The following is a 71,872-nucleotide window of genomic DNA, read 5'->3' on the forward strand; positions in this document are numbered from 1 at the left end:
TTTTGAGCCCCGCGGCTTCCCCGATTGGCCCAAGAGCCGTCACGGTTCGGGCCTTACCCCCTTTTCACCTGATTGGCCGTCCCTTAACTAAGAAGCCCGATTGGGCGGGCGGAGGGGAGGCGGAGCTTCAGCGGCTCCGTTGTTCTCCGAACTCCATCGAGCGCGAGGGTGGGGAGGCGGGCGGAGTGGGCGAGAGAGAGACGGGAGGGCCCCGCCTTTGCCTCGCTCCCATTGGCCGGCGTCCGTGCTTAAGCATTGGCTGAAGGGAGGAGAGGCTCCTGCGGCCCTATTGGCTGCCGGGGCTCGCGCACCGTTCGCTGCTCGCTCCCGTTCTCTGTCTCTTCGCTGGTGGGCGGGGCTCCCTTTCCCGGTGTTTGGCGGCGGCGGCGGCGGCGGCCTGAGGTAAAGGGGGCGGGGGGGGGGCGGCGGTTGTGGAGACAGCGGCTGGGTCGTCGTCGGGGTAGGACGGGGCTCCCGGGCGCTGCCGCTTAATGGGGTTGATGGAGGGACAGGGGAGGCAGGGCTGAGGCGAGCGAATGGGCCGTTTCGCGAAAGGAGGGGGTGGGCTTCGAGGGGGCGGCGGAGCGGAGCTGGTTTGTGAGGGAGCGAAGGGCCTGCGCGGATGGTGAGGGCCTCTTTCCCGCAAAGCAGGGCGACCTGTGGAAGGACCGCGAGAGTGCCTCTGAGCATGTCCAGAATTCATTTCCCTATGGCAATGAACGAGTAATGCGGGGAGCACCCCCAGCCCCGTCCCACAAACACACTCACGTATTGGGGATTCGGCTTCCAGGCCGGAAGGGGGTTGTTCCCAGACAGACTGGAGCCGTGGCACTAGGGCTGCCAAAAGTCCGGATTTTCCCGGGAGTTCAAAGGCGGAATTGACGGCCGGGTTTCCTTAAAAAAAAAAAAAATCCACTGCAATTTCCTTTTTTAAAATAAATAAATCAATTTTGGGGGGTTCCTTCAAAAAGGCTCTACAATTTCTGTTGTTTCCTTAAAAAGCAGAACCAACAATGTTGGGGTCTTCCTAAAAGCTCAACAACTTTCAGGATGTCCTAGTTTTTACTTTTGGAAATAGTACCCTGTTTGGTACCACCCCGAAACAACGAGGCACTGGATTGATGGAGGCGGCGGGCAGCTGAGTGTGAAAAATAGGGAGGCGAATGAGAGGAAGCGGTTCCCAAAGGGTGTGAGCAGCTTGCAGTAGTCGCTGGTTTTGCTCTTTGCTGCTGCAAGGTTTGCATCTGACCAGCAACCATTTGGGTTATTGTTGGTTTTGGGGTTTTGTTTAAAGAACAGTCTCCTGAACAGAAGAGCAGCAGTAACCTTTCTCTTGAAGGAGCAGTGCTGAGGGAACAAAAGCTCAAGAACTTTATAGCTTGAGTGTAGGTGGGAATGGGCCCAGTGCTTGGGGAGGGGAAGGGGAGACAGGAAACTTAGGAAAACCTTACTTTTTGTTCAACTTCACTCAGCCTAAGTGTGCAGAGAGCCTTGTTTGATTACAGTTTGTAGTGATTAATCATTTGCTGCTTTTGTTTGCCTACCATGTATGCAATTTATATTAAAGTTATGCTGCAAGACTTCAGATTCAGTTGTATCCGAATATATGTTTATATTTTTCCAGAAAGCTGCATTGCAAGCCTACAGTTCTGATAAGTAGTTAAGCATTATGCAGGGAATTTGCTGTGTTGTAGGGCTGCCATACATCTGAATTTTCCCTGACATTACCAGGATTTCAAAGGTGGTATTGACATTGGGGAATTTCTGAAAGACGGCACTTTGTCCTGGATCATAGGCAAGTCAATTGAAAAATCACATTTTTGGGGCAGTTTTGTGAATTTTTTTTTATAAAGCTCACATCCAGGGTGTCCTGGTTTTTACTTTTGAAAATATGGCAACCCTACTGTGCTGGGTCCTGAGTTTGAATAGCAGCCTAGTTGGAATCAGGTGGCTTCTGAGGAGTCGGTCTCAATTTTTGGTTACCTACCTTGTCTGACCAAACTGCGGGAGGCAGTGGAAGACAGGAGTGCCTGGCATGCTCTGGTCCATGGGGTCACGAAGAGTGGGACACGACTAAACACCTTGTAGGGCAATTGTTAGGCTTGTAGCTTGGTTCTAATTGTGTTGTGTTGGGCTAGGCTTGTAGCGTGGTTCTAGTTGTATTCGTGTTCCATTGATTTCAGTGAAATTTACTTCTCAGGGGGCTTAGAAACAACACAGGTATAATGCTGCACAATTAAAGAGCTGTGTAAATGATGGTGTAGATAAGCCAGTCTTTCAGATAAGCCCACAGAAGTTAACTAGCCTGTTGTCAGGCACTAATATAGGTAGGATGAAGAGCTCTGTCCCTACTCCATCAGCCCACTGCATCTCTGTGCTAGATTAGGGTTTTTATGTAGTGTAGTTGGCATGCAAGCCTACAATTCTCACATGCAATCTGACACTCCATTCTAGGGATCTTCTGACATTGAGACCTGGATGCATTCCAGAGTTTGTTACCCCAAGAATTAACACAGACCACCGAAATAAATAAAAAATAAACTCTATTTACTTATTGATAAGTAAGGAGCAGGGAAAAGAAGAAGTGACCATATATTGGTTTAACACTTCCAGAAGGAGTCTTTTATTTACTATTAATGTTATAAATGATAAGAGAGGAATGGCAGAGATTTACATTGAAAAGAGACAATGAGTTTAGCAGATGCTCTTGCAGCTCAGCTTGTTTGGAACATGTGAGCATGGCATTCTGTAATGAGTTCTCCCTTGAGGCCTCTCCAGGCCAGAACTGAAACTTCTTTCTGAGGTACAAGCTGTCATAGCAAAAGCTGAATGTTTTCAGGGGTGCTTCATATGAAGGGGAGGAACTTCTGTCCTCTAACAACCCACCTGATTTCTATATTGGGCACAGAAGAGGGACAGAGCACTCCATCTCTCTTGCAGCCCACACACTCACCTGCATGCAGTTCCTTGTTGCCTGTGACTATTAGGCTTGTACTTTAAATACAAGGCTGAGATGAATCTCAAATTCTAAAGTGTAACTTAAAGTAGAAACCAATGAATACTACTCAAATTGTTCAGTGTGGTTTTAATACAGAGACTTGTACTTCTCTACCTTGCTTAGAAAGACATGGGGTAAACATATTTGTTCGCTAGGGCATTTCCTATTTGTGTAATAAACCTAGTATATTGCGAACTGTATGTGTTTGTGAGAATACCTGTAAGTTACAAATTATGCCCCTTGCAAAGATTCATGTATGTGATCAACAAGATTAAAATAGCTTGGTAAGGGACTATTGTACTCAAAAGCCAATTAGCCAGCTGCTGCTGCATAATATAGATGTTGTTCAAATCTGGAGTGGAAGATGATCTCCCTTTGCTTGAAATCACAAAATGAAAAAAGATTCTTACAGGCAATAGACCTCTGCTGTAGAGCAGCGTTTCTCAGCCTGTTGGTTGTGAAGCATGTGCAAGTGGGTCACGGGCTTTATAAGCAAACCCAAATTCTTGCATTTAATTTACAATTAAGTCTTAAATGAATTGTTGCCCGTCTGCAGTAGCAGAGCACCCTCCTTTGCCCATGCACCAACTCCTGGAGCCCAAAATGCAAACATTTTTGCCAGACATCAGAACTGACTGTCAGCAGGCACTCCCACCCAGCTGGAGAGACGACATAACTCCTGGGTGTGGCCACAGCTCCATCCCCTGCAACCCTTTCCTTGTCAGAGGGCTCTGAGAAGGAGATGCAGGGAGGGCCTTTGAAAGGCTGGTGTGGGAAAGGAGGAGAGATGTCAGGGGTTGTTGTGTGTGTGTGTGTGTGTGTGATGGTGTAGTCTCTCAGCCCACCTATGCTGGAGGAGTTATGTTTTTGGCCATCAGACAAACTTTTGCAGAATGAACTGCCAGTTTTCTTGATGTACTGGTCATTGGAATAAAAAACCCTGATGTACACCATTATTACTATTATTATTTTACATTTCACAAGTGTAGGCAAAAAAGCTTGAAAATAAATACCTGTTTAGGATAGCAGTCTATGGTCCCCATACACTTCCCTGTGAGTAATTCCAGTTGAACAAAAGGGAACTTACTTCTGAGTAGATATTAGTATAGGATTGCACTGCAAAACTGCCATCCTAAAGACACAGCACAGTCCTAACCATGTCATCTCAGAATTAAGCCCTGTTCAATACAGTGGCACTTTTAGATAAGTGCAGTCAGGTTCCCATCCTTACTGAGAAATGCATCTCACCGAAAGCAGTGTGAGATACCTGCTAACTGAACATAATATGTAGGATTATGCTGCAGGTCTGCAATCCTTTGCACAGTTACCTGGAAGTAAGTTCCATTTAATCTACTTTAACATAAAATCAAGCTAAAGGTGGTGCTTAAATATTCCAATACAATTGATTTGTGGATTGCACCATTTAAGTGTGTCCCCAGGATTAAATGATTAGGGTTACTATACCACTGGGCATAGCTGTTGAGCAGATTAAACGCTTTTAATCTGATTTTACTGGTTTTATTAGAAAAGAGCTTGCTACTTGTAAATTGTTCTCATTGATTGATTATATTCAATGCATATACAAAACTGAATAAGTCTATAAGTATTATAAATATTTTAGCAAATTCTGCATTAATGGGTGTGCAAGTAAATTTTTGCTTGGATGCCTCATATAATGGTTATAAAATAGGCAAAACTAATGATTGCAGAAGACCCAAGTTTCAAAATTCTTGTAACAATAAATCAATGGATCACCATATCAAGTAAATCTGGATTTGTGGGTTTCCATACCAAAAAGGTTGGGAACCACTGCTCTCTACTGAAGAGTGTGTATTGTGATGTTAGGAGTCTTGCTAGTAGATTTAGTGTAAAATGTAGGCAGAACTATTGACTTGGTCAGCCAACTGCATAAATGAACTTGCCACATAATGCTTTAGAATGATTTCAGATTTGTTTGTAATTACTCTTCAGTAGAAACCTAAAACTATTGTCCTACAAGTCTTACCTTACTCTATTTTATCAGCACTTGACTTTCCTTCTTGCAAAGACAGTGCCGCTGAATGCTTCAGACGAATCGGCATTGATGATAGTGTAGCAAACTTTTCAGATGATCAGATAGGTAGTATAAGGTAAATGTAAGCACAGATCAGAGGACAGGGCAATAGTTCTGCTCAGGTATTTTTTTACGGATGGGAAGGGAGAAAATCACATTTTTTAAAAAGTCCTTCTTTTCTAACATTATTAAAATATTCACTGAATGGACTTTATTTTTCTGGAGTGTGAAGAAAAGACCCACACTTCTCCACTTCTTTTTTTCATTCTGTGTAGCTTTTTATACTTGTTTTTACACTCATTTGAAGAGTTAGTTGAAAGCGGCTCACACATGATGTCCATGCAGACTTGCACTATCTGCACATCCTTGGAGCTGGACCTCCTTATTTCAGCAATATAATTGTCATTTATCTTCCATACTTCCACTAAGCTATTTCATCTGATAGAGAAGGCCAGTATTTTCTTTCATTAATGTTAGGTCAGAGTTGTGAATTGCCACTCACCCAGTTGCATGTGGCAAGAAATAATTACTTCCAGATGACCAAATGTCAATCCTTTTCTTTTGGGGCCAAATACAATTTAAAATAGGCTTACAAAACTGTCTAGCTAGTAAGCAAATGCCATTATAGTTTTGTTTTTGTAGACACTTCTTTCAGTTATAATCAGCACACTATATGGCTGACAACCTTTGGTATCTGGCCACATTCAGAAGTGCTTTTAGATATTCTTTGTGCTGCTTCTGAATTTTGTGCTCCCTGATCTCTTCTGTATCATTCTGGAATCAGAAACACGTTCCTTCAAATGCCATTTTGGTGTGTTTGGCTCAAAGGTAAAATATTTCTCATCTGTTTCTTTGTCTTAGCTTAGCTGCTGTAGATTTAGATTTGTTCTTTTCCAGGTTCTGTTTCTATAAGATTTAAATACATTATTTTCTGACATTTTAAGTGTGCTTATTTCACAACTGTCTCTTGCATAAATATAATAAATGTACCCAATATTGCTCTTACATTTCACACTTCGATAATGTGCACTCCTACATTTTTAATCTGAGATTTATGATTTAATCTGGGGCTTTTTTTTGAGTTTGAGGGAAGATTGATGGGATCCACAAATGTGCTTGCTAGCGGTGACCATATCTTTTTATCAAGTGAGGACAGCGTGGACAAAGTCTGGGGCTTAATCCTTGGAGTTGTGCTGAGCTGAGGCACTCGGAAAGCAGTATTCTTTATTTACCATTGGCTTAAATTTGCTAACTTCTTTCTGAAAGTTGTTAACTCTAAACTTGAGGTCTCTTTCAAGGGAAAGCAGGATAAAACTGTTTTCAATAAATAAAATAAACATATTTCCTGTTCCACCACAAGGCAGAGCAATTATATTTCACAGGATTAGTTAAACATCTGGCTGCCATCTTCTTGTATGAATATACACACATTTGGTGAATCAATTTGTGCTCCACTGCTTCAAATAAAAACAAAAGAGCCCTGCTGGATCAGGCTAAAGGCCCATCTAGTCCAGCAACCTGTTTCCACAGTGGTTAACCAGATGCCTATGGAAAGCCCACACGTAGGTCGTGAGTGCACTCTACTCACTTGTGATCCCTGGCAGCTTAGAGGCATGACACAGCTGATAGTGGATGTAGAATATAGCCATTGTGGCTAGTAGACATTGAAGAAGAAGAAGAAGAAGAAGAAGAAGAAGAAGAAGAAGAAGAAGAAGAAGAAGAAGAGTTTGGATTTGATATCCCGCCTTTCACTCCCTTTAAGGAGTCTCAAAGCAGCTAACATTCTCCTTTCCCTTCCTCCCCCACAACAAACACTCTGTGAGGTGAGAGGGGCTGAGAGACTTCAGAGAAGTGTGACTAGCCCAAGGTCACCCAGCACCTGCATGTGGAGGAGCAGAGACACGAACCCGGTTCCCCAGATTACAAGACTATCGCTCTCAACCACTACACCACACTGGTTCTCATTGGTAGCCTTATCCTTTATGATCTGGCTAATGGTCTTTTAAAGCCATCTAGTTTGGTGGAGGGTCATTACATTTTGTGTGAGTGAATTCCATAGTTTAGCCGTGAGCTGTGTGAAGGACTTCACTTTGCAAAATCATTTATAAAGCTTTTCCTCAAAGACTCACTTGTCTGTTTTTGTGGATGTGTTTTCATTAAAATCCAACATAGCCATAAATTGTGAAACCATGCTTACCCACAGACATGGTAGATGTAAACTGCACGCTGTTGTAAACTGACGTGAGGACCAGTTTGATAGAAATGCTTCGTCTTGCTCTAAGACCTGTTGATTTCAGTTAGGAGTTAAGTGCATTCTTACATTTTCCTCATGAAATCAGTTGGACTAAAAAGCACTTTGCTATGGTCGGACCAGGCTCCAAAATTAGGAAGTGTTTTGCATGTGAAGTTCTGTGTAGTTTGGGCTGGATGTAGTCTTCCTGTTTGACAGAAATAGCTGTATAGTTGTTACAGTCAAATACAGTAATCTGCAAAGAGCCCCTAAAACGGGCATTTGGGAGCTGCTTCACAGGATATTAGCTACAGCCCTGTCTCTCCAAGTGCGATAATGCACTGTATGTAAGGGTCTGCTGATAACCAGGAAGTCTCTGCAATGTGTACCTGTTTAAAATAAGTGTAGCAGTACTGTATGTCCAAAAGTGAGTGTGGCCACACCATACACTTGCACTCGTACACACACACACAGGCTGAGCTGAACTGTATAGATCAGCTGAGGAGGGTGGTTATTGTTCCCCTGCCTTCTCATTAAGTGATCAGTCTGGTGATGAGGGAGGGGCAGCTTGCATCCCCATGAGGCACTGGGCTGAGCAGAGAGGTTTAAACTTCTTCCCTACCACAGTACTGTGCATAGTACTTTTCTTTTTGATGCCACTGCCAAAATTGGTGGGGTCAGAACATTTTTTCACTGGGCTAGATCAGGTCTCGAGGCCCAGTTTAACCACTCCTGATTTATATCATAATCTTTAGGCTTTGTTCACATTTATCCCTTGCCTCCCCTTTTCTCCTATGCTTCCTAGTCTTTCCCACTGTTGATATTTGGATTGTAAGGTGGTTTGCAGTGGGGTTCTGCCTCTCTCTTTTTTGCCTTTGAAGCTTTATGAAGCATCAAAACTATAGCTAGCACTGTATTAAATAATAAAATCCATTATATGGAAGAAAATCTATAGGAATTGAAGGCTGAGCTCACAACCACTTAGAATATAGCTTTGGCCTCTGCTCAGATACAACTCGTAGTTCAAACTGGTTTGTTGGAATTGTTCACGCTGTGCGGAAGATTTAGATTTGCATGTTGCCACTTGGCCTATTTCCAAAATGTTGGCTTGAAATGTGGCATCTGAACGTAGAAAACCGAGAGCATGGTTGGCTTCTGGCAGGATTAACAGTTGTCTGACTGCTAAGAGAGTGGCTGTGTGAAGCATCCCTTGCTTGCTACTTTGTTCCAGGGCATGTGCATTCTTACAGCAATTAACATGTCAAGTTAGGAAAAACTACTATGCTTATATGTTCCCTTTAAATCGCAGCTTGCTCTATGTTAAAAGTGTAACTAAAAATTTAATCACTTGTGGCTTCAATCCGCAGGTTCAATTTCTGCATGTAGAGGATACTCGTGACTTGTGAGGCAAGCCACCATTTAGATTTCAACTGTTGGATCATGGTGTGAGCTGCAGTAATTGGGTGCATGTTGCTCTTGCACCTGTATAATTGGCTTCTTTGGATTGAAGCTTAATACGTTCATGTGGTACACAGGACAGAGTTGTTGGTTAATGGGGAAATGTATCACAACTGGAAGAATTGCCAGTCTAATTTCTTAGTGTCTTAAATAGGGCAACTAAATTTGTCTCAGTTGTCTTCTGCTCTTCTTTAAGAATGAGTATAAATAGTGAGAAAGTGGTGGGTAGTGATGAGAACCAGGGTTAGCAATTCTGTAATATATATATTTGTGTGCAAAAAGCTTGGTCATGATACATTAGTGAAAGTTCATATTTAAGCCTGCCTAGTACAGTCCTGCATTGGAGGGTATCAATAAAAGCACCTTTTGACTACTACTTCATGTTTATCAGTCTTAAATACGATTTTTGTGCACATGTGTGTGCATGTGCGTGCCCCCCTGCCCCCATTTGAAAAACTCAAGTTCTTCTAGAATACACACAGATGTTCTTGGATTCCAGCTCTGATCTTCCATGACCATTGGCCATGCTGACTGGGGCTGATAGAATTTGAAGTCCAACAACACTTAGAGCCTCACTTTCCCATTCCTACCGAACTGTACCAGTTTTTGTATTATCAGTGTAGGCACTATTGCTTTCCAGTTCATATGATGCTATGCATGACAAAGTTAATTGCTGGTTCTGGTAGTTACATTACTTTAAGATGACAACTGCAAAAGGGCATTTTTAAAGGACATCTAGAAGGATTATTATTATTTTGCAATATGAAGTGTTTACAATTAGGAGAAAAATGAGCAGCTGCTACTTCAATTACATACTACTACTCTGTTGCACTGTGTTGCTAAACCTTTAGGGAGTGCACAATTCCAGGACTTCTCTCCCATTCTTTTAAGTCTAACCCTTAGAAAATAACATTTTTAAAAAATACTGAAACTTGAAGTGCTGCTTCTGCTAATGAATTTTGAACAATAGTTTCAAAGTTTGTTTTACCAGAATGCAATAACTGCAGTGCTGGAACTGCAAGCTGTTTCAAATGCAGGGCAAAGTCTACCTGAAACTTTACAGAGTATCTCGATGGCTTTTTGTTGACCCCTTGTTCTGCAGTTCACTTTAAGCAACATGAATTGAATTCAGGTTTAAAAAAAAACAACTATTGAAGAACGCATTTACAGACCACAATATGTCTGCCAGACTAATAAATCAAACTCTTGTATGTTTGCTTTTTCAGAATCTGAAAAACAGCAATATGAACTGCTGTGCTTGTGCTTCTTGACAGAAGGTGATGCTAAGAGGAAAAATCTACAGTGATCAACAGGTTGTCCAAGAAGGTTTTTGACAACTCGTCTGTTGCCTTGGAAGCTGGAGGGTTGCTGTCCCCAAGCAGATATTTGCCATTTCCTGCCTTGATGCAAAGCAGCACTTGAATTAAACCTGCCACTCTCTGTTCCTTGAGGAAACAGTTTCTTATTGCTGTGTAATTGAACACTAAATACAGGGAACCTATTATGTCTAAGAGGCAAAACCAAAAAGGTAAGATTTACGATACTAGACGGGCATATATAGTAAGGAGTGTTGTGTTACAGGCAAATGTCAAGTATGAATTTTTGTTCCTGCCATTTTAGTCCACAGTAGAAGATAATTGCTCTAGATCGGCTATTCTCAAGTTGCCTCCCTAGTAAGAAAACACTCCATGTCTTCCAAAATGTGAAATGAATCCTAATGATGTGTTCCTTCACATCCCTTCCCTTCTTGACCCAAAGGAAGACAGCCCAGCAGCCTTTTGGCTTCCTGGTGTTGGAAATCAAGCAAACAAAGAGCATGAGAAAACAGGGTCGCTTCATGGTTCTCTGTACTTAACAGTGAGCAAGGTGTAATGAGGCAAATGGTCTCCTATGGCAATGGGTTGATATTCTGCCCCTTGACCCATTTGAGAGACACACACATTTCTGATCTGTCGAGGAAAAGCTGGTGTCTTTTCTAGGATCTGCCTCTACCTTCCCAGGGAGTCTCTGTGCCTCTGAGAACCACTGGTACAAGGATCATACGTCTTTTTCAAATCTGGTGTTGTTTGTGGCAGCTTATGTGTGCTGGTCCCGTGGGTTACCCGAGAGGTGAGGTCCCAGTCCGGTCCGTGGTCGAAGGTGCACCATGGAGGCAGTATGCAGTAGCTGAAGCTGGGTGCAGGGCAGGGAGTCAGGAACAGGTATGCAAGCAGAGAGCCAGGGCGGGTCAGGAGCTCTGGCAGAAAAGCAGGACAGGGTTCAGGCAGGAACTAGCAACCAACAATGTTGCTTCCACAATGTGCGACTGCGGCTGGCCGGCTTTTATCTGCCCCGAGGCATAGGGTGGCACCGATCCTCTGGTGACTTGCCTCTCCTGGCCTGGAGGCGAGCACTCCTCCTGCAGGAACTTAATTCCCTCCGCCTCTCTGCCCTGAGCCTCTGCAGCTCAGGAGAGGCTGGAGGGTTACCGGACCCAGAGGCAACCTCAGCTTCCTCTGACGGGGCTGAGAGTGGAGCACCTGCAGGCAATGGGTCCTCCACCCCCTCAGGAGCCAGAGCAGGCTCAGCTGGTGCCTGCACCTGAGGATGCAGCACAGATGAGGACCCTTCAGGCTCATGCCCCAGCCCTGGCTCAGCTGGTTCTGGAGGTGGGGAATTCTGTGCATGTTGGGATTCTTCAGGTTCAGCATCCGAGTCCGAAGCCCAGGCCATCACATTATGTCACAGAGGATTAACAATTTGTGTGAAGGAGAATTTCACATTGTTTAATTTGCAAAGTCTTGAGTCCTTGAATACAAGGGACTTGTTAAATGGGTCTCTTAGGGCAGAACTAGATGTGGCTCCTCCTAAAAATGGTAGCTGCCTCCCAACTAGCGCCCCACTCCTCACGGTAACATCCAGCAAAACTTAACTGTATTCTGATGTCACAATGTTGAACACCCCTAGCAGCAGCAAATAATATAAAGTAGCAAAACACATCATTACATGAAATTGGGAGACAGGTAAGTTTTACTACATGTTATAAAGGAGAGAGTTAATATACACCTCGGGTTTCTGTCAACAGCTGTAGATTTGCCAGTTCTTTCTGGCTTGGAGTTGTACTTTTCCTGTATGCGTCAGGTTTTATTTATTAAAAGCTTTGTATGCCACAGTTTGATCTAAACGATCTGAGATAGCTAACAGTCCAATAGCAATAAAACTAATAATACAAAGTAACAGAGCAAATATTTTAAAATGGACAGAACACAACAGGAAACAACTAATTAAATTCAGCAGCAGGAAACAATGGAAACAGAAAACAAAAGTGCTAAACTTTAAATTCTAAGGTTTTCTTAAGAAAAGCACTGTCTTTGGCATGAATATCAGCAGAAAAGGATGGAAAGCTCTTCTGCTGGAGAGTAGAGCAGATACGGTGCCACTGTCAAGAAGGCTTTGTCTTTGGTGGCTCTCCATCATAACCATTCACAATTTCAGATGGCCCTGCAGCAGGTATTCTGAGAAAGACACCAGCCATTATTAAGATGCCAGTAGGCTCCCCTGAAACAACATGACTTGGAACTTGTGCCTTTATTTGTAACTTAGCCCTTTGGAGCTGACCTCTTCCATGACAGTTTCTTCATGGAAGACTACACTGATGTACATGTCTTGTAGTCTTTTTGAACACAATCTGTGAGCAACATGGCACACCTTTGACATGGCTAGTTCTGAATTTCAACTTTAATTCTGCTAGTGTTGATCCACAACCCGTTTTCGAGTTCCTGATCTTTATTGGTTGACTTCATTTTTTATGATTTCTTGGATTATTAAGAAAAAGTTGCTGACAAAAGAACTCTCTTGCATTTGCAGCAATCCTAGTGTGCAGCAAGGGACACGGGTGGCGCTGTGGGCCTAGGACCTGCCGATCAGAAGGTCGGCGGTTTGAATCCCCGCCACGGGGACTGTTGCTCGGTCCCTGCTCCTGCCAACCTAGCAGTTTGAAAGCACATAAAAGTGCAAGTAGATAAATAGGTACCGCCGCAACCCCAGAGTCGGCCACGACTGGACCTAATGGTCAGGGGTCCCTTTACCTTTACCTTTACCTAGTGTGCAGCACAGTGAGGCTTGCCTGTTGCTGTAACCCCACCACAAACACAAGACCCAAACTGGAGAAATGCTTACAACCTTACAAACTGGAGAAATGCTTACAACAATGGAATACTGGTAAAAGTCTGTTTCAGCACCAGGTATTTTCCAAGTTCATATAAAGCCAGTTTCTAGTTGCTGGAGTATTTGTTAGATTCCAGCTTGAGTTGTTGCTGAGCATGAATCCCCAACTTTAGTGTAATTCAAATTGCTTGCAGATTTATATTTTACTGCTCAGTATCTCACTGTGTATAACACACCTAACCAATTCCAGTTTAAACATCTCCTAATAGGTTCTTATGGCAATCTCAGACTGTCAGAACACTTTCCCTTTCACTTCACCAACCCAAGAAATGAGTAAGCACAGCTTCAGACTTCTCAGTTTACATCACTCCCCTAACAAGACAATACCAGCTTTTAAATAACTATTATTTCAATTGAAAACATGCTGCATTCAGCTGACTATTCTCATTATAAATCAAAATTCACATTTAAGCAACTAGGTATTAATGTATGCAATGCAAAAATTCAAAACACTCCAAGTTGAGAAAGTAGAATGTAGTGAGGTCTTTCTTTTCTCTTTTATAAAAAAGATGTGTGTACTTCAGGTGTATGAATGTGTTCCTAAAATGTTAATGGAGCCTCAAGCATTTTGTTCTAACCTTGCTCTTGTGTTCTTCAAGCTCTACTTGTTTGCCCTACATACACATTATCTGACATTGTAGCCTCTTGAAATAAAAATCTTTCCATCTCTGGGATTAGTTTGTTTGTTTTTAACCATATGGATTGTGCACAAGAACACTTTCCACACTTAATACTGCCCACTTGTAATAGAGGGCATCAACTATATTGGAATGAGCTATTTTGTCTTTTATATTAAATAATTGGTGGTGTAACAGGTAAATCCTGGAATATCTCTTGCCAGTGTTTCAACACACTGCATTCTATGGAAAAAGGCATTCTATTCTATTCCATTGACCAAAAATATTATTATTATTTTGTGAACCAACTTTTTATCTTAAAGCAAGTCACTTCTATGATACATCTTTGCTCTGTATTTTGCTCTTCTGATAACAGCCTGATGATAACCTCTTTACATACTACGCTGATGTTACAAATCTGAACAAGTACAATTTTAGTCTTAAAAACCTTGCATATGGTAAATCGCTTCTGAAATGAACTGAATGATTCTATAATGTAAAATAGTATTCTGATCAATAGGTTTGCTGTAGTTAATAAATTTGTCTATTCCACTTAAAAGTTATATGGTATTTCTTGTAACCCTGTGTGATTTTGTGAACTTCGTGTGAGGATCAACTATATCCATAGGAAAAAAGTCATCCACTGCATAATCTAGAAGCAATAATGTAAATATCAATATATATGCCATAATATAACAAATATATAGGGATTTCTTTCTTGGAAATGACTTAGTTTGAACCAAGTGCTCCATATACAAGTTAGAAATATTAAAAGCAACTGGACTCCCCATAATAACTTCTTGGTAATAAAGTTTCTCCCAGGTCTTTGGCCAGTTAAGCAATCTGTGGCCTTTACAACCGGGGGGGGGGGGTGTTATTGTTTTGTTTGCTACTATGTTATGTATTTTTGTGTTTTTATGTTGTGAACTGCCCTGTGATCCTCAGAAGAAGGGAAGTATGGAAATTTCAAAATAACTACATGAATGAATGAGTCTTGCTGCTGTGCCATAATTCCAGTATATCTGAGAACCCCTCACCAAAGTAGCTGAATATGGTCTCTGTATGCCAAACTTCTAGAACAGAGATTACATAATTGACTGGACATTCCTTATTCCAGCTGCTAAATTGTTATGAGAAGTACTACTCACGCTGTGGAAAAAAAGAGTTCTGACACACACACCCCCCCCCCCCCAAAAATCCTAGAGCAGACACTTTGTTCCAGACTACGTTATGTTCCACGGTATAAATGCTTAATTACAGTTGCGTTAATAGTCTGTGCTGTAATGTCTGGAAACAAGAGGCATGGAAGGAAGGGTTATACTTTTATCATAGTCTTGGGTTACTAGCTTACTGGAATTATTTGTATTTTTTGAATTGCATCTGTTTACCCACACAAAAGGCTTGTGGGAAAGTAAGACCAATGCTGTTAAGCTACATAATCAATTAACAGTGACATATATGTATTGGAGAGTAAGGAAGGTGGGTGGGACAAGACACTGTATTCTAGCTATATTGTTGTTTTTAAATTCTGGTAGCTTTCACCCTTGTCTAGTGGAATATTGAAGTCTCTGCAAAGGCAAGAATGGGAAACCCCCGATGACACACTTTCTGGCACCAGAGCTGGAAAATTGTTCTTGTTAAAAAAGGCATTGGTGTTATACAGCCATAAACTCTGCTCAGGACAGCCCAACTTTCAAAGTAAAGCGTGCCACCTTTAAGTTATACAAGAGTTTGAGCAGCTTGGTGCCTGGGATTTTTTTTCCAGGCTTGTCAGCAGCACTGTGAAGACCAGTCTTCTTCAGATACACCTGACATACGGGCATTGCCTTACACAGGAGAATCTGGGCTCATTCTTTCTCCCCTTCTTGCCACTTAAAAGTACTGATGAGAATGTTTCATTCTGCTTCCTCCTTTTCTTACAATAAAGGGGGAAAGATGTAGTCTGAAGCAATGGTATTATGTGTAGGGCTATGCAGTGCATTTTTTGTTTAAAAGTTTAGGAGTGCTACTCTCATTTTGACTCAAGAAAATCATTTTATCGTTCAAATTGGGGAAAATAAATACAGTAAATGGACAAAAGTACAAAGATTCACAAAATGTTTAGGGGTATGTGTACCCCTGCGTACCCCTAGGGAAAAAAGCACTGGGGCTATGACTGCCTGAATCAATCCAGCTTAGCTAGTGTGGATCAGCGAAGATTCAGGCTTGCTTCAAACATTGCACACTTCCAAACAGCGGCCACTGTCATGTAGTGCATATAATTTTGCCCACCTTTATTTTATTACTGCAATTTCTCATGCCTTTATTTCACCATCTGTATATGAACTGGGAAGCTGCAGTAAGGAAAACACATGTGACAATAAATCCTGTATAATCTTTGCCCAGGCATAAAACAGCTGAGAACTGTATCTCTGTGTAGTGTTGAGTAGTTGAAACATCTGGTTTCTTTTTCCTTTCTCATTGCACAAGAACTAAATATTTTTAAATGAAGTCATAAAAGCAGAGTGATTTAACTGCCAGTTTTCGGTGGAAAAGAAGCCTAGTTTAATATTGTTGAAATAATAATGCATCTTCACTGAAGAGATACAAAGAAAATCCATTTTTCTGGACCTAGTTTGGTGAAAACCTGACATTACAGAACTCCTCAAGCTACAGCTCTTAAAATTTAGCTAAGTTGTATTTGGAGTAAACCCTTTGAAATCAATAGATTTACTAAAATCAGTCCACTTCATTTTAGTGGGTCTATGCTGAGTTTGACTTAGTAGTTCAGAGCAGTCTTCCCCAGCTGTTCTCTCATTCCCGCCACCCTCACAGGCATGCTTGGTAGGCACACGGGAAAGGGCCTTTTCAGTGGCTGCTCCCAGACTTTGGAAATCCCTTCCTATAAAAACTATACTGGCTCCCTCCTTGTTGCCCTTCTGCCAGCAAGGGTAGGCTTCCTTGTTCCAACAGGCTTATGGGAGTTCACTGCTTTTTATGAAAGCTCTGATGCTGTGCTATTTTTATTGTAATTATTGGTATGGTTTTAATAGATTTTATGTATGTATGTAGTTTTAGTCCTGTTGATGTTCAATTGTTTTTTCTATGTTTTTAGCAGTTCTTATTTTTACCTGCAAGTCTCATTGAGTCCCATCAGGCAGGCACACACACACACACACACACACACACCCCTACCCCTGGTGCCCTCCACATGCTTTGGACTTAAATTCCCATCAGCTCTAGCCAGGAAGCCTATGCTGGCTGGATCTGCAGGGAGTTAGAGTACAAATAATCTGGAGGGAACTAAGTTGGAGAAGGCTGGTTTAGTGTTTTGTCTAGATATGGGCAATACATTGGGTCTGTCTCTCTCAAAAAAATTCAAGTATATTTAGTTGCATCTTCTGCCTCTAATGTCTGAAACGTGGGTGTTCATCTACCTCTTCAGTAAAATGAATAAGATACTGTAATATTTTGTGGTAAAACCGAAAATACCTGGTTCAGAGGAGTTGGGAACAAATCCAATTAAAATTATGTTAAATAAGAACAATAAGTATTCGGGTTACTTTGCTGTTCCACCCCTAAATTGATCCCACTGCTTTCAGGCTGAGATCAGTTGTAAGTGAGGTTGCTTGGCTTACAAAATTCTATCAGCTGACTTTTCAAATAGGAATTCTCTGGATTTTGTGCTAGTCCCACTAGCGCAAAGGGAATTCTACCCTCTCATGCCCTCAGGTGCCCCCGAGGACTCCCCCCCATCAGCTCAGGGGGATTGGGAGAACCCCCAGAACAGCACACAGAAGGAGGAGAGGGGAGATTGTTCCATCTGGCAAACTGAAATGCTTGCACTGACAAAATGATTATCTTAGCATGATGTTGAATTCTGTGTCTTTTGGGGGGAACGTAATTGGAATATGATAAGCCACTATTGAAAGAGGGGCTCAAAACCTGTCATAGCATTAGATTACAGTATATTGAATAGCGTTCTGGGCTTGGATTGGAAAAACCTTGGCTCAGATCCCATCTCAGCCCTAACGCCTGCTTGATAGCATAGTTCGCAAGTCACTGTCTCTTAGCCCTAAGTATCTTAGCCTATCTGCAGAGGGTATAAGAATAGAAATAACTAATGTAAGCTGTGCTGACTTCATTGGTGAAAGAGCAAGATATAAATCCACAAGGCTTTGTCACCAGTAGAGGGCCTGGCAGCTGCGCAGACAAGCTACTGATTCCTCTGTCCAATTTGAGTCCTTTGTTGGTTAACTTGTTCAAAACAGAGTTCACATTGTGAACTGTTGATTGGCCAAAGCAAAAGAGAGACTTCTGTACTTTTAACTAAAGATTATTATAAATCTGAATCTTGAAAAATAGGATGTGCTTAATAGATTAAAAGCCAGAAATCAAACAGCCTGTGAGAAATAGTTCTCATACTTTCTGTTGCATTTCCAACTGTTGGAGCAGTAGACACTGAGTCAAATTGAACAGGTGTGGGTAGAAAAGCATCTGGAGCTTACATTTAAAAAGTATTAATTTAGTTTCCATCTGTACAGATGATCTGCAAGAGTACAGATGATCTCTGTGGGGACTGAACCCCAAAAAGTAGTTGATCTGTTTAACATCTTAATCTGGAAAGTGGCTTTACAGGAGGTACTTTTATCAAGGGAGGGCATTCCACAGGGAGAGCGCCACTACCGAGAAGACCCTCATTTCTCACAGGGAGGGAACCAACAGAAGACCCTCGGAGGAGGACCTCAGTGTCTGGGCTGATTGAAATTTCCTCTTCAGTTCTTTATAAATCCTTTGATTGTATTATTCACTATTTACTTTAAAGTAGTTATTAAAGAACCACTCTAAGCATGTTTACTATCTTGTCAAAATGTGTCTTACCTGATTGCATCCCATCCCACCAGCAGTAGCTAACATGTGTTAAACTTCTTTCTGGTACTTCTGGCTTAGTTACCCTTGATTTTGAATTCCCAGTTTGAAAGAATGAGCAAGTTACAAAAGTAAACAAGTGCAAGGATCACAATAATGGGCACATTCGGTTGTAACTACACCACTTAAAATAGTGATAAAATGATGGTCTCAATCTACTGATCCTCTGTACATAAAACACTTGGGCTTGCAGTTGGATTTTCTGTTACCTCTCAGCAACAACTCCCATTGTGTGCATCAGGAGTCCCACTTGCACACAAATTTCAAAGGCTGGCTTGTTCTCCCCGGGAAGCTGCTGTTGAAAGATCAGAGTTTTTTGGGGAAAACCCAACCACCAACAGCGGTGCTGCACTTGCTCTTCCCTGGATCCAACAACTGTGCAGATGTATCTACAGCTTGAATATTCTGTTTCAATCATTTATCTCCTGGTTTCCTAAATTGAGCTCATAATTTTATCATTACTTAAAGTCGTGTAGCTACAACTGAATCAGTGTGATATTTGCAGTTGCAAACTCACTTGGGATGTTAAACAGAATTTAGAAGACATTTTGGCTTTTGGGCCCTTACTTATTAATTCTCCATTTCTTTTCCTGTTGTACCCCTGCTCCCCTATCTTCCTATGTACACCAGACTGTATGTGTATCTTTAATTTTGTTTATACAGCTGCTAGAAAGGAATGTTACTGGGGTTTTTAAAATCAAAGTAATTGTCAAAATTGAAAGCTCCTATATTTCCCATTCAGTATTTAGAGCAAACCCTGACTTTTTAATTATTTGCAATAGGAACCAACCTTTTCAAAATGCAGCTCGGGAACCATGTTATTCCACCATCACCATTGATGAAATGTTCAGACATTGTGAAAATGTTGTGGTTTTTTCTAAGTACCCAGGGAAAGTTTCGGCTCATAATTCTTGCACCCTAACTTAATACTTCTCTTCTAGCAGAATATATCTGTGCGTTTGAATTATGGTTTCTTTTAGCTTAGATGCATGACTTTTCTGTGGCTTATTACAGAATGATTCTAACTAATGCCAGTGCGGAAGACATTAGTCATAAATTTAATGTCTTCCCATTATAACTAGTTATAAATTCCATGGAAAAGCACTGGTAGGCATTTGAGCAATTCTCCTTGATGGTAACAGCACAAGTAAATATTTTTAAGATTCGTTCTGCTAATTCACCATTGTCAGAAGTATTAGCAATAGAGGCTGTAAATTTCAGAAACTGAAATGCCAATATCCCTGCATGACCCAGCTGTTTCTTTTGAGCTGATAGTAGAGAAGCAGATGATGTCCTAACCTTTGGACAGCTCAAAGTGAATTTGCAAGCTACTTCGTGCATCTCAAAGTGAATGAGTACACTATGGTTGAGTGTATCATGCGTGACCATGTATTACCGGGGGGAGGGGGGAATTCTTCTTGAGAGGCATTTACTCACACTTACATTGTAGTGAGCAACAGCTGGTCTCGGCTTCTTATGACATCTATGAAAAAATAGTTGCTCCCATGTATAATGGTATACGTTGTGGGTGCTTGTGATGTTTCCACTTATTTCTTAGCATATGAAATGGTTCTTGAGAGTTGGAGTTGATTAAAAAGACATACTATTTCTTATATGTTACAGGTAACTGCATTTGTGGACTTATGGTACAAAATTGATAGATATCAAAATATTAGCTACATTAGGGGATTTAGAAAAATGTATTTTAATATAACTATTAATTGCTATAGAGACCTGTTTTTCTTAATCCACTGCATGTGTTGCCGTTTCTTTTTTAGAATTATAAATTAGCATTCTACCTCCTCCCTAGTTACTTAAAAGATGGAATAATCTTTGTTTGTCAAATATTGACATTATTGCTAGTTTACAAATTTCCAAAATTGAAGTTGATTACTGGTTTTTTAATGCAATTTTTAATTTATCTAATGCTGTATTTTCAGATAGGACTAGATTGGCTGAATTTAAGAAGGTGCTTGAATTTCTTGCTGTTGCTTCTTCAGTGCAGCTGGGAATGACTTGAGAGGACAGTTTCTCTCCTGTAATTTAAAAATTACCCTAATGGTCTATTTTGTTAAGTTTTCACTTATAAAAGCAGCAAGATTTCACCGTGCTCTTGGGTTTAAATTACTAGGTGTGACTTGCTATTGCCTGTAAATTGGAGGGCAGCTGCTGTTAAACAGAATTGGAAGGTAATAACAGGATGAGTAATTAGAGGTGCCCTAAAAGTATTTCCTGGCATCTACAGGAAAGCAAAGAGTGTTTTATTCACCCATTCAACTTGCTCTGTATTATTGGAAGTGTTATCTTGGAAGCTAAGTGCCACTTAATGTTAAGCGTGACAGATGTGTTTCAAGTATGCACTGTCTGTTTTAGTGTGTGATGGACACCTTAACATTTGAAGGTACAGTGGTGCCTCTCAAGACGAAAAGAATCCGTTCCGCGAGTCTCTTCGTCTTGCGGTTTTTTCGTCTTGCGAAGCAAGCCCATTAGCGGATTAGCGCTATTAGCAGTTTAAGGGCTATTAATGGCTATTAAAGGCTTAAGGGATTAGCGGATTAGCTGCTAAAAGGCTATTAGCAGCTTAGCGCTTTAGAAAAAGGGGATGGGGAGCGGAAAAAAATTTTCGTCTTGCGAAGCAAGCCCATAGAGAAATTCGTCCTGCGAAGCACCTCTGAAAACGGAAAACCCTTTCGTCTTGCGGGTTTTCCGTCTTGCGAGGCATTCGTCTTGCGGGGCACCACTGTATTTAAACACACAGGACCATGCAGCAGACATGAGCTTTGGAGCCATGGTAGAGTGTCTGCATGTACAGATGTGAATATCCACCTCACAATGCTACATCTCTTTTTGCATGTATATAGAGCAGTCTTTTATACAGACTGTAAAGTTGCCCTTATAGTGCAGTTAGAAATGTTTTCAAAGCGCCTTTTGTTTGGCCTCTGTTCAACTAATTCTGGCGATTGTAAGATTTATCCCAACACAGTGGTTCTCCAAGTAGAAAGCTGCCCTTTACGGTAGAAGATCACTAGGTCTGTGATTGCCAAGTATGAAGGAAAATGAAAGTTCAGTTTGCCCACCATCCTGGCCGCTTTAACCAGGACAATGCTAGAGCTGTAAGATTTTCCTCATCTGTACCAATTCAGGCAGCAGATGATGATCATGTTTGAATTTTCTTCCCCATGCCTGCTAGCTAGGAAAGAATGTTGAACCTAGCTTCCTTCCTTACCTTTTAGGGTTTTTTATTTGTTTTATTTTATTGTGGGGAATGTGGCTGCAGCCTGAAGTTACACAGTATAGAGAAAGGGCTCATTATAAACTGGCCAACAGCCTTGCAGTAAAAAGGGTCACTGTGACAATTTGAGAACTGCAGTGCCAGCATTGCACAGAATTTCTTCATACTATATCCTGTTTATTTGTATAGCTAGGCCATCAAAGAGATCTATTGAAAATACACACAACTTTGTGCAATAGTGAATTCACTAGGGGCAGGGACGTGTCTGCTTTTTGCTTGTAAAATTCTGTAAAAGCATTGTCAGCCGTGATATAACTGAACACGATAATAATCTGTTCACCCCCCTTAATCTCCTAATAAACACCTGTCTGTGCTTGAAGTGCAGCTCCAATGACAAGTAGAAATCCCAATGAATAATTTACAGAAGTATGTTAGTTTAGCAGTACTGCCAAATGTGCATAATTTTCTTGTTGAAGATGTCATGTTTCATCGTTTTCTAGAAGCTGCTGTTCATAATGTGGTGGATTATGCTGCATTGATAGACTTGTGCTGTTGATACCATAATGAGAGGTTTTCAAGTATAAACATCTGATGAGTGGATCACCTTTTTAACAAGGAAAAGAAATTCAGAAACAAAAAGTTTTTGATGTGCTCAGAGATGTTTTAGGAAAGCTTTTGGTGCTGATATGTAGAGCTAAGTTATCGTGCAGGTTAGTTGCAAGTTCTTGGTCTATTTTCATTCCTTACTGGCATATTCTTTGTAAAACAGCAGGGTCTTAACAGCAGGAGTGAATATATGGAAATAACTATTGTGCATGCTGGCATTGCATCTAGTTTGACCCTTGTGATCTGTACTTTGGGGAGTTGCATGGAAAGGTCAGTATAAACTGTCACTGATAACAGGCTTATTATGTAACTTCCACTACTGACGTGGCAGGTGGGTGGCATATCATCTGTGACTGTATCCATGGTCGTGCTTACAGAAGCATGGATTACAATATGCATGCTTAAGATGTTTCTAAATCAGGATATGTTGGGGTTCACTGATTATGAAGCCCATTTTCTGTCATACTAAATTAGAAGTGAATAGCTTGCCTTTCCATTAAGTATATCTTCTTGTTGGCATTGTTTTGAGAGAAGGTGCAGGGTTGGGTTTAACTTTAGTAGAGAACTTGGCAAACTGGTTGGATCTTTACAATGTTGGACAGTTGCTATTGAGCATCTTGTGTGTTTGTGTGTGTGTGTGTAAAATCACTCTCCCCCTATATGCACACAATGTTATTAACACTTGGTTATCTTTCAAGGTGTGGGCACTGAAACTACAGAAGTTCCCCCAAGAAAGTTAGGGCCAAATAATGGATAATGCTATGGTCTGTGAGGTGTTTCCAGGATTGCAGCTATTTAACAAACTAGTTTTGGTGTGGTATGAAAAAGAGTGGTTTAGAACAGTAGCCTTGAATAAAATGACTTGTAATGGCTACATACATGCCTTAGACTCTTTGTGAAAGGAAGCTGTGAACAGTTAAGGTTTTGAGTCTATGGCAGCAATGGGCAGAGTTCACACTTTCAGGATCTGCCTCATTTTTTACTGGAATCCCGAGAGAGCCACTAACTGGAGGCATGTGCAAAAGAGATAGAATTAAAGAATTCTAGGCCCAGGAATTTGGTTTAAGTCCCAGAATTGAGTGGAGCTCACAGCCCTTTTGCACACAAGTCTTTGTTCTTCCCCTCTGCCAGCTTTCTTCATTTTAGCGGCATTGGGGGGGGGGGTTATTGTGCTAAACAAGGTGCCAAATATCCTGGCTGATACATTTCAAAATTCCCTCAGTTTCCAAATAGATTATGATCTACCTCCTGCCCACCCCCTGGTCTATGGAATTGATCACATCCACTCAAAAGGAAGAGCTTCAGCATGCCATGAGCTTAAGAAAAAACAGCAATCATAAAGGGCAAACCTCTTCTGCTTTCAGTGGCTTGATCATACTGTGAATGCATACTTGCTACTCAAGTTCTGGAATTGCAAGCTGCTGCTTATGAAAACAAAGACTGCTGTGTCATTGTTAGCAGGCAAGCTGAGATCTTAAGCACCTAGAGAGGAGCAGTTAACCGATAACTGTCTTGGCTGCTTTTTTCAACCATTTCTTAACAAAGGAAAGAGAATCCAGAGTCACGAAAAAGCATGTTTCATGAAAACATTCCCCAACAATAGCAGATCCTACGCACAACAACTTGCATCAAGGGTCAGTGCAGTATCTATTAAAGTCAAACAAGAGATCGGCATATTGATTAGTTTGTGAATGGACTTTGAGAGATAGATGTTACATTTTTACTGCCTTGGAGGACTTTGAATTTTGGGCATGGAGGCAAGATACAGAAGCTAGATAAATTGTGAATGGGCAGTAAAATGGCAAGTGCAGTTCAATGTAAACAAGTGTAAAGTGATGCATGTAGAAGAGGCCAAAAAACTTGATTTCACATATATGTCTGAACTGGCATTGACTGACCAAGAGCAAAGCCTTGGTGTTGTGGATTGCTATGAAGCTGTTGGTTCAGTGTGTGGGAGCTGTGAAAAAGGCAAATTTTCACGCTAAGGATGGTTAGGACAAGAACTGAAAAATAAAAGCACCAATGTCACAATGCCTTTCTAAAGATGATGGTGAGACCACACTAGGGGTACTGTGTACAGTTCTGGTTGCCTCGCCGCAAAAAGAATACAGTGGTACCCTGGTTCTCAAACTTAATCTGTTCCGGGAGTCTGTTCGACTCCTGAAAACCTTTTGAAAACCTAGGCATGGCTTCCGATGGGCTGCAGGAGCTTCCTGCACTCAAGCGGAAGCTGCAGAAGGATGTTCGGCTTCCGAAAAACATTTGCAAACCGGAACACTTACTGTATTTTTCGTCCCATAGGAAATCCCCCCCTTTATTTCCCCCCCAAAACCAGGTTGGGGAACAGTGGGATGGCGGCGCCGCGCCTCCCCGCTGTCCCCCGAGCTTGTGCGGCTGGCCGATGTTTGCCTGGCGCGAGGGGCGCTCTGCTTCAGGGTGCCTTGCGCGCCGGGTGGCAGGCTGCTGTCCGCAGCACGGGGAGCCCTGCGGGAGTTTCCACAGGGCTCCCCATTCTGCAGATGTCTGCCCGGCGCGAGGGGCGCTCTGCCTCAGGGCGCGCCGGGCGGCAGGCTGCTATCCACAGCCTGGGGAGCCCTGCGAGAACTCCCGCGGGCTCCCCAGGCTTGCTGATAGCTGCCTGGAGAGCGAGAGGGGTTGGTGCGCACTGACCCCTCTCGCTCTCCAAGCTTCAGCGATAGCCTGTATTCGCCCCATAGGATGCACACAGATTTCACCTTCATTTTTGGAGGGGGGAAAGTGCATCCTATAGGGCGGAAAATACGCTACTTCCGGGTTTTCGGCGTTCGGGAGTCAATTTGTTCGACAGTTAAGCCGTTCAGGTACCAAGGTACCACTGTATTGCAGGATTGGAGAAGGGTTTTTTTTTTTTTTTTAGGGCATTCAAAATGATAAAAGTTGCAGGATTTGGGACTTTTTAGTTTAGAGAAAAGGCAAGTAAGAGGCAACGTGATAATGTTCCTAAAATTATGCATGGCATGGAGGAGTGAATAGAGAAATGTTTTCTCAATGTGCTAGAACTTACAGGCATCCAGTGAAGTTGAATGTTGGAAGATTCAGGGCAGAAAAAAAGGAAGTACTTATTCACACAGCTCATCATTTGAGTGGAATTTGCTCCCACAAGGGGCATCATGAGTAGCAATTGCATGGCTTTGAAAGAGGATTAGACAAATTCATGGTAGATAAAGCTATCAGTACCAATCAGGGCTATCATCTGCCTTCTTGGTAGGAGGCAGTATGCTAGAAACTGCAGGTCAGAAGAGCACTATTCTGCTCAGGTCCTACTTTTGCGTTTCTCATGGGCATCTATCTGGTTGACCACTATCAAGCAGTCAATCATTTTATTTGTATGCTAACTTTCCAAAGTTATAGTCATGCTCAAGGTGGCTAGCATAATTACCAACATAATAAAAGTAGTCATAAACAAGCAAACATCAAGAAGTACACATTGAACCATTTCCAAATAAATCATAAGATCTAGATTAAATATACCAAAAAAAAAAAAACCCCAATACCAGCAACACCCCACAACAATACCCCCTAAATGATACCCCAGCCAAGAGTCGGTCCAGCAGCCTCAGCTTTTGCAGCTGGAGTCAGTCAGGGTCCTGCCCTCCCAGGCCAGGTGGGAAAAGGTCTGGGAGGGGCAGGGCAGGGAGCAGGATGAGTGCAGGATTTTGGAATAGATTGGCTACTGGCCAGAAAGAACTGCTGTTCTTAAGTTCTTTCACTATAAACCCGGGGTAGGCAGAAGGCAGATGGAGATCTACAAGCAGATTGCAGAATGATTAAGAGTACGTCAGGTGAGTTTCTGACCCCAAACTGTTTAACAATAGCAAAATGTATTCCCCACTCCCAATTGGTTTTGAATACCTGTAGCATCTCAAATGTAGATTTTGCTCTCCTATATGCAGGTAATCCCTGTATTTGGGTGAATGAGTTAACTGGCTCCATCCTTTTCATAAGTAAGCCCACAGGCATTACTAGCCTGCAAAGGTCTTTATCAGCATGCTGAGGGATTTGAGGTCTTGATAGGACAGGCAACTGGACCAACCAAAAACAAGAAATTCAGAAGAAATGAATGCAAAGTTCCACATCTAGGTAGGAAGAATGAGATACACACATACAGAACAGTGTAGCACCTAGCTTGACGACAGGATATGTTTAAAAGATATAGGTGTTAAAACAGAAACTGAATATGAGTAGGAATGCTGAATAATTTTGTTCATTGATGCTCTCTGTGTTGTGGGCTGTAGTTCCCATAATCCCTGACCATTGGCCAGTCTAGATAGTTGTTAGGAGCTATACAGTGGTACCTCGGGTTACATACACTTCAGGTTACATATGCTTCAGGTTACAGACTCCACTAACCCAGAAATAGTGCTTCAGGTTAAGAACTTTGCTTCAGGATGAGAACAGAAATCGTGCTCCGGCGGTGCAGCAGGAGACCCTATTAGCTAAAGTGGTGCTTCAGGTTAAGAACAGTTTCAGGTTAAGTACGGACCTCCGGAACGAATTAAGTACTTAACCTGAGGTACCACTGTAGTCCAAAGCATCTGTAGGGCACCATCTTGGCTACTGCATTAGGTTTGTCTTCAAACCACTCATAGCACAAGCTGTGAATGAGGTTTGTTCTTGGCTTATTGCTTGTGGTTTATATGGGGCCAACCAGGGCTTAGCTCCCAACAGTACAGGTGCAGTAGGACCGAAGGAGAAGTGGAATGGTTGTGATTTTCAGTCTTTGCACCACCATGCTGCATGCTCACCTTTAAACCGTGGTTGAGCTTGACCCTGCTTTGAAAGTGACATATGAACCAAGCCCACTAGTTTTTGAGCGGTCTTCGAGGGCAGCCTCATTGCAGCACATTGCATTAACATTTCAGGAGTGTAAAGAACTGTAGCCACTCTCCCTCTGTTTGACATGGCTATAGCTGGCTACGGGTACTTTGTGTCTTGAATGCCACTTCAGCCGCCAATGGGAAGGTCAGATCTAAAAGCACCCTCAAAATTAACACCTGAATCTTTAGGGAAAGTGCACCCCCATCCACAGCAGCCTGAACACCACCTCTCAGGTTAGAGAATGCCTGATCTCTCAACCACATAGGCTTTACCAGGGATTTCAGTCATCCTGATCGTCAAGCCACTCCTCACTTACTGCTTCAGTCTTTTAGTTCTGAAAATTGTAATTGAATAACAGAAAAGGAGCACCCCTTTGGTGACGCACAAGTCCTAAAAGCAGAACAAATAAATGCGTGCTGGCAGTTATGCTAGCATTAAGCAGAATTAGCAGCTGGCAGATCTTGATAAATGAATTGTAAAAACTGCAGTTTGCGTACCCAGGAGGGAGCGACAACATTAAATATTGAGTAAAGGTTTGGTGCTGTGATGGATTCCTCTGTGCACATTCGGTAGCTGCGTATTATCCTCAAGATTAGTACCAAACAACAAAGGCAGCATTGAGACTGCCCCAGTTGTCTTAATTGATATCGGACTAGTTCTGTTAGAGGTTACACTTCCTTCGCTGCTGCTTTGATCCTTCTGTATTTTTCTTTTCTTTTGCCTGAGTAGGCTAACAAAGCAGAATTTCAACAATATGTCGGGGGTCTCACAAAACTGTACGGGTCAAAGCAGATCTTGCGAAAGATCCTTCTGATCCGTTCAGCCTGGGCCTCCTGCTATGTTGAGCCTGTGTTGACTTCCAGTCAAGTGTAGCGAGGTGGTTCTGTTCATGCTCTTGCTACATCAGCAGCAGTGTGCCATATGCTTACCTGGGTTGAATTCAGTGAATGTTGATGGTGTACATGTGGCTGAGAAGCAGGCATGGACTGACTGAAAATGGGAGCATCAGCTAAAGGAGAGGGTTGTGTGAATAGGCCATGAATTGTTAAGGCAATACTGTACATTGCTGCTCCCAATTTTCTGCTGCTGTTATGTTTGCTCTGAAGTAGAGCTAAGGATTCGCTATGTTGAAGGTGTGTCTAACCCAATGATAAATCTTGAAGATAAGCTTTAGTATGCCTAGGAGTATACCAGACTAAGCTTCTGACCTTCAGAACTCATCACAAGTTCTTCCCAGGCAGTCTGATTTGGGGCTGGTCTTGCCATATTGCCAAGGCTGGCTGTTTTCAGAGTTCTGCTTCAAGGCAGTGTATACAATTGCTGCAGTGTTCAACAGGTGGAACCCCTGTGCACTCTGCCTCTCTAGTGGGGTGTGTTTGCTTACTCTTGTCACCCGGGATTGGATGAGACCTTTTAGCATAATCTCCAGCCTACTTTTTATTTTCTTTCTGCACAGCACAGTGTATATCTACAATTCGTCTGAGAGTTTATTTCCATCTTCTTGGTTCCTTTCATTCTGAATAGTCTGTGTCTCTTTCCACTTCATCAGATTCATCAGGATTTATTTTTGATGTGCAGTCCAATACTGTGATGGCTCAAGGAGGTACCTTTGAAAACATGAAAGAGAAGGTAAGGAATTCCTGAACAGTTCTTGTAGCTGGGAGTTTGGCATGTTATATTGCTGCTAGATTCTTATGATCTACGACGGACAGAAATTTGGAGTAGATAGAGACCTCTGCTGTAGGCAAAGCTGTTACCCCTTTTGATTCTTTGATTCCTGTACTACTGGTTTGGGGGGAAATGATCTCTCTGTAACTCTCCATTTCTCCCTTGCCTCCTTTCCTCTGCCATTCCTGCAAGTGACTTTAAAGCCGTGATTGAGACATGTGCATTACCAAAAAAAGAGTGGGGAGCTAGCATTTATTTGGGGGCAGAGATGTACTGGCCAGTTGCATTTGGCAACATATTGAGTCAAAATGTAAGCGTTGCAGTAATAACTGAAGCAAAAGGGACCCAGGTGGCTTCAGTGCTGCTGTGTGTTCATGTTGCTTCCAGCTATAGCGTCTGTGAGAGGTTTGCTTCCTTGGGATGGGCTTCAGAAAAACATTGCCAGAGAAAACAACACTAATGGGCTGTTCCCAGAGCAAAACTGAAACTGACATCAGCTGGAAGAAAAGAAACTTAACTAGTTTCCTGTGTTGGAAGCAAGGGGAAATGTTTGACTTGGAAGCAAGTGGTTAATATGTGACCTGCATATCTCATTTTTCTAGATCAGTGCTGTGAGAGCAATAGTCCCCAACCGCAGCAACAACGAAATTATCCTGGTGCTGCAGCACTTTGATAACTGTGTAGATCGAACGGTGCAGGCTTTCATGGAAGGTGAGTTTTTTAATAACCAGGTTCTATCTCAGATGCTGGCTATCATCTGTGATGGGGATAAATGGTGGGTAGGGGTTATGGGCCTTGCATTGTGAATATGTGCAGTTACAAACTCTTCACTTTTGCACCTCGTTTATTTAGTGTGGGTGTTTGTGATTCTTGGTTTTGTTGGGGACCAGGAAGGTAACATTTGGGGTGTGGAATTTGGTATGGAGAAAGACTGGAAAAGAAGGAAGGGTGTAAGAGTAAAGAGTTCCACTCTAAACATTTATTTCCTTTGCATGTTTTACATGCAAAGACAATCCACATAAAAGGGAAAATCAGTCCTCAGCTCTGTAAACTGTTGAGGGGAAAGTCTCCTGGGCAACTATTTTACAAAGATCACAAGCAAGCATGACATCCAAATATGCATCATTGTGGCAAAATAGATATTCCTGCAACTTTCACACAAGTATACATACTTAAAACGAATATTTGGTTCATGTACGACATATGTGTGCAAAGCCCCCAAAATACTGTTTTCTAACTTTTGAATGAAGAAGCAGCCATACATTTCTAGATTTTACTTTCAGTCAACGTGGGCTAGAAATTTGTTTCTCGGCTCAGACGTTTGTGTGCTTGGATCAGTACAATTTTGCTTTAGCATCTGGGTTCTATATTGCACCATCTTGACAATATAAATTCCCACTTTTCCTGCTTCATTCTTTTGTATATGCTTATGTAGGTACATGAACATTTAAATGTTTATTACTTGAGGCTGGACAAGAGCCAGTTTGGTGGCCAGCCCAAATGTACCTCTCATTAAATGGTAATTGTCTTTAGACTACATAGGGAGAGTTTTTCTTGGCTTTTCTCAGAATGAGCAGCACATTGGTTTCATTCCTGAATATGTTTTCTTTCTTTCTTTCTTTTTTTGCATATACTCTTTCAGAATCTATTTAGGATCCACATGAAACAAAAAGGCCATATTTCGGTATAGGATTGAAACTAGAATTGTACGCACAGAGTTCTTAAACTCTTTTGTCGCTACACTACCATAAAAAAAAAAATCAACCAATGTGTAAATTATCTATGCAATGGCTAGAAATAACTTTTTAGTTACTTGGAAGTTAGTAGGCTGTACTTCCAGTGCCAGGAAACACCTCTGTATTAATGCAGTTTTATTGCTCCAGCACATGCATGCTGCAACACATTGCGTGGAATACTGTGATTCAGAAGGGGGCACACTTGAGTTCAAATTAGATCTCTGCAGCAGCCTGTATCAGTTTTATCTAGTTCTCGCTGACATTTCTTGTGCCCAAACCAAACAGGCACTTTGTAACATACAAAGGCTTTTAATACCACACACAGAAAGAGAAAATTCCTACAAGAGCATTTAGATGCCCCTTGTACGTAAATCCTCATCCCTCCTTCGTTTTCCTGGCTCTAACTTCATGGAAATTCAGGCTCTGCTATATTTTTCTCTTTTTTTTTTTGGTCAAAAACTCTCAGAAAACACCTGGGGATAAGAGGATGGTCTGCTTTCCAACCCATGGGCAGAAAAGAAATATATAATTCTTCCCTTCGTGTGCTATCTGTGCCACATCAGTTACTTATGTAACTCTAGATTCTCTTTTACTATCTCGTGTTACTATCTCCTTTCTACTTCGCATTCATAGCGCATAATTCATAATACATTTCTGCTTACGATTTTTCTTTTTCGAAAACAGGTAGTGCCAGTGCAGTGTTGAAAGAATGGACAGTAACTGGAAAGAAAAAGGTAAGCCTTAATTTGGTCTTGAACTGCAGTGTATTGGGTTGGTTTGGAGTCTTTCTGGAAGGACCATGGGGCTTTCTAAGCCCATCTTCTTGTACCACACACACCAAACGGCAATGACGCAAGAAAAAGAGAATTTGTCGTAGGGCAGCACTGCGGATTTATTACTAGGTAATGTTGATCTGAGAAACTACTCCAGTGTCTGGTAGCTTTTGGAACAAAGTTTCAAAACCACAATTCACTTCTGCTTAGCAGTATTGGTGGGTGGGTGTGTAAAATACTGCCCTGTACCTGCGGGTTGGTTCACAGAATAAGCAGAATATAAAACCACAAACCATTCATGAGAGACGGTATCATGTGGGAACATTTTCAGCTGGCATGCTGAAAAAAATTCCTAGTCCTGCAAAACTGTTCCTTGGCACCTGTCTATTAGGCTTCTTCCAGGTTCAGGGGTAGTTTTCTGATTTCTTGATTAAATTGTTATCCCTTTGGCCAGTGAAAATGTTACTCAGCCATGTCCCTGGCTTCTAAGATTTCGCAGTGTGGTTCTCACTCGCTGTCAAGCACACCTTTTCGGTTGCAAGGGCTAAAAATGGAAAGCTGCAACTCTCAGAGCCCATGAGAGCCCAGTGACACATCCTGTGCCTTTTCTGCATTTGTACAAAATAGTGGTGTGCACACATCTGTGAGTGCAGCCAGTCCTTCAGAATAATTGATGGTTGAGAGCAGTGTTTTTAATGCTCTCCTGCACTAAAGTCTTTCTCTATGCACAGTTGCCATGCATAGTACACTTGGGCCACATTAATCTCAGTCTGTCGGTTCTAATTGTTAAATAAATCCATCCCACTTTTAAGGGATCAATGCCTAGGACGTTCAGCTATAAAGTATCTAATTATCTGATGTTCAAGTAGTAAGAATGATCCTGGAAATGAAGCTTAGCGTTTTCCTCTCCTCTCCCCCTTCCCCCTTGGTGGGGTGGATGTATTAATCCCTAGAACAAAAAGAAGAAAACTAAGCCAAAGCCTCCTGCAGAATCGAGGGCCAGCCTTCCTGACCCCAGCAAGCCAGCATCCACCGAAGAAGAACAGTCTGTAGCTTCATCTGATAAGGGTGGGATCAACGGTTACCATGTCAATGGCTCGGCCAATGACACAGAGTCTGTGGACTCCCTCAGCGAAGGTTTGGATGCGCTTTCCATAGATGCCAGAGAGTTGGAGGAGGGCGAGCCTGCAATGCCTGAGGTGCCTGATGGAGCAGGTTAGTTCTCTGTCAGGTTGTTGCCGAAAAGCAGTACTGCTGCTTGTGTGTGTAAAGAAATAGGAGGGCCTTGTTCTCTCCCTTCTGCTGTGCTTAAATATGTAATAATAATAAAAACAGATTAAATACCTTTTTTGCTGATTAGCACTTTTAACAGAAAGGAGGTCAGCTAGTTCTTTGGAAATACGGTGGAAACTATTCCAGGTTCCCAGAGGAAGGAGATGGCAATAGGAACGAATTCTGTTACAGTCGTACCTTGGAAGTCAAACGGAATCTGTTCCAGAAGTCGGTTCAACTTCCAAAAGGTTCGGAAGCCAAAGGATGGCTTCTGATTGGCTGCAGGAAGCTCCTGCAGCCATTCAGAAGCTTCGGAAGGCACATTGGACGTTTGGCTTCCCAAAATAGTTTGCAAACCGGAAGAGTCACTTCCAGGTTTGCAGCGTTTGGGAGCCAAAATGAGAACTAAGCTGTTCAAAAACCAAGGTATGGCTGTATAAGGTTGGGTATCTAAATTTTGCACTAAAGGCTCACTTAGAAGTGGCTTCATATAGATGGATGCTAGTGTATCTTCTAGGTAGATGAGCGTTCATAGCACATTGTTCTTTCTGGCGATATGGTGCTCTGCCAAAACTATAAAGAGGTGCCTAGGAAAAATAGTTTGGGAACCCTGGCTTACATAATTGCACTGTTTTACTGTGTTACGATCTTCAGATGCATGAAATAGGACCTTCTTTTCCTCCCTCTTTAGTAACATTAGAAAACGGGCTAGCAGACCTCAGTCCAAAGCCTGCCACCACACGCTCTTCCCAGAATGCCCAGCCTCTCCGGGTGCAGCCTGAACTGAGAAGCTCCAGCAAGCCGCTCTCCAGGCCTGTATCCAGCAACCATTCACCTGCCCCTTCATCTCTGACGATGCTGGATGAGGTCCCTGCGTCCTCTGGCAACAAAAAGCTAGGTAGGCTGGGTGGGATCTGTGACTGCTGCATGATTCTGTTGTTCATTTTCTAGGCTTCGCTGAGCACATCATAGTTTCGCCGAGCAGATCTGGAAACAGCTACAGAGTGACTACATTTGTTCTAATTACTGGGCTGAAAAGTTTTAATGTGTGCCGCCTCTTGCCTCACCATGGGGGTAGGAATGGATAGCATTGGACTAGGATCCAAAAGACACCTAGGTCAAGAGCCTGCTCAGCCATAAACAACACTGGATGACATTGTCCCAAGTCACTCTCAGCCTGACCCTCCCTCACAGCTTCTATGAAGGTAGAAGAGGAAGAACCTGGCCCATCATATATGCTGCTCCCAACTCCTTGAAGAATGGTGGTATAAAAGATGAGAGAAATAAATGTGCCCACATCAATGGGATCTTGAAAACTGGATATAAAATTGAAAGTTGTTAGCTATTAGTTCCATATGCTGTAAAGAGTGTATACAAAGGCATTAGAGATGTACAGAAACTCGAACGCCTTGGGAGTCGAATGTTTTGGCTCCCGAACGATTGAAAACCGGACGTGAGTGTTTTGGTTTTCGAATGATTTTCGGAAGCCAAACGTCTGGCGCGGCTTCCATGGCTTCCAGTTTGCTGCAGGAAGCTCCTGCAGCCAATCAGAAGCCATGCCTTAGCTGTCGAACGTTTTGGAAGTTGAACGGACTTCGCAAATGGATTCCGTTCAGCTTCTAAGGTACGACTGTATTCTGTTTGTCTTGTTCATGTCCAGCAGTCTTAGGAACATGTCTGCATGCTGCTCCTCAGCCCAATATAAATTAATCATTTATATTACTGTTCTGCAGCTCTTTGGGCTAGATTCAACTAAATAATAGCACTAGCAGGAACCAGCAATATAAGTCCCACTGGTGCAAAGTGATTTTTCTCAGCTTCTTTTCCTCCATACACTGCCCTCCTCAAATCAGCTTTGGGATTAGAACAGCAAAAGAAGGAAAAATGGTTCCTTCTAGCACAGAGAAATATGTGTGCTGACAGAACAATTGTAATAGCACAGCATTGAATTTTTTATGTCCATTTATTATCTTGTAAAAATGCATTAAGAAGACGTTTTCTAAACAATAAATCACCACCCTTGTCTTTCACTGTGTTTTAACACAAACACTGTGCTAGCTGCTACATTGGTATCTTGCACCTGGTGGGTCCTGAGTTGTGATCTTCCTGTGGAAGATTGAAACTGATAGCTCACCTCCTCCTTCCCCACTGCCTTGGTGGTAACTTTCCAAGCCTGCTTTAATGTCAGACTGCTGCCACCCCTGTAGTTCTTGTCCAGTTTTATGCTTGTTCTGCAAGTCCTGTGGTTGGGGAAGAAATTGCATGCAGAATGACTGAGCAGTCTCCCAGCTCTGAGGCTTATCCCCTGGATGATTTGAGAACATAAGTCACCAGGCGAAATGTCTCTTCCCTGTTGAATTTGAATTCCAGCTCTGCTTCCATTTGGGCTGCAGAGACCTCTTGTAAGGTACAGAATGTGTTAGGTAAGCCGGGGCTTCATTTGCAGAGCGCATTAGGCAGACAGTCTGCTGAAATTGAATTTAATTAAATTGCCTAGTGGTGGGAGGATTATGAGCGCTTTAATAGGAATGTTGCATCTTTGTTGAGCAGGCTATAGATGACACCCTGTCTGTTAACTGCCTTTCCTCCAGCTGCTATAAAACTAAGACACAGAGTTGGTTAACTGAAATCCTTTAATTAGTTGGTTTTCCTGCTCAATTGTTGCCCACTGTTCATATCATTTAGAATTTGTATTATCCCATATTCTTTCACGATGTTCCTTACTGGAAACTTTTCAAGATCGTGTACATTTTCCCCATGACGCGAGCCAGTATCTCAAAGAAACCTGGTGGTTAATGAGAAGCAGCAGTTTCTTACCATTCCTTCCTTTAGTCTCCTCTGTTCCTGTCTCTACCTGCCGGCAGCAAGGACCTCCAAGACCTTGATTCTAAGCATGGCCATTATCCCTAACTTCGGGGAGAGATGAACATCCGGCTCCCAGCATCAATGGTTCACCTTCTCTCAGTAACAAGGGCTATAACAAGCAACTGGCAGTTTAGCTTAGCAGGGGGTGAACACTTCAGCATGCCTTGGTGATGGAAATAAGCATGGAGATGTGCTCTGCTGGAGAGATGAGGCAGAGTGTCTATAACCTTTATTGCTCTCTCTTGAGTCTTTCATCTTTTCTTTTAGAAGAAACTACTCTTGTACAAGGGACGCGGGTGGCGCTGTGGGTTAAACCACAGAGCCTAGGACTTGCTTGATCAGAAGGTTGGTGGTTCAAATCCCCGCGACGGGGTGAGCTCCCGTTGCTCGGTCCCTGCTCCTGCCAACCTAGCAGTTCGAAAGCACGTCAAAGTGTTAGTAGATAAATAGGTACCACTCCGGCGGGAAGGTAAACGGCGTTTCCGTGCGCTGCTCTGGTTCACCAGAAGTGGCTTATTCATGCTGGCCACATGACCCGGAGGCTGTACCCCGGCTCCGTCGGCCAATAAAGTGAGATGAGCGCCGCAACCCCAGAATCGGTCATGACTGGACCTAATGGTCAGGGGTCCCTTTACCTACTCTTGTACAGATTTGGGTTTACTAGGGGGAAACGCCTTCTCAAAGTTAAAAATCTGAAATTTAATTCATAATTAGATGCCCCACATGTGCCAACAGTCCAGTGCATCTGGCGTATTCTTGAAGTCAAGATATCATCTTCTGGTCAATCTGGTAATCTGTTTTTTTTTTTAAAAAATCAAATGGGTACTTCATGGCAATTAGTCAGTAGTTGACTATGTATTAATTTCATTGCTGAATGCAAGCCCCACTAGGATGAGTCTCACCTAGGAACTTTGATTGGGAACTCCTGAGTTGATTCTACTGAAGGCAGGGCTTACATTTGCTGCTGAATTTAAACTTTGTGCCGGATGCAGGCCCGCTTTTACCAGGAACCTTTGCAGCCATGGCTTAATTCATGTGAAGGAAGAGAGGAAGAGCACCCCTTAGAGTGTGTGCCCAAAACTTCCTTTTGAAATTGAATTGCCTAGCTTCAAGGGATTTCCCGGTAGGCGGTCCCATGCACCTGTCAAAAATGCTCCATGGAGGATTGGCCAGTTCTGGATTGGGCCTTCAGGCGGATCCAGTTCGTCTCCTCTGCTTTTATAGCAATTTGGAAAACTTGGATGGACTAATACTAGATGGCTTTGTGTGTTTCTTTTCCCCCGGCAGGTTCTAATATTGAAAAATCAGTGAAAGACCTCCAACGGTGCACTGTGTCACTGGCTCGGTATCGTGTTGTAGTTAAAGAAGAAATGGATGCCTCCATTAAGAAAATGAAACAGGCCTTTGCAGAACTTCAGAGCTGGTATGCTAACACCTGTAGAGGCTGAATTATTCAGATATGAATAAGTTTAACATGTCTTGGAAAAAGGCAACCACTTTACTGTTACGAGTGTTTTCCTTGGGGCCTGTCACTTGTAAGGTAGTCATGTAGGTAGTGTACATGGTCAAGTGTATCTTCTCATTGATGGTGGTTGTTTGGAAAGGCTACCACCAGTAACTGAAGCTGGTGGTGGTCTTCATGTTACAAACCTGGCTACCGATCCAAGCTATTGGACCCTGAAACATCATATGACAGTTCTGCATTAAAGGCAGTCACAACCTCCTCCCATTGTTCCTTGAAGCCACTGAACTATGCATGTCTTGAAATGCCCACAACCGCAAGGAAATCCCCCTTTTGGGGGAAGAGCTGAAGACGTGAAGCCCCTGATCTGTATGCCAATGGTTCCAGGTTTAAAAATCCCCTGTGAGGCCCTTGTTGCAATTGTGCACTCTGACGTGGTGAAGCATAACTAAATTCTGAAGGAATAGATATTTAATTCAGGGGTTGCCAGTGGGGCACCCATGGGCTCAGTGGTGCTCTTGAAGTCTTCCCCTGGTCAGATGGCAAAACAGCTGAGCCCCTTGGTCAAAAGGTGGCGAGGGCAGTCACCTCTGTCTTCCTTGAAAAGCACACATTGCTGAAGGAAAAAGTTGGAAGAGTGACACTCTTTCCAGTTTCCTTTTTCAACTCATGTGCTTTCCAAAATTTGCATGCACTTCCTCCCTGTCTCTCGGGTGAGTGGGCTCTTCCAGAGGGGAAAAGTGACTGAGGCAGTTACTGAGTTTTGCCCCATAGTATTAGCATATTTCTGTAGTGGTTCCCCATCTGTGGAATGCTCTCCCCAGGGAAGTTCAGCTGGTGCCTTCATTATACACCTTTAAGTGTCAGGGGGAAATGTTCCTCTTTGACTAGGCCTTTGGCTGATTGGCATCCAATGCCCTTTTAAAATGTGTTGGGAGTGTGTGGGCTATTGGGTTGTTTTATTTTTATCATGTATTTCGTGTTTTTACATTGTGATTTTATGATGTAATCGCCCTGAGACCTGCGCTGTGGTCGAAACCACTGACCCTCTTGGGCTTGCCGATCGACAGGTCCGCGGTTCGAATCCCCTCAACAGGATGAGCTCCCATTGCTCTGTCCCAGCTTCTGCCAACCTAGCAGTTTGAAAGCACACCAGTGCAAGTAGATAAATAAGTACCGCTGCAGCGGGAAGGTAAACTGTATTTCCGTGTGCTCTAGTTTCCGTCATGGTGTTCCATTGCGCCAGAAGCAGTTTAGTCATGCTGGCCACATGACCCGGAAAGTTGTCTGTGGACAAACGCCGGCTCCCTCGGCCTGAAAGTGAGATGAGCGCCACAACCCCATAGTCGCCTTTGACTGGACTTAACCGTCCAGGGGCCCTTTACTTTTACCTTTATAGGGCGGTATACAAATTTAATAAATAATAATAATTAATTGGTCAAGCATTATTTTGAGCGCCACAACCCCATAGTCGCCTTTGAATGGACTTAACCTTCCAGGGGTCCTTTACTTTTACCTTTATAGGGTGGTATATAAATTTAATAAATAATAATAATCAATTGGTCAAGCATTATTTGCATTATTTTCGCCCATCAGTGCCCCTTTCTGTGGGTTATAATCTCTGCAAAATGAGAGCTCTAGTTTTGCTGGCTTGAAAAGTCCTCCTCTTGTAACAATTAATTCTTTGCTCTTTGACTCACACTTGCGTCACGTTCAGAAAGGTCAAAGACCCGAGTGTGGTTCAGCAGCCTGGCTCAGATAAGTCTGTGTGTCCCAGTTGCTATGGAAAGGGTGAGGGTGGAATCAGCAGAAACCAGGAAGTTCAGTTCCGTGACACAGGGATATATAGTGCCTGTTTGGAAGCAAGCCAGGGGAACCTCCTTCAATAAATGTCAAGTAGAGAAGGTTCCTGCAGGGAGGCTTTTGTACACAGGACTGATAAAACACTGAGCCTGGGGTCAGTTTGGCTCTACATTATAGCCAAGATTATTTGCCTTTTCCTTAAAACGCAGTGACGGGTCTGCTAGAAAGAATCTCTTCCACATTCCCTGTGGGTTTCAAGGAACAACAGTTGCACGGGTTGAAGTCAGTGCAGACAAATGAAATGCTTTTCTGTCCATTTCTGAGGAAACCAATTCATGTCAGTATGTAAAGCAGGAAGGGTGTCACAGGAGCAACCAGTTTTGGAAGAATTTTAGTTTTAGATGCTGTGATGGTTGACACAGCAGAATTGTTCCTTAACACCACAGGAGTTGCAGTCGGTTTTAAAAAGATGTTATATTGTCATATTGTCTTCCGTAAGACATACCAAGCAGTGGAACGAGAACAGAACACAATGCTAAGCTTTCTTTCAATAGATTTCCCTCCAGAGAACCAGCCTTCCTGTGGCAGACACAGTTGCCTTAGGCTGTGTGTGTGGTCCTTTGAGGTGCCATTTCAGATTATGTGGGCAACAGCATTTGCAGCAAAAGAATTAAGGCCACCTAGAACTGTAGAAAAGGGACGCAGGTGGCGCTGTGGGTTAAACCACAGAGCCTAGGACTTGCTGATCAGAAAGTCGGTGGTTCAAATCTCCATGACGGGGTGAGCTCCCGTTGTTCGGTCCCTGCTCCTGCCAACCTAGCAGTTTGAAAGCACGTCAAAGTGCAAGTAGATAAATAGGTACTGCTCTGGCGGGAAGGTAAACGGCATTTCTGTGCGCTGCTCTGGTTCGCCAGAAGTGGCTTAGTCATGCTGGCCACATGACCTGGAAGCTGTACACCGGCTCCCTCGGCCAATAAAGCGAGATGAGCGCCGCAACCCCAGAGTTGGTCACGACTAGACCTAATGGTCAGGGGTCCCTTTACCTTTAGAACTGTAGAAAATTCTGAAGAATCAGAGCTTAAACCTCAAAGTCAAGGTTCTTCTGATTTCCAGGCAGTGAATTGATTGTTCGTGCCGTGTTTCTGTGCACTCAATAAAGTTATGTCACAAATTCTGGAAAGGGCTTGCAGTTTTCTGCTGCCATCTGTTGGCTCATTCTTTATACTGGTACTGATCCATTCAAGCTCACTGAACAGCATGAACAATTCACATGCCTCTTGTCCCTGTTCTTTCTGCATAGGGTTTATAGCAGACTTGTTTTTTGTCCACAGTCTGACAATATACAGGCTATGAGTGTAAAAGGTTTGCCCCTCTCACCTCTATCTTTTATCCTCCTTTTTTTCTAGTCTCATGGATCGAGAAGTAGCCCTTCTAGGTGAAATGGACAAAGTGAAAGCAGAAGCAAGTAAGTATTTTGTTTTGTTTTTAAAGAAATTGTGTTAATAGCATTTTTGTATGGAAATGCATCTGACCAAACTGCGGGTGGCAGTGGAAGACAGGAGTGCCTGGCGTGCTCTGGTCCATGGGGTCACGAAGAGTCGGACACGACTGAACGACTAAACAACAGCATGGAAATGCAGTGACTTAAAAACAAACAGTGAGCCAGACCTTCTCTCCAGCCCATTCCATGTCCCTTCCAAATGTAAAATCCATTATCTCATAGGCAAAAATGGCATTAAATGAGTGAATTCTGAGTACAAATACCAAAGTCTTGCAGGTATGGGCAAAACTGCAGTTTCCACTGCTGTAACTAACCTGAGCAACAGGTCGAACAAGGGCTAGGGCACAGACAATGGGCAGGCTACCCACTGGAGTCTCATTTTTGGTGTGAGAACTTGATTATGAAACTTAATTCAATAAGGCTTGTCTATAAGAAGACTTCAGGAACACCTCCATAGCTCCATCAACAGTTGTGTCATTTGGGTGCATGGGTCTTATTTTAAAGAACTAAATGGCTAGGCATAACATACCAAAGAAATTGCTTCCTCCATTTGTCCCATTATAATGTCAAAGACAGGCGCATATATCGTACCTTTTGCATCCCCCCCCCCCATTGGAAAAGTAGCAGCTTCAGTGAGGTAACTATTTAGCAGGAAATCAATCCTGGGGGGAAAGGGTTAACACCACTCCCAACCCTTGGCATTTCACGTACAAGCAAGATTGCATTAATGTACACAGTTGCTATTATTATTATTAGCGCTATTAGCATTTGATCCTATCCGTAGATCTCCAATATTGCATCATGTTTAGTCCTGAAAGCTCCAGTTTAATAAATGCAATTAGTCCAAGTCAGGGCAGAGTGTGTGGAAGCCTTCTAGGTGGATTCCTCATAACTATTGAACTCCTTCTCCCTAGAGTTGGCCTTTTGGGGCTACGTACAGTTGGCGTTTTAAGCATCTGCTTTAATGTAGGCTTCAGTTTTGTTCATTAATTTGCTGCTTGCAATGAGCTGCTAATATCAGTGAGCCAGTGATTAGTATCACTGAGCTGGTTATGTAACTGCCTTGGGCATCCTAACCGATTGGTCTGCATTCCTTTACATTTCAGTGGACATCCTAAGCAGCCGGCAAAAGAAGGCAGAGGCGCTGAAGAAGATGACTGATGTGGCTGTCCGAATGTCCGAGGAGCAGTTGGTAGAGCTTAGAGCTGATATAAAGGTGAACCTTGGACTTCTGTGTGCTATGCTAGCCCTATTCTTACCATTAATCATGATTGTGGACTAAACAGCTGATGTAGAAGTCAGAGCAAAGTAGAGTCAGAAATAGTAACCATGTAGCCATAGCTTAATTCCCTGGTATCCTCCTGTTACAGGAGAATTGTAGCTGAATTTACCGTATTTTTTGCTCTATAAGACACACCAGACCATAAGACGCACCTAGTTTTTGGAGGAGGAAAACAAGAAAAAAAATATTCTGAATCCCAGAAGCCAGAACAGCAAGAGGGATCGCTATGCAGCGAAAGCAGCAATCCCTCTTGCTGTTCTGGCTTCTGGGATAGCTGCGCAGCCTGCATTCATTCCATAAGACGCACACACATTTCCCCTTACTTTTTAGGAGGGAAAAAGTGAGTCTTATAGAGCAAAAAATACGGTATATTTTGCATGTAGGATGGCCCAGGCTCAGTCCATCGTACCATTTTGTGTTAAGGAGTGCTCTTTCATACCTGAGCTGCGAAGAGTCTCTGGAGAATGTTTGACCTTGATAGGGTCAGGGTTGAGAGGACTAGGCTCAGGCACTGGTCTTCCAACTGGTGGGTCACAGAATCATACAGTTGTAGAGTCGGAAGGGACCCCGAGGGTCATCTAGTCCAACCCCCTTCCTCTCAGGCAGGCATTTCAGCACATGGTTGCCCACCCAATTTAAAACCATACCAGGCCTTGCATAGCTTTGCTGATGTGCTAGCGGTTTTATCGCTGCACCGCTAGGAGTGGCCTAATTCGAAGTGGGTTGCAACAGGAGCACTACCACCATGCATATATATGGTAAAAGATTAAAAATTGGGCCCCGAAATACATGTCCTGCGTCTGAACGGGTTGCACGGGGGGGGGGGGGGGGAGAGACTTGGTATCCTCTTGAAACGTGTTGCTGGAATTGTGCCGATGTTCACCTTGGTAGCGAAAGAACCTTTGAAAGAACACATTCTTCATCAGGAATCTCTTCTTACTGATAGTCTCCGGAACCAACTCTGCACAGGTGTGTTTCCAAGGGTGTCTGAAGTTCTAACTTTTTCCTCCATCTGAATAATAGAAAGAACCTCCAAGGTATTCCAGACTTCTGCCAATGCAGGAAATCCACTGCTACAAAATCCCCAGTCTAGTCAAAGCTAAGGTTTCATTGAAAGTTCTCATTCTGATCTTTTTTTATTTCTAAAGAAAACCAAGCTAAAGTGCTCAGATTAAATAAATGTATGTAAATTCATTTGCTTGCATAATGCATTTCAAAACATTGCATTCCCCTTTTTCCTGACAAACATTTGCACTTCACTGGTGTACAGCATCTCGTTTAGAGAGAAATTCCAGTCTAGACAAGAACCTCTCAGCTACCAAGCAGGAACCTTTGCCTGTGCTTTCTCTTTACATTTGTTCTCACTTTTGTTTTCTAAAAAGTAGAATAATCTATCTGATCATGGAGCATCAAGCATGCTTGCTTCAAACACATAGCTCCAATAAATGCTCTTTTTTTTCCTACCACCAGAGGGCAGAACAAAGTTGCATAAACATCCCACTGAGCTCAGACACACTGTTCCACCAGCAAGACCATGCATAATTTTCATCTCATGTAAATTACCATTAATGTAAGGTTACCAGACGTCCCCGTTTCCTGGGGACAGTCCCTGGATTTACAAATCAGTCCCCATACAAAATCCATTGAAGTTGAAAAGTGTTCATTGAAAAAAATCTGGTAACCTTACATTAATGACACTGGAATGAATGTTTTGAAAACGCTTGCAGATAAATGGGATTTCCTTGCAATTGGAGGGCTTAGTTTTCTGCAGCTGTGTTGGTGAATCCGGAAGGTAGCATGTACCTCGGACACACTCTCGCAAGCTATGCCTTGGCAGATCTCTTGGCATCGGGGCCTCAGCTTGGCTCAAACCCTGAACATACTTAACAGAACGTCATTAATGGAACCTTAACATGCCGGCATTTTCCTCTTTAGCACTTTGTTAGTGAGCGCAAATACGATGAAGATCTTGGAAGGGTGGCTCGTTTCACTTGTGACCTAGATGCACTCAAGAGGAGCATTGAATCTTTTGGACAAGGTGAGCCAACCCTGTGTGTGTGTGTGTGTGTGTAGGTGTAGTATAGATAAGTTCTTCCTCTCATTTCCAAAGCTATTATAAAAAGAAATAATTTTATGGTGTCCTAAAGGTGTGACAATGCCATGTTTTGCTGTGACACCAAATTCAGCATTGTCTGTGCAGAGGAAGAGGGAATTGCTAAGTAAGGCTTTATTGGGGATTTGGACATTTCAAATTCAAACTTCTGTTCTGCCATTCATCTGTCTTTTGTCCTTGGGAGGTCATCTGCTTCAGAGCTCTGATGGTTGTACTAATGAAGTGGAAACAGGTGGAGGCTGCAACGAAATGTTGCAGTTCATTCTCCCTCCTAAAAGGAGGTGGGCTCCTGTTTTAGAATTAACCCCACGTAGCCATTCAACCTTTCCCCTCACTCCTTTCCTCTTGATGTATCACTCCTTTTCCAATTGTTACTCTACATTCAGTGGCTAAATTGAGTCCCTATTGGACAATGCGTAATTTTTGCCACTTTAAGGTGTTTATCTTTTAAGGGGGGGGGGGACTGCAAACCTTGGGATTCATGCAAGAATTGCTGCATTTGGGCTACAGTCCTGTGGCTGACCACCACTTGAGTTCCCTATTGGGAAAAGTTTGTAATATTACCACAAGGGTGCTGCAGGAATAGAGAGAGAAGACTCCCCCCCCCCCCCCCATGTAACACATCACCTTTGAATATGCAGCACTTTATCTCTCATTGTTGTCAAGAGGAGGTAAATTCTCCTTTGACTCTGTTATAGAAGATGTGTGCAGGGGATTCAGATTACGACAGCCTCTTCCTAAGAACTTGCCTTGTGTTCTTATTTCAGTTTCGCACCCAAAGAACAGCTACTCCACCAGGTCACGGTGCAGCTCTATCGCCACGTCTGTGAGCAGCCCAGATGAGCCCAGTGCCGCAAGCACAGTATGTGCCTCTGTTTCTGCTCCGAGCCTTACGACGACCAATAAGAAACCACCACCCCCTGCAGAAGCCGCTGCAAATGCAACAAGCCGTCCATATCAGCCCTACCGTGAGGTAATGGATTAATGTTGCTTGTTGTGGTTGCAACTGGCATGTGGGTGGACCATGAGTACATTGCTTTGAATGGCCTTTGCTTGTAGTGTAAGAACGAGTGGCTGCAGCCCCTCTTGTTTATATCTCAGCTTTGCATTCGCTGCCAGCCTTGCAACATGGAGGCTACCACAAAAGGCCAGACTACCAAAGCCCTGGGCTCCTTGTGGCCCAGAAAGGGCTATGGCTCTGTGTCTCTTCCACTCTTTTTCTGCATGCATTCATGCACCCTAAACGGTTTTTTAGCAGGCCAGGAGTAGAGGGAGCTATGCTTCCTCATGGCTGTGAATAAACAAGGCAGTTGTGCTGTGGTGCAGGGGAAAAAATACAATTAACAATCATACAGCATCTAGCTGCATTGCAATTGCCACAAAAGGCCTTAAGGTGGTCCACCAAGACCCTCAGTGGTTTTCAGGTGGTCCGTGGGGGGAAAGTTTAGGAACCACTGAATAGGCAGGGGCATGTGGAAGTTGTCATCTTAATTTCCCATGAGCAACCTTTTTCCTGTATGCTGGACTGATCGGAAGAGGTTTGCCTTTATTGTGTCCATTTGCACGAAAATTTAAAAATATGCTTAAATCCATATTCCCTGAAAATAGAATGAAAATCTGTTAGTACAGTGGTACCTCTGGTTTCATACTTAATTAGTTCCGGAGGTCCCTTCTTAACCTGAAACTGTTCTTAACCTGAAGCACCTCTTTAGCTAATTGGGCCTCCCGCTGCTGCCGCGCCGCCACACGATTTCTATTCTTATCCTGAAGCAAAGTTCTTAACCCAAGGTATTATTTCTGGGTTAGCGGAGTCTGTAACCTGAAGCGTATGTAACCCAAGGTACCACTGTAACTAGAAAGTGTATCCAATATAAAATGCTCTCTTCCATTTTTTTATATATTGTACAAATATGCTCAAGTGATGCCTTGCAGGTTTAAAGATGTGCTTGTCATCACTAATATCTTTTTTTAAAAAATTAACTTGACCCTAGTTGTCTAAATGCTCTATATCTGTTAATAGATGTGGGAGTGGGCACTGTCCTTTTTGAACCACTCCTAAAACAGGAGCCTGGCAAGACATTCTTGTTATACTGATTTAGTGGCGGAATATCCTTGGTGATTGTGTGTCTTGGCTCTTTGCTGAATGTGGCAAAACCTGCCGGCTGCCATAGCTATTGCTCACAGTAATCCTCCCTTTCTTTCCGTTTTAGGGTTTCCAGGGTAATAGAAGATCTGGTCAAGGTTACAGGGCCCAAGTGCAACGCCAAAATGGGCCCCCACACCCCAATTCAAATCGGTACCGAAGCGGGCCTTGGTACCAGTCCAACTCCAGGTCCCGGCCACCTCCTGGAAACGCAAACAGCCTCAGCCAGACTTACTCCACAGGAACCAATGGAACTGGTGCTGAGCCTGGTGTGCCAGCCCCAACCGCACAGTCCCATTCGGGCACACTCAGCAAAGAAGCCAAGGCTCTGCCGCAGCGGAAACCTAGGTCAAGCCAATATGAGGCGGCCAATTCCTGAAGAGCACGAACTCTCTGCCACTTCCCAAAACTGGATGACGAGATTGTAGGACACACCTAGCTAGAGATATTAACAAAGGAACGTTTACACTTGCTGCCCCCTTTGCCACTTTTCTCTTCCTTTAATCATTCCTTTCTGGGAAAAGCGGCTCCCTAGCGCTTCTCCTGCCCTTGCTTTTCTGCCACGTGACATGGGTCAGGCTTTAGTGGAAAATGCACACATGATCTCCAGGCATGGCCTTGGCAAACCTCACTGCTGCCACCTCCTTTGCACTCTCTGGCTCCTCTTATTCTGGTGCCGTCCTTAAACATGGGCAGACTTTCAGCCCTAGAAGCAAAAAATAAAAAAAGGGGGGATGTCTTCCAAGAACCCCAGCCCAAAAGCTTTTGCTCTCCCCTCGCCCTCCCTGAATGCTGCTAGCCAGGCCTTACTCCTAACAGCAAAACTCTTCATGCTGGCAATGAGACAAATTGCTGTGAATTGTGAGACCAAGATGAGTGATCCTAATGGGAGGAGCCATTAAGAGAGACTGCTAGGATGGTTATTTTCTTTTTACATCTTATCTAAATACTACATTTGGGAAAACTGGGCTTGTATCTCTCTCTCACTAGAGAATGGAGAGGTCCAGCCTTCCTGAGAGAAGCATCATTTTGACTGTACGTCATGCATACATTTAGATGTCCCCTACTTTTAATGTTTGGTGAGGGATGGGAGGTTTAATTTGCTCCCGGTCACGATCCCATCGTCTGATCCTAAACTAAATTTCTAGCAATTTAATTAGCAGTGCTAATCCTAGGTGATTGCAAGTTCCAATAAAAATTGCTACGGTCTTTCTCTATCCTTGTATAAATAAAAATGACGTACATGTTTAAAAGACGGCGAGTCTCTAGTTTGTGCTGTTATTTCTTGTAATTAAAGAGAGTTTGTGGTGATGTGGGCTGATCAGATGAGTTCAGAGTATGTCAAATCTAATTTCTAAAGCGTTTAGCAAGTGGAACTGGTATAGTTCTGGCTAGCTTGTGTAATCCTAAGTTCTCGGTGCAGCTGTGACCAGTAAGACAAAATGGAAAATTTATTTGAGACACCCGATGGATAATACAAACAGGTTAGTCTTGACTTCAGGCTTGGCATTGCAGGCCAAAGGGAAATAGCAGAAGAAAGATAAGAGGCTTTCAAAAGGTAAAAAAAATGCTGTCAAAAGTGTTCAAAGCACATCTTGGTAAACCATTATGACCATGTGATGTATTTAGCTTCATACCCAAAATAGAAGACTGTTGAAAAATGGTAACTTGTCTGAGGGCAACTGCTGAGTTTTATAGCAGAAGAGAAATTTGAACTAGGAACTTTCTGGCTAAGAGATTGAGCTCTTAGCCATGACTTCCCTACTCTTATTATCAATTTAACTTGTCTAAAGAATTGTTCTCATAGGACAAGCATTAATAAATTGTGGTGTGTTCCAGAAGCACAGAACTGTGTAGGTTAGAATAGGATGGGGGCAATAAATGGCAAAGCAGTTCATTTAGAAAAGCATCACTATTACATCAACAAAATATCACAGCTATTTGAAATAAAATTTCTCTCCTGTTTCTCAAACCTTCCAATCAACCAGAGGGCAACAACATCTACCTGGTTGCAGACTGAAGCGTTTACAACAGCGAAAAGGATATTCAAACACACCAAGGCGAATCAAGTACATTAGAGGCATGGGCAGTAGTGAGAAATGAGTGAGGGCAGCGTGTATTTTCATCTTAGATTGCTTGGAGCACATTCACTTTCTGTCTTGGAAGCTTAATCAAGCGCACCTCAGCTACTTGGTTTGAGAAGATGGGTGTTGGAACATAGGCAACAGATGTAGGGAACCTTTGTCCCTCCAGATGTTGGCGAACTACAACTCTCAGCCAGTGGCATTGGCATTGCTAGCTAGGGCTGGTGGAAGTTGTAGTTCAGCAACATCTGAAGGGACAAAGCTACTAATCTAGGTTGCAGGATTAACCATTGCAAACATGATACAGTTCTGTTGGCTCGAAAGTGTGTAGTGGTTAGAATAGGATGCATGTTTGTTTTCCATATCCTTGAGTACGGAGTACTGCTTCTTTTTGCTGGTGTTCACCAATGGATCTAAGGGCCAACGGTGCTATCAAGGAATCCAAGCTCTGCATCCAAATCTGCTTGCAGCTTCATGCCATCTCAAAACGTGATTCATTTTTTAGCTTCTTCTTTTTTTAATCCTTTCTCCTAGTGCAGTGTTCAACTTGTAAGGGAGAGGGGGAGCTAAGAGCAGGTGACCTCCTAGAATTCAGCAGCAGAAAATTCATGTTTTACAGGGCTTTAGAGCAAGTGAGCTTATCCTGATTTTCCCAGTGAAGCCTTTTAGTTGTCCCCTGCCGTATATAAGCCACACATTTGAAAGTAAAAGGGATCCACTGACTCGCTTATTAGGAAGATGCTATGAGAAAGGTGTTTTCCTCAGCGAATATAATCCCTGGAGTAGCTTGTTTTGGTTTAGCTTTGTATAATTAGGAATATACTTAAACTGAAATGAAAAATGAAGTACGTGGAAAGAAGTCTATCCGTAAACAAAGCCTTTCGCTTTGTGAAGTGGATTTGAATAATCTTCGTCTTACAAATGCCTTGAAAATTTACTCCTCTGGTGAGCCTAAGCGTTCTTAATTGGAGGCATTTTGGCAAATATCAGGTTTCCATTTCTCCCAGTCCTCTATTCCCCTGCACCCATACCACTGTCTCTGCTGCTGGCCTGCTGCTTGCCCACAGCAGGTGTAGAGGGTAGAATAACCTGCTGTACAGGGATGAATGAATTAGCTCTTAGGTCCTGTGCCAAAAGTTTGCAGGAAAGCATCCAAATACGCTCCCACTGCAGCACAAACTTTTGATCACCATTTTTCTTATAACTCGCCCTTTCTCCAAAAAAAAAAAAAAAAAAAAGAGTTTAGAGTGGCTAACAAAATTCTTAGAAAGACGGTGACAAAATGAGCAGGGAGCGTGCCTATGTCTATGTAGCATTGTTCAGTTTTTAAATGAAAAACGTTTTAAGTCTTCCTGATCCTGGAAGTCCTGAGCATGAAAACACTAACCTTGCCACAGAGGGTGGTTTCTCAGAAGTTTGCACCACGTGCTGGAGAGGCAATTTATTTTTCAATTTAGACCCTAGGAGGAGCAGCTTGCCTCTATTTGTGTAAATGACTGCAGTGGAAAATGAAATGAAAAAACAATTGCCTCTGTGTGTATTTGTCTCTCCCACCCCCACCCCACCCCAATGTTACACACATAGCTTTATTGAACAGTGGCAATGGAGGATATGCAGCAGTTGGGCTTCCCTTATATCGTGGTCAGCCGTGAAATAGTGAAATTGGAACTATAGAGTTGGAAGGGGCACCAAGAATCATCTAGTTAAGGAGTTACCCAAATAACGGTTCTCAATACATACCATTGCATTAAGGTCAGTGTGTGTACTTAAATCTTTTGGGGAAGACTCCAAAAATGTTGAGCTTTTGTTAGATAAAAACCCCAAAGTCGTCCCCCCCCAAAATGTGATTTTTCAATCGACTTGCCTAAGATCCAGGACAAGGCGCCACATTTTGGAAGTTTCCTCCAGGCGGCAATTCTGCCTTTGAAATCTTTGAAATACTCTTGGTACCAATTGCCAAACAGCCGCACTGATAAAGAGGGCACTTCAATCGGTACAAACCTGCTTGCACTGGTTTGAACCAGTTTAGACCGGTTCCAACTGGCTTCGACTGGTTCAAACCGGTCTGAACCGATTCCAACCTGTCTAGACCAGTTCCAAACGGTTTACACCAGTTCCCAACCAGCTTGAACCGGTTCAAACAGGCTTCGACTGGCTCTAACCCGTCTGAACCGGTTCTAACCAGTCTGAACCAGGTCCAACCGGTCTAGACCGGTTCCAACCAGCTTCAACCAGTTCAAACCGGCTTCGACCGGTTCAGACTGGTTCCAACCAGCTCGAACCAGTTCAAACCACCTTTGACCGGTACTAACCGGTCTGAACCAGTTCCAACCGGTCTGAACCGGTTCCAACCGGTCTAGACCGGTTCAAACCAGCTTTAACCGGTTTTAACTGGCCTGAACCGGTTCTAACCGGTCTGAACCGGTTCTAACCAGTCTGAACCAGGTCCAACCGGTCTAGACCGGTTCCAACCAGCTTCAACCGATTCAAACCGGCTTCTAACCGGTCTGAACCAGTTCCAACCAGTTTAGACCGGTCCAACCAGCTTTAACCGGTTCAAACCGGCCTCGACCGGTTCTAACCGGTCTGAACCAGTTCGAAGCAGTCTAGACCGGTTCCAACCAGCTTAAACCGGTTCAAACTGGTTTTGACTGGTTCCTACCAGCTTGGACCGGTTCAAACCGGCTTCGACCACATCTAACCAGTCTGAACCAGTTCCAACCGGTTTTGGCCAGTTCCAACCAGCTTCAACCGGTTCCAACTGGCTTCAAGTGGTTCTAACCGGTCTGAACCAATTCCAACCGGTCTAGACCGGTTCCAACCGGCTTGAACCGGTTCAAACCGGCTTCGACTGGTTCTAACCGGTCAGAACCAGTTCCAACCGGTCTGAACCAGTTCCAATCGGTTTAGACCAGTTCCAACCAGCTTGAACTGGTTCAAACCATTTTTTGAACCAGTTCCAACCGGTTTAGACCGGTTCCAACCAGCTTGAACCGGTTCAAACCGGTTTTGACCGGTTCCTACCAGCTTGAACCGGTTCAAACCGGCCTCAACCAGTTCTAACCGGTCTGAACCGGTTCCAACCGGTCTAGACCGGTTCCAACCAGCTTCAACCGATTCAAACTGGCTTCTAACCAGTCTGAACCAGTTCCAACCGGTTTAGACCGGTTCCAACCAGCTTGGACCGGTTCCAACCAGCTTTAACCAGTTCTAACTGGCCTGAACCGGTTCCAACCGGTTTAGACCGGTTCCAACCAGCTTCAACCGGTTCAAACCGGCTTCGACCGGTTCTAACCGGTCTGAACGAGTTCCAACCAGTCTAGACCGGTTCCAACCAGCTTAAACCGGTTCAAACCGGTTTTGACCGGTTCCTACCAGCTTGGACCGGTTCAAACCGGCTTCGACCACATCTAACCAGTTTGAACCAGTTCCAACCGGTTTTGGCCAGTTCCAACCAGCTTCAACTGGTTCCAACTGGCTTCGAGTCCGGCCTGAACTGGTTCTAACCAGTCTGAACTGGTTCCAACCGGTTTAGACCGGTTCCAACCAGTTTCAACCGGTTCAAACCGGCTTCGACCAGTTCTAACTGGTCTGAACGAGTTCCAACCAGTCTAGACCGGTTCCAACCAGCTTAAACCAGTTCAAACCGGTTTTGACCGGTTCCTACCAGCTTGGACCGGTTCAAACCGGCTTCGACCGGTTCTAACCGGTCTGAACCAGTTCCAACCGGTTTAGACCGGTTCCAACCAGCTTTAACTGGTTCAAACCATTTCTTGAACCAGTTCCAACCGGTTTAGACCGGTTCCAACCAGCTTGGACCAGTTCAAACCAGCTTTAACCGGTTCTAACTGGCCTGAACCGGTTTTAACTGGCCTGAACCGGTTCCAACCAGTTTAGACCGGTTCCAACCAGCTTCAACCGGTTCAAACCGGCTTCAACCGGTTCTAACTGGTCTGAACGAGTTCCAACCAGTCTAGACCGGTTCCAACCAGCTTAAACCGGTTCAAACTGGTTTTGACCAGTTCCTACAAGCTTGGACCAGTTCAAACCGGCTTTGACCACATCTAACCGGTCTGAACCAGTTCCAACCAGTTTTGGCCAGTTCCAACCAGCTTCAACTGGTTCCAACTGGCTTCGAGTGGTTCTAACCGGTCTGAACCTGTTCCAAGCGGTCTTGACCGGTTCCAACCGGCTTGAACTGGTTCAAACCGGCTTCGACTGGTTCTAACCGGTCTGAACCAGTTCCAACCGCTCTGAACCAGTTCCAACCGGTTTAGACCGGTTCCAACCAGCTTCAACCGGTTCTAACCGGCTTCGACCGGTTCCTACCAGCTTGGACCGGTTCAAACCGGCTTCGACTGGTTCTAACCGGTCTGAACCAGTTCCAACCGGTCTGAACCAGTTCCAACTGGCCTAGACCTGTTCCAACCAGCCTGGACCTTTTCCAACTGGCTTTGACCTGTTCCAGCTGGTCTGGGCTGGTTCCAATCGGTCTGGGCTGGTTCCAACCAGCTTGGGCCCATTCCAACTGGTCTGAATCGGTTTCAACTGGTCTGGTCTGGTTCCAACTGGACTAGTTCTGTTCCAACCAGCTTGAACCAGTTCCAACCAGTGTGAGCCAGTTCCAACCGGCTTGGACTGGTTGGAACTGGCCTGCACCTGTTCCAACTGGCCTAGACCTGTTCCAACCGGCCTGGACCTTTCCCAACTGGCTTTGACCTGTTCCAGCTGATCTGGGCCGGTTCCAACCGGCCTTGACCTGTTCCAACCGGCTTGGGCCAGTTCCAACTGGTCTGAACCGGTTGGAGAACACCCACATCTGGGAGGCATCCAGTTGAGCTAGATAGACCATTTGTCTGACTCGGTGTATAAGGCAACTTCCTATGTTCCTGTGCTGATAGTTGAACTATATTAGAAATCATTATTAGCATTACTTTTGTGTGAGAATACAACCAAGCAAAAATTCTCACTTCCCCAAGGAGTTGCAGACAAGCAAAGTGTGCCACAGGCAACCCAAACATATTCCCTTGTTTCCCCATCAGTTGTGGAATTGAGTCATCTCAGGGTATTTGCTTTCCAACTTTGTAGAATTGTGCATTTAGCCAGAAGTGTTACATAAGAAGCTGGATCCTTTTTTTCCGTTTAGAAAGCCACAGGAATATAAACCAGAATCACTGAAATGAAAGTTTTCCAATATGGTAAAATGCATGGAAACAGCCCTGTAGCAAGTGAAGTGTTGTTATTTAGAAGAGGTGTCTATTGCTGCAACCCCGGTGCTGGTTGCTGTTAAGATGGCTAACCATAATTAGAGACACTGGACCTCAATTGTGTTTTGATCATTAAAGTAAACAGTTTTAAATTATTTCATAACAAACTGTGGCCTTATACGCACGTCACACTAAGCCACATTTATGTGTGGCTTTTTTTTCATTTACAACAAGTAAGGGGGAAATTCTTTTTAAGAGATCTCTAAAAGAAATTAGAAGTTGGAGGAAAAGATGTAGGTTCTGGCATTCTAGTCACTGGCCAATCAGGATTGAACCCAAGCAGGGAATTGTATGTGTACAAGTATGGTTCCACTGGGGAGAAAACTCCTGCTATGGCATGGCGTGAATGAACGCTAAATTAAAGAGCCAGCTTTTGTTGCGATCTATCATAACATGTAAGGGATGCGGGTGGCGCTGTGGGTTAAACCACAGAGCCTAGGACTTGCCGATCAGAAGGTCGGTGGTTCGAATCCCCGCGACAGTGTGAGCTCCCGTTGCTCGGTCCCTGCTCCTGTCAACCTAGCAGTTCAAAAGCACCTCAAAGTGCAAGTAGATAAATAGGTACCGCTCCAGTGGGAAGGTAAACGCCGTTTCCATGCGCTGCTCTGGTTCGCCAGAAGCAGCTTAGTCATGCTGGCCACATGACCCAGAAGCTGTACACAGGCTCCCTCAGCCAATAAAGCGAGATGAGCATCACAACCCCAGAGTCGGCCACGACTGGACCTAATGGTCAGGGGTCCCTTTACCTTTACCTTTATCATAACATGGAGTGGTGAGGAGAACAGTTCAATGGCAGAGCACATGCACTGCAGTATGTTTGTCACAGAGCTAACATTCTCAAACTTTGGTTCCCAGGATTCCTTGATGAGAGGGGGAAGCCAAAGTGAGAGTGGTGTGGGTGCTGAAACCTCTGACGTTTTTATCTGTCAGCTTGACTGTAGAAAGTAAGACTCCCGTCTGTTGCTCCACCCACTTTCCCCCTGGCCTTCCTCGCTCACTGGCATGCAGCACCTAAGGGAATATGGCTGGGCGGGGGGGGGGGGAGTCGCCCTGCTTTAAGGTGCCATGAAAGTCGGTTACATTGCAAAAACCTAAGCAGGCGACCCCTCCAAAATCCATTGTTAACAGTTCTGCAGCAGCTTTTCCTGTTCCACTCCTTTTGCAATCCTTTTTATACAGTACACACAAATACACACACACACACACAGAGAGAGAGAGAGAGAGAGAGAGAGAGGGAGGGAGGGAGAGAGAGAGAGAGAGAGGGAGGGAGGGAGAGAGAGAGAGAGAGAGAGAGAGAGAGAGAGAGAGAGAGAGAGAGAGACTTTCCACCTGCTGCAGCAAGTAGCATACTTTCATTTTACCCCACAGTAGCAGGTGGGCAAATGGGGTAGGGACAAGCCCCGCTGTCACATTATTAAAGGTAAAGGGACCCCTGACCATTAGGTCCAGTCATAACCGACTCTGGGGTTGCGGTGCTCATCTCGCTTTATTGGCCGAGGGAGCCAGCGTACAGCTTCTGGGTCATGTGGCCAGCATGACTAAGCCGCTTCTGGCGAACCAGAGCAGCACACGGAAATGCTGTTTACCTTCCCGCCGGAGCAGTACCTATTTATCTACTTGCACTTTGACGTGCTTTCGAACTGCTAGGTTGGCAGGAGCAGGGACCGAGCAACGAGAGCTCACCCCGTCGCGGGGATTCAAACCGCCAACCTTTTGATCGGCAAGTCCTAGGCTCTGTGGTTTAACCCACAGCGCCACTCGTGTCCCGTCACATTATTACACACTTTTAAAAAAGCAAACTTCCTTGATATGTGTTCCATTGCACAGACAATAATGTCTTAAGTAGGTTTCAAGAACACAAACTATTCACATAAGAATTTGACTGAATAGAAGTCTCGTAACTAGCATTTAATCATATACCGTAACAGCATGTTGAAAAGATCAAAGGTGTGTGGATGGTGTGTTTTGTTTTTTCTTCCTTTCAAAGCAGTAAGCAGAACTCATTAATTTGATGCGGTCTGTACCTTCTGGAACAAAAGGTGAGGGGTGAATTTGGGTTTCCCTTTTAAAGAGACGTGTCCCACCGTTTTGTACATAATTTCAAAATGTCAGCAGATAAGAGGTTACTTACTTTATTTCACTGTTAAGATTTAGACTCTGTCCTCCAAGCCTATTTTCAGGACTGCTTGTAATGAAGTGTTAAACACAGTAAAAACTCATACACAAAGGCTAAGAATAACCTTACCTTTACAAAAGCAGACTAAAAATAACGGCCACTGAATATTTTGGTGTTTTGTTTTGTTTTTATAAAAGAGGGCATTCCTAAAGCCACAGGTTCTCCATATGCAGGGAGGGTTTGAATGTGCTCATCAATATATGTCCTTTTAAACAGGGTGGGGTATTGTTTTTGTTTTTGGGGTATGCATTTTTTGTGCTTTCATGTTGCAAACTGCCCTGTGCTCCTTGAATGAAAGGCAGTATAGAAATTTAATAAATGAATAAAATAACGTAAATATACCAAGGAGCTCAGAACAACAGCTGGCCCAGTGAGCTAGGTCTGACTGCAAGTACAGGGCTTCCTCGAAATCACAGTGTGCTTAATTCCTAAGTGGGCATTAAAACCTGGCTTTCCAGTTTCCCGGTTTTTCACCAGCGTGCATTTGCACTGTATTTCTGAATACCAGTTGCTAGAAACCACAGGAGGGGAGAGGGTTTCCCATAGACAGGCACTTGTGAGTACAGGATGCTGAGCTACAGGGGCGTCTTACCCATAGAGGCTAGTGGCGCGGGGTGCCCTGGCGCCAAGTTCTGGAGGGTGCCAGGGAAGAGGTGGAGGCTGGATGTGGTGCCTCCTGGCATCAGCTCGCTGCCCTCGCCCGCCTCTGCCATGCCGCACCAAAGCAGTGCTGTGCCCAGAGCCTCCGTCTGCTGTGGGCACCGCAGAACGAAGCAGCCAGCTGAGCCAGGAGGCGCCGAGTCCAGCCTCTGCCTCTTCCCCACCAGAGGAGCCGCCCTCCAGACTCTGGCTGCCTCCTCCAGCCCCGCCAGCAGCGCTGTCCTCCCTAAAAATCTGGGAAACGCAGGAGGGCTCCAGAGGGAGTTTTGCACCACTGTGCAAGATATGCTTAAGACGGACCTGCTGAGCTGGATGGGCTAGGGGCCTGATCCCGCAGGCCTCTTCTCATGTTCTTATGCCACAGGCAAGTCCCTATTTGGTAAACTCCTCTCTCTATTTTATCCCTTGCTTGTTGGACTATTGTTAATGTCGCTAACATTGCAATTCATCGTTGTCTAGCTGCCTTTTTTGGAAGGGTCCTTAAATGTTTAATCTCTGGGAGGGAGAGTGGTCACACCTTGATTCTAGTGTGCACCCATCCATGTGAATGTGTGTGTAAGCCCAGACCCTCCAAGGGTCCCTATTTTCCAGGGACAGTCATGGATTTAGAAAAGCTGTCCTGATTTCTGATTTGATCCCGGAATGTTCCACTTTTCCTTAAAGGTAAAGGGATCCCTGACCATTAGGTCCAGTCGTGACCGACTCTGGGGCCGGCGTACAGCTTCCGGGTCATGTGGCCAGCATGACTAAGTCGCTTCTGGCGAACCAGAGCAGCGCACGGAAACGCCGTTTACCTTCCTGCCGGAGCGGTACCTATTTATCTACTTGCACTTTGACATGCTTTTGAACTGCTAGGTGGGCAGGAGCAGGGACAGAGCAACGGGAGCTCACCCCGTGGTGGGGATTCGAACCGCCAACCCTCAGATTGGCAAGTCCTAGGCTCTGTGGTTTAACCCACAGCGCTACCTGCATCCTTTCCACTTTTCCTTAAGACACCCCTATATTCGTCAGAGAAATGTTGGAAGGGATGGAGTTATGCGACTCCCGAGCTAAGGAGATAAGTAACTATACAATCTTTAGAAGGCATTTAGAAGGGAAGGTTTTGGGGTTTTTTTAATGTTTAAGGTTTTGTTATCTCCTGGTGGATTATGAAATCCAGGAAACATGAGGCCTTGATGTGCTTCCTTAATAAGGTACAAGTGTATAACTGAGGGAAATTTAAATCTGAAATCTGCTGCGTATTAATATAGCAGGGCATTGTGTTCTGCTGTAAGAGACTTGCAAATCTAGTGGTGTGTTTTAAGATCACTATTGGTGAATTGGCAACAATTAAGTAACAAAACCAAAGCGTATTTGGAACACTGCAAAGGGAAGCTTTTTAAAGGTTTATTATGTTTCTATATATGTTGGAAGCAGCCCAGAGTGGCTGGGGCAACCATTACAGATGGACAGGATATTATTATTGTTATGTATTGAAGTTCTCATCCTGGCCACCAGGGGTATTGTGTGTATAGTTTTCACTCAGGTCCACGTCAGTTACCATATTTTTTGCTCTATAAGACACACCAGACCATAAGACACACCTAGTTTTTGAAGGAGGAAAACAAGAAAAAAAATATTCTGAATCCCAGAAGCCAGAACAGCAAGAGGGATCGCTGTGCAGCGAAAGCAGCGATCCCTCTTGTTGTTCTGGCTTCTGGGATAGCTGTGCAGCCTGCATTTGCTCCATAAGACGCACACACATTTCCCCTTACTTTTTAGGAGGGAAAAAGTGAGTCTTATAGAGCAAAAAATAGGGTAATTTAGGTGGGAAACCCTGGGTTGTTGTTGTTACAATGTTGACAGCCGGCTGCCTATAAATGCAGGCCGGCTGAGCTATTTGCTGTTCAGTTCAGTTCCAGCTTACTTATAAAGAACTACTTGGAGAAAGCTCTGTGTCGTCTACTATGTCCAACCACTATTTAATAATAATTATTATTATTGACATCCCTATTTTCATCAGAGGAATGTTGGAAGGCATGTAAGCCTACTGATGCTGAGGTATAGCCATGAGTTGCCATGTTAGCACAGCCTCTCAGAACGGCCAAACCCCGGTTCCCTCCTCCCCCTGATAACCAATTGAGCAAACAGAGCGAATTACTTTTAAAATTATTATTCTTCGCATAGTGACAGTGCCCCGGGGAGTGCTGAGTCAGTGGGTTTGCCGGCAAGCGAAGCGCCCCCCCCCCCCCCCCCGCTTCTAGCCAAGTTTCCTAGACACCTTCCCATCTCTCTCTGTTAGGCCTGTCACTCCCACTAAAATTTACAGAGTCAAGAAAGGCATTGGAGGAAAGAGGGCTGTCATTTTGTTGTGCTGGGACTGGAGAGAAAGAAGCCCTGGGGTGAACCCACAAGGAAGATTGAGGCGCTGAGCAGAGCTTCCTATTTACACGAGTGGTTTGAGCCAGGACAATTGCGTGCATGGATTGGGGGGGCAGGACTCTTCATGCAACTCTGGTGTAAAAATTGCCAGCTTGGCAAAGCCGGGCGTGTGTGTCTCCTATAAATACACCACAGTTGGTACATTCTATCATTTATGGCGGCTGTGCAGGATAATAAAAGAATTTTGGGACATGGTTGTATAATGAGCTTAAGAAAATGTTTAAAAGAGTGTTCCCCCCAAATCCAGAACCTTTTCTTCTGGGAATAGTAACGACAGAAATCCCAAAGAAACAAATAACATTATGGATGTACATGACAGTCGAGTTCTATTTGCACAAAAAATGGAGAGCAGATACAGTACCACCGAGAGAAGAATGGCCTGTCAAAATATTAGAATACATAGAACTAGCCAGTATGACAGAAAGATTAAGAAATAAAGAGGGTAAGAGACTGAAGGAGGACTGGATATTATATATGGAAAAATATTATAACAAGAAAATAATCGTAACAGGCTGAAAAAATACTCAGCAGTATGTGAGATTACGTAAGACAATGAAAATAATTTAGTAGTATTTATTCAATTTATACACCGCCCTATACCTGAAGGTCTCAAGGCAGTTCACAACAAGACCACAACATATAAAATCAAACCAAAAGCAGTAACCCAATAACACCCCCCCCCCAAAAAAAAGCCACATTGTAAAAGGGTGTTGGATGTCAATCCGATCAACCAAAGGCCTGGTTAAAAAGGAATGTTTTTGCCAGGCGCCTAAAGGTGTATAATGAAGGCGCCATGCGAACTTTCCTGAGGAGAGCATTCCACAGACGGGGGGCCACTGCAGAGAAGGCCCGTTTTGTGCTGCCACCCTCCGGACCTCTCAAGGAGGAGGCGCACGAAGAAGGGCCTCAGAAGATGCTCTCAAGGACTGGGTAGATTCATATGAGGTATGGAGGTGCTGAGTCGTTTAGTAGAGTAGGAAAACACAGTTAAATAATAATAATAATAATTTATTATTTGTACCCCGCCCATCTGGCTGGGTTTCTCCAGCCACTCTGGGCGGCTTCCACAAAGACCAAAATTACACTAAGATGTCACGCATTAAAAACTTCCCTGAACAGGGCTGCCTTAAGATGTTCTATAGTAAACAGGAAACCATGGAAAGAGTGGAAGGGAAGTTTAATTCAAGATAAAGTGGATTTAAATAATCTTGGGAGACTATAGATATGTTGCTATTACTATGGGTCAGATTTAAGGTGCTGGTTTTGACCTTTAAAGCCCTTCACGGCCTAGGACCCTCGTACCTATGGGGCCGCCTCTCTTGGTATGCCCCATGGAGGACCTTAAGCAAAACCCTAGTTGTCCCGGGCCCTAAGGAAGTTAGATGAGCTTCAACCAGAGCCAGGGCCTTTTCAACACTGGCTCCGGCCTGGTGGAACGCTCTGCCTCATGAGACCAGGGTCCTGCGGGATCTGATTCCTTTCCGCAGGGCCTGTAAGACAGAGTTGTTCCACCTGGCCTTTGGCTTGGAATCAACTTGATCCCCTCCCCCTCTTTCCTTTTTTCCTTTCTCCTTCTGTGATGGAACTCCTATTTGGGGACTTCCCTGGCTTTTTTTCTGGCCCACGTAGGACCAGTCTGGATAGTTGGCCTTGGTGAAGATTTGACGTTTTCATCCCCCAAAAAGTTTTTGATTTGAGTTTCTACTGAAATGAGGCTGCATATTAATGTTGTATTTTAATCTTGTTTTTAAGTTGTATTTTAATAAATTGTTTTTATACCTGGTGTTAGCCGCCCTGAGCCCGGTCTTGGCTGGGGAGGGTGGGGTATAAATAAATGTTGTTGTTGCTGTTGTTGTTTTATTATTAATATCTACGCTCCCCCCTTATTTTATGTATGCCTATAATATGGTATGTGTTGACAACGAGATATAACAGAAAAGCATACACAAACAAACCGACAACTTCGGACTAACATGGCCAGATGCAAGAGAGGATTCCTGCACTTCTGAATAGTTGTGAATTTCAGAAGGCTGGAATTTGCGTGACAAACACCTTGCAAGCAAGACATAGGACTGGTGGTTTATAGCTAGCATGGTCGGTCACAAGTCGTGTGGGTCTGCATCCCCTCCAACATTTCTCCGGTGAAAATAGGGACGTCCCATTCCACAGTGATAATTTTAATATTTGTACCCCACACACTGAGTTGCCACAGCCACTCCGGGCAGCTTCCAACATATATAGGAACCTAATCAAACTTTAAGCATGAAAAACACTTTACTATACAGGATTGTATAGCTCAGGGGTCCGATAACTCCATACCCTCCAACCTTTCTCCAATGAAAATAGGGACGTCCTGAGGAAAAGCAGGACATTTTAGGATCAAATCAGAAAGCAGGATGCTTCTCTAAATTGTTCTCTAAATCGTCCTCTAAATCGCCTCTAAAACAACTTTGCAACCCCCCCCCCCCAAAAAAAGCTCAGCAACTTTAAAAATTAATTAAAATCTCAACATTTTTTTGTTTCCGGATATTCACTTTTTGAAATATGGCAACCCTACATCCTGGGCCTTCACATCCCAGGTTTTGGAACAGTTAGAGGTGCTACCTTTTTCTGTGTCACTTGTCACAGCTGAAGCTTTTTCCACTAATGAACTTCTTTCTTGGGGAAAAGCCTCAGCTGTTACCCGTTATGAATCTCTCCATTACTTAGAAAGGTGGCAGACCTGTTAAACCCCTTGAGGTTTTAAGATCCAAATTTGGCCAAGATTAGGAAACGAGATATTCTCCGGGCCGAATGACTTGAGCTGGGGCAGAGAGAAAACTTATTTCAGTTTAGTGCTGGAGTCGATCACCGTCTAAACTTTGCTGCTCCGTTTTTCTCAGAACAGATTGCTATCTCTTGGTGGATTATCAAGTCCAGGAAGCAGAAGACCTTGGTGTGCTTCCTTAATAGGTAAGAGCCAGGTACATGGTGTAAAACGGGGGGAAATTTAATTCTGAAATCTGCTGTGTATTAATATAGCTGAGCACTGTGTTCTGCTGTAAGAGGCTTGCAAATCTGGTACTGTATTTTAAGATCACAGTTGGTGAATCGGTGACAATTGAGTAACAAAAGCAAAGCGTGTTAGGAATACTGCATAGGGAAGCTCTTTTAAGGTTTAAGGTTTTATTACGTTGTGTTTTTTTAAAAAAATAATATTTATTTGATTTTACAAGTATAAAATTATAACAATACAATCATACACATCCAGTGCTTTTTTTTTTCTTAAAAAAATGTTTAGGGGTACTCTCATTTTGATTCAAGAAAATCACCATTTTTTAGTTCAAATTGGGAAAAATAAATACAGTAAATGGACAAAAGTACAGTGGTACCTCAGGTTAAGTTCTTAACCTGAAGCACTATTTCTGGGTTAGCGGAGTCTGTAACCTGAAGTGTATGTTACCTGAGGTACCACTGAAAAAAGATTCACAAAATGTTTAGGGGTATGCTTACCCCTGCATCCCCCCCCCCCCGGGGAAAAAAAAAGTCCTCATGTTTATACAATTCTTGTTGTCTGTCTGAATTCATTTACCACTACTGTTAGTTATATTAGTTTCCTTATACATTTTGCTTCTTATTATTTTCATTATCCATCACTTTTCTTAATCTTTCCCGTTATGAGGTTTGTTTCCAATTCTACTGGTTTTACTTATCTTTCCTATATACAACGTATTTTTTTTTCATACTTTTTGAAATGTTTCCTCGCCCTATTGTCAAATTTTCCCTGTTAGTTTGGCTATTTCTCCATATTCCATTACCTTCTGTCGCCGTAAGATTGGACTTTTAGTCACTTTCCAAAACCAAGCTTGTAGCTGCATCCCTATACATCCTTCCAATACTTTTATAGCCTTTCTAACCTTGCTCGCCTTTGCTTAACTTGTTCTGTAGAGCACTGCAGATATTGCCAGTGCCATAGAAATAACAGCTTCTCTAAAAGCAGGTATCATTAGGAATATGATGTGTCACTCGGTACAAGTGACATTTTCTTCATGTTTAGGAATTGGGAGAAGGTTAAATACTGTCGGGTTGGTTGTTTTTTAACCTACTAAGCTTTAGCAAAGAAGATTTTGATGTGTGTGTGTGTGTGTGTGTGTGTGCGCGCGCGCGCACTCTTGAATTCAGATAGACCTTTTTCTATTGCCACCTCCGATTGCTACTTCTGTTGCTTTTAAATGCAGATGCCTTTTTTTATTCACATGTATCTGTTCTCATATCCTTTCACAGCCAGCCTGCCTGTAAGCACAACAATAATTGCCAGTGCATCAGGCTTTTAAACTATGTTTTGTTCACTTAGATAATGAAAGCTCATGAAAACGCTTAAAGTGGCCCGAAATACTCTTGGAGTTTTCTATCCCTTCTCCCCAAAATCACTGTTGTTGTGGGCGGAAGGGGTGGAACTATTAAAAGCAGCACAGATAATAATTCTGCACTCCAAAAGAAAAAGAAAAAAGGGGGGGGAGGCCTATGCTAACTATGAGTTAGAATAGGGCACATTCACAGATCTCAAAGCAGTGTCAGTACATAGCATAATATCCAATGTATTTTGTAATCTTGTGCATAGTTACCCGGAAGTAAACTTCATTTAGTTCAGTGGTGCTTCCAATTCCGTTATTCCTGAAAGGCAGGCCTCTGTTTTGTTTTGTTTTGTGGTATGTGTGTGTGTGTTTGAAACGTCAGCTTCAACATCATCTTTAGCTCAACGTAATCTCCCAGGGACGCGGGTGGCGCTGTGGTCTAAACCACAGAGCCTAGGGCTTGCTGATCAGAAGGTCAGCGGTTCAAATCCCCACGACGGGGTGAGCTCCTGTTGCTCAGTCCCTGCTCCTGCCAACCTAGCAGTTTGAAAGCACATCAAAGTGCAAGTAGATAAATAGATACTGCTCCAGTGGGAAGGTAAACGGCGTTTCTGTGTGCTGCTCTGGTTCGCCAGAAGTGGCTTAGTCATGCTGGCCACATGACCCGGAAGCTGTACGCCGGCTCCCTCAGCCAGTAAAGCGAGATGAGCGCCGCAACCCCCGAGTCGTCCGCGACTGAACCTAATGGTCAGGGGTCCCTTTACCTTTAATCTCCCAGAATACTGCCTATTTCTAAGCCTCTGTTGATAGACTCATCCTCCACAAATCGGTATAACCATCTCTCACTCGTATCTAAGATAGCGGCCACCAGGATGTTTTATGATAGCATAATCCATAAAATAATTGTGTATTTGGGTGAAGGTGTGCTCTTGCTTTGTTCTGTTTGTCCTGGCTCTCCCACCAGCCAGTTTTGTTGGGCCGACCCTGTTCTCCGGAAGTATGAGAGAAGTAGGAAAATGTCTTTTTATAAACTTACTTCATACCGTGCATGATTTTATAGACCTCTGTCATTTCCCTGCCTGCTTAGTTGACTTTCCTGCACCTTACAAGCTAATAAACCCCACAAGGAAAAATTTTAGGTAGTCATTTTAGGAAAGCGCATCAAGCCCTTGATCATTTTGCTTGCCCAGCTCCATCCTTGGGTGTCTGTTCTGAGAAGGAATAACCCAAATTGTTACAGTATTCCAAATGTGACTAGGCCATAAATGCATTTATAACAGTGATTATAATAACAGGGTGGGAAGGTAGATTAGGTTCTCTTGGTGATTTGATCACCAAAAGTTTCTTATTCCCAATGGCAGTAACAACAAATTTAATCTCCCCCTCTCCAAAAAACCAAAAAAAACCCCCTCATCCTGCTGACATGAAGACATCTTGTGTTGCCAAGGAGTAACCAGCCATAAGTGGGTTTTTATGTGGCATGACAGTGAGCTCAGTTCGATTCTGATATTCAAAATAAATTCCTGAGCTTGCAATCATTAACCACGCTCTGTTAGGTGGATCTCTGCTGTTAAAACAGCAACAGCAACAGCCCAAAGCTGATTCTGCAAGCCTGAAGATCTCTGCCCATTCCTGGATTTTAACACCTTATTTCCAAACCCATCTTCATTGCTGCTGCTTACAGAGTTGGTGAACTATCCACATGAACCCAGGCTCTGCGCCCTGGATCCTAACCCCCCAGTTCCGTTTAGATCTCTATTAATGTTATTATTTTACCCATAAGTGCTTCACTTTTCACTTACATTACCATTTGTGTTGTGAACCACCCTGAGATCTAAAGATGAAGGACAATATACAAATTCAATAAACAAATAAAATACATTGAATCTTTCTTGCCAGTTAGCCCATTCATCTTGCTTGGAGAGATCCTTTTTGTGTTCTTTGCAACCAATTTGGTTGCAATAATTTGGTGTCCTCTGCAAACCTGCAAATTTGGCTGCATCACTGGTCAGTCCTAGCTATGCATAATGTATAATTTTTTTTAAAAAAAAAACACCAGCCCTTGTATGTGACCTGGGGTGGGTGAACCCCATTGTTTAACTCCCTTCATTGTGAGGGTTTCCCATTTACTTTCTGTTTCCACTATTTAACCAACCTCATCCATAAGAGACCAGCCCCATATGCAGTCTATAAGAAGACCATTCCTCTTATTCCTTTTTTGCTTTCAGCACAATAATTATAATCTTCTGGGTAATGAACAACTTGAAGGACAGTCATTCCATTATTTAATGTGATATAAATGTATGAAAACAGTTTTAGCAGGTGTCAGAACGTTGTAATGTCAATTCCACCTCCCTTACTTTTTACCTCTTTAACAGCTGTGTGATGAGCAGAAATTCGGCGCATGAAACTTCTCTGTGAATGCATTCTTCCTCTTAAGAGGTCCATGTAAATATCTGAGCCCATGCAGAGGGGGTCAAAGTATCTGATTTTATAAAATGCTATATGTTTTTTGTAAGCTTCTTTGGTTCAGTCTGCAGCCCATTGAACTCAATGGTACTTACTCCTGAGTAGACTTTGCAGAGGCCTGCACTGGTAAATAAATTATAAATCCAAAAAGATCCCCCACAGCCTATCTAGTCGAGTGTTGTCTATACTTCCTGGCAGTGGCTGATCAGTGTGTCAGTGTTTTCAAACAGGAAACTTTACTAATGCTCCCCGGAACTGACAGGGGTTTAACCCTGAGTATTACAAGAGAATTGCTCTCACCTGTTGAGAAGGGGAGAAGGAGGCAAAATGGGGCTGGGGTACCTGGGTTGCCCATCATCAGGGGACTCACAAACTCTGTCTAATAGTAGCCCCATGACACCACAGAACTACATTCTGGCACTTCAAATCACAGTGGCTCTGAATGAAACCACATTTTCCCACGAAAAGGACATTACATTTTGAATGCTGGCCTGGAGAAAGAATGCAGTATCCATGAAAGTCTTGGATTGAAAAAGAGAAACATTTTATTCTTTAGGGAAAGTGTGTGGTTCCTGCAGACACACATACCTACACACACACACACACACACACACACACACACACACACACACCAGCAGCAGCAGCAGCAGCATTACGTCTCTGTTGCTTGATTTTCCTAGAAGGACCTAACGTTTTAGTCTATTCTTTTTCAGACATGGAAAAGAACGGCCGGGCATTTGAAAGTTTTAATGAATGGATCTGAATTATGTTTCAAACTGCCACGGTTTCTGTTTTGCTTTTTTTTTTACTCGCCTCTCCCTCAGCATGACATTTTCATAGCTACCTTCTCATTTTCTACCATGAGGGCTAGAAACGCATACGTTTTTAAAAAAATGAAAGTTAGGGTTCTCCATGGAACCTGAATACAGAAATAAGCATTTTTAGACTGCTTGGCCGCTTCTCTTCTCCTCCTGATTCCATCTTCTTTCCCTTCTGCATTCTTTTTACCTTCCCATTGTACCCAGAAAGTATTTTCACCGCCCATCCCACACATGCTGTGCTGGAGACAAAGACTCAGCTTAATAGGTCGGGTGCTCGCCTACACAAGAGTAGGAGATGGTACTGGAGAAGCAGGTACACAGCGAGAGACCACCCCCGACCTTGTCACTCTGTCTTCTTTTGCTTGATGTGTAGATCAAACTTGCCTCCACTTCTGTTGCTGCTAAAGACGCCTTAGATTATTTAATTGCCAGTGGGATGGGGACAATTCTAATAAACCCAAGACCTCTCTATCTGAAACAGGCTCTTGTGTGAGCAATGGACCCAGACCTTGTTCTGAAGCGACTTTTATTACTAACTGTACTTGTGTGGAGGACGATCACAAGAGCTGGGTGTACTGCACGTTTCTGCAGAAGCAGAGAATTTGGCAGTGGTTGGAGAATCTCAACTTCCGCTTTAAAAGAAGAGAAAAGAAAGACAGGCTTCTAGCCCCTTTAGCTACAAACAAAGGCTGGTTACATTTCACAAGCCAGAGAATAAGCTAACTAGGATGTCCAGTGATCAGATCGGGGTCTTAGTTACGAGGGGTTTTTTTAAAACCTCATGAATAGCACAATAAATAAGGTAAAAGGTAAAGGTACCCCTGACCGTACGGGCCAGTCATGACCGACTCTGGGGTTGCGTGCTCATCTCGCTTAAGAGGCCGGGGGCCAGCGCTGTCCAGAGACACTTCCGGGTCACATGGCCAGCGTGACGAAGCTGCTCTAGCGAGCCAGCACCAGCGCAGCACACGGAAACGCTGTTTACCTTCCCGCTATAAAGCGGTACCTATTTATCTACTTGCACTTAAGGGTGCTTTTGAACTGCTAGGTGGGCAGGAGCTGGGACCGCCGCGGGGATTTGAACCGCCGACCATATGATCGGCAAGTCCTAGGCACTGAGGTTTTACCCACAGCGCCACCTGCGTCCCACATAAATAAGGTGGATTAAAGTAAATAAACCCCCTGCTCATTTTGTGTCTTGGGCTGCAAAAATTGGGTTACTTAGGTGAAGGAGTCTGACGCTTCCACCTTTAATGCATAAAGTGTAGATATACAGTGGTACCTCAGGTTAAGTACTTAATTCGTTCCGGAGGTCCATTCTTAACCTGAAACTGTTCTTAACCTGAAGCACCACTTTAGCTAATGGGGCCTCCTGCTGCTGCCGCGCCACCGGAGCACGATTTCTGTTCTCATCCTGAAGCAAAGTTCTTAACCCGAGGTACTATTTCTGGGTTAGCGGAGTCTGTAACCTGAAGCGTATGTAACCTGAAGCGTATGTAACCCGAGGTACCACTGTACATGATTATTGCTCATAATATCACACACTACAAACAAATACCTCTTTCATCTGGAACAACAATTAAATTGTACAGTCTGTTCTGTTACAACTGGCCAATAGCAATTTGCTCCAGTAGAGGCTTATGCACAGTGATCCCATCAAGTGTTACTCCAGCGTAAACCCAGGCAGGGTCAGTTATAGCAAAGTCAACCCAGTCAGCAGAATAGAACCTCTTGCATTTCACGGTTTCCCAAACACACTTTCAGGATTAGAATGGGGGAAAGGGTAGCCATTAGAAAGGACACGGAAGCCAAAATTTGTGCACTGTTTCTAACCTGGCAAGTACCTCTATTTGTTTTTCTTAAAGCAGGGCTATCCTGCCTTTCTGTTTGACAGTCTGCCCCAAAGGCAGCGAACAGTCATTTAAAGCACATTAATAAAAAGGACAATTTACAAAACAAGCCAAGTAATTTAAAACAGCAGCAACGAAATCAAAGCCAGTGTAATAAAATCGTCTGGGAACCACATGGCAAATGAACCGAAAGCACACTGAAATGTCTTAACCAGGCATTGAACCATCACAGGGCAGCCGGGGGGGGGAGGAATCAGCCCCACAGGTTGGGCACTGCAAGCAAGAAAGCCTTGTCCGGCAAACCCGCCAGCTGCCCTTGTGAGTCTAAACCACTGAGCCTCTTGGACTTGCCAATCAGAAGGTCGGCGGTTCAAATCCCCACAACAGAGTGAGCTCCCGTTGCTCTGTCCCAGCTCCTGCAAACCTAGCAGTTCAAAAGCACACCAGTCCAAGTAGATAAATAGGTACCGCTGTGACAGGAAGGTGAATGGCGTTTCTGTGTGCTCTGGTTTCACTCCGGTTTCTGTCATGGTGTCCAGAAGCAGTTTAGTCATGCTGGCCACATGACCCGGAAAGCTGTCAGTGGACAAACACCAACTCCCTCAGCCTGAAAGTAAGATGAACGCCACAACCCCATAGTTGCCTTTGACTGGACCTCACCATCCAGGGGTCCTTTACCTTTTGCCTTTAGTGGCATGGGGCACAGAGCAGGGGCTTCTCAAAGACCTCATCAGATTAGGACGGCGGACCAAGTGTCTGTCTTTACAAAGGACATGTGGGTGGCGGCCCTATACAGTGATACCTCGGGTTAAGTACTTAATTCGTTCTGGAGGTCCGTTCTTAACCTGAAACTGTTCTTAAACTGAAGCACCACTTTGGCTAATGGGGCCTCCTGCTGCCGCTGCGCCGCTGAAGCACGATTTCTGTTCTTATCCTGAAGCAAAGTTTTTAACCTGAAGCACTATTTCTGGGTTAGCGGAGTGTGTACCCTGAAGCGAATGTGACCTGAAGCATATGTAACCCGAGGTACCATTGTATTTGAAGGGCTGCTGGGTTTAAAGATCAAGAATCATAAGGCCGGGAGAGCAGGGCCCACAGGTTAGCCACCTGTGACCGAGAATAAGATAAACATACGAAGCTGCCTTATACTGACTGATTCAGACCATTGGCTCGTCTACCGCAGTGTAGTCTACACCATGGTTTCCCAAACTTGGGCCTCCAGCTGTTTTTGGACTACAACTCCCATCATCCCTAGCTAGCAGGACAAGTGGTCAGAGATGATGGGAATTATAGTGAAAAACAGCCTTACCTGGAGATGTTGGGGACCAAACAGAGGACCTTCTGTGAGCGATGCTCTGCCACTGAGTTATATCATTTTCCCCAAACAATTCTGCATCAAGCAGTTCCTCTGGAGATAACCAGTGTGGTGTAGTGGTTAAGAGCGGTAGATTCGTAATCTGGGGAACCGGGTTCGCGTCTCCGCTCCTCCACATGAAGCTGCTGGGTGACCTGGGGCCAGTCACACTTCTCTGAAGTCTCTCAGCCCCACTCACCTCACAGAGTGTTTGTCATGGGAGAGGAAAGGAAAGGAGAACGTTAGCCGCTTTGAGACTCCTTCGGGTAGTGATAAAGCGGGGTATCAGATCCAAACTCCTCTTCTTCTGAAGCACCCCCTTGTAAACTTGAAGTGAAATGAAGCAAACTTTTAGAATTTTAGTGTTTTTCATTTCAAACCTTTGCAAATCCTGCTCTTTTATATATATTTATATATATATATATGTGTAAACTTGAAAAGCGTATATATATATATATATATATATATATATATATATATATATATACGCTTTTCAAGTTTACACATTTCACTGATTTTACAATCGTTTTAACATTTCAAAACCTTCCTCCTCTTTCTGTGGTTCTTTAAATTTATTTTTAATATCTTCTGCATATCCAAATTAACTTAATTAGCTCATTTATTCATCTAAATAAATACTCTTATAAAACTGCAGGTTATTACAATAATCCTGCCAATGTTCTTATCTGTTTACAATTTATCTGTAAATATTCAATAAACCACTTCCATTCTTTTATAAAAAGTTTATCTTGATTTCTTATTCTTCCAGTAAGTTTCGCCATTTCTGCATATTCCATAAGTTTTTGTATCCATTCTTCCTTTGCTGGGACTTCTGCTTCTTTCAATTTTGGGGCATGTAACGTTCTTGCCGCTGTAGTAGCCTATATGATTTACTTTCCATACAGTTTGGGTAGTTCTGTCCCTATAATTCCCCAAAAGAAAAGCTTCTGGGTGTTGTTTTTTAAAAAAGTTATTTTGAGCATCCTTTTCAATTCATTATATATCATTTCCCAGTAAGCTTTAACCTTACTACAAGACTATCACATATGATAAAAAGAACCTTCTTTCTCTTTACATTTCCAACACTTACTTGATTTAGATTTATACCGAGTAAATTGCAAATCCTGCTTTTGAAACTCCGAGAGGTCCTTTAAAAACAGCAAACAAATCTTAACATTTTGGGTGAAAAAGTATATCCTCCTCTATTTTTACCGGTAATCCTTTCTTTTTTAACCTTGCCTTTTTCCTTTTAAAAAAATTCCAAGATCCACCATAAAGGCAGATAATGTTGGTTTTTTTTTAAAAAAGGAGGATTATGAGTAAATATAAATTCAACAATTTTGTAAGCTGGGAAATTTTCCTCAAGATGTCCCTCACCCCTCTGAAAGAATCCACTTATTCTCCAATCCCTCACTAGGTTTGAGGGCTGCTAAGTAGATTCACAGAGAGAGAGAGAGAGAGAGAGAGAGAGAGAGAGAGAGAGAGAGAGATTTTGGCTTCAATCCTGAACCATTCTGGAGGGAGCTGGTTGTGCTTCTCTTGTGGGACCTGTTGCCGAGAAACAACACTGAAGGCCAAATCTGTGTCTTTGTCATGCAGGAATAGCAGCAGGTGATGCATCGGAGTGAGACAGCTGGAGTCAACTGCTATGAAAGGAATCAATGCTGGGATGGGCATGTTTTGAACCAGGCTGCTTATATAAACTCTTTCAGAGGGTTCCAACGCTTACAACTTACATGTGCCGCACGTTGTATCTGTTCAATCTTCTTTGTTTCTTTATAAAAAAAGAAGTTTCTAGCCCTCACAGCTTTTGAAACTTCCTTATTGTAGATTGAACAAAGGCTTGCAAAAACAGAAGATCTGTTCATTGAAAGTGAGTCGAACGATCTTTTTGGCACTACTCGGGAGTAGGCCTCCATGGGTGCATGAGAAGCAGGGGCATCATATGAACCCACCTGCCCTATGCAACTGAGGCCCCATCTGTACTGCAGTGGTACCTCAGGTTACATACGCTTCAGGTTACATACGCTTCAGGTATCAGACTCGGCTAACCCAGAAAATACCTTGGGTTAAGAACTTTGCTTCAGGATGAGAACAGAAATCGTGCTCCCGCGGCACGGCAGCAGCAGGAGGCCCCATTAGCTAAAGCGGTGCTTCAGGTTAAGAACAGTTTCAGGTTAAGAACGAACCTCCGGAAAGAATTAAGTACTTAACCCGAGGTACCACAGTTTAAAGCATCACACTTTAAACTGTCACAGCTTCTCTCAAAGAATCCTGGGAACTTGTAGCTTATAAAAGGGTGCTCTGGGAGCAGGTGGCGCTGTGGTCTAAAGCACTGAGGCTTTTGGGCTTGCCGATCGAAGGTTGGCGGTTTGAATCCGTGTGACAGGGTGAGCTCCTGTTGCTCTGCCCCAGCTTCTGCCAACCTAGCAGTTCAAAAGCACACAAGTGCAAGTAGATAAATAGGTACTGCTGCGGCGGGAAGGTAAATAGAGTTTCTATGTGCTCTGGTTTCCATCACAGTGTCCTGTTGTGCTGGAAGCAGTTTAGTCATGCTGGCCACATGGCCTGGAAAGCTGTCTGTGGACAAACGCTGACTCCCTCAGCCTGAAAGCAAGATGAGCATCACAACCCCATAGTTGCCTTTGACTGG

At 43.6% G+C, this 71,872-nt stretch overlaps 1 protein-coding gene across 3 annotated transcripts; it reads left to right on the forward strand.

The window, feature by feature from the left end:
* The first annotated feature begins 247 nt into the window (after window positions 1-247).
* Window positions 248-47,038, forward strand: SPATS2 (spermatogenesis associated serine rich 2). Of its 3 annotated transcripts, none has more exons than XM_083427613.1 (13): window positions 248-402; window positions 9,966-10,267; window positions 28,715-28,794; window positions 29,436-29,544; window positions 31,254-31,303; window positions 32,296-32,557; window positions 33,306-33,512; window positions 36,767-36,902; window positions 40,151-40,209; window positions 41,352-41,461; window positions 43,463-43,565; window positions 44,408-44,613; window positions 45,851-47,038. In XM_083427613.1, the coding sequence occupies exons 2-13, from the start codon at window positions 10,243-10,245 to the stop codon at window positions 46,160-46,162; spliced, it is 1,659 nt and encodes a 552-aa protein (XP_083283739.1). In that variant the 5' UTR covers window positions 248-402; window positions 9,966-10,242; the 3' UTR covers window positions 46,163-47,038. The 3 variants fall into 3 exon arrangements, with proteins under 3 accessions (XP_083283739.1, XP_083283740.1, XP_083283741.1); XM_083427614.1 differs by having other exon boundaries at window positions 397-460; XM_083427615.1 differs by lacking the exon at window positions 248-402 and adding an exon at window positions 438-625.
* Window positions 47,039-71,872: the final 24,834 nt, after the last annotated feature.

The sequence above is a fragment of the Podarcis tiliguerta genome, assembly GCF_965153285.1.
Source record: "Podarcis tiliguerta genome assembly, chromosome: 2".
In the NCBI taxonomy this organism is placed as follows: Eukaryota; Metazoa; Chordata; class Lepidosauria; order Squamata; family Lacertidae; genus Podarcis; species Podarcis tiliguerta.

What these genes read in the sequence shown, in the direction of transcription:
- SPATS2 (XM_083427613.1), top strand. Translation starts at nt 10,243, where the DNA reads ATGTCTAAGAGGCAAAACCAAAAAG. An exon ending in CAGTAACTGGAAAGAAAAAG is followed by an intron (nt 31,304 to 32,295) that starts GTAAGCCTTAAT and finishes ATTAATCCCTAG; the next exon opens with AACAAAAAGAAGAAAACTAA. An exon ending in CATATCAGCCCTACCGTGAG is followed by an intron (nt 44,614 to 45,850) that starts GTAATGGATTAA and finishes TTTCCGTTTTAG; the next exon opens with GGTTTCCAGGGTAATAGAAG.